Below are 72,089 nucleotides of genomic sequence, written 5' to 3'. Positions count from 1 at the left end.
TTTTCTGGCCTTCCAAGTGAAGGCTTTATAAAGAATTAGCCAAGTATATGGGCATTTCTTCTATCACTTCTCAAATTAGATGCATGCACCTATCAAAATTGGTGTCCAGGCTCAATAAGACTACCCCATTGGCAATTTGTTGCACCAAGTGGGCAATTTAGATTTTGTTTGCTGGAAAAAACACAATAGGAGGAATGCCAAGTGCATCAAAATAAGTTGAAAGTGTTACAGATATATCAATAGTTGATGCATAGTTGACATCAATGAGAAGATTATTCATTTTCCTTAACCTCTTCTCTTGACTCAACAAGACCATCATGCCAAGATCCTTAAAGCTCCCCGTGTGAGTGATACCACACTACTTCACCCACAAGTCATTCAAATTCAACATCTCATTGTCCAATTGCTATGCATGGAACAAATTCAAATTCCCTTGAAAAGCATTTACAATATCATCTGTCCATCTCAGGAAGTACACAATTTTCCTTACTCCAAGCACTTGATCCAAAATGGCCAAGTAGTTTTACTAACATAGAAATCAAACAAAGTTCAAATACTTCACATCATATTCCTTAGGGCCTCCATATCATGCTCAATATCAAGAACCAAACCATCCTTGATTTTTTAAATGACCTTTTCCAACAAATACCCCTCGTCGACAGGGTCATATGGGATGAAAGGAACTTACTTGGCAGAGAAGGTAGTAGGCAGCTCAAACAAACCATGGTGGCATGCATTGTCAAAGATGTTGTCAGTTGCCTTCTTTTTCCTAGAGGCCAAAGTGGAAGAGGTGAGCCTCCATGGGTCAGCAGATCTCACGAATAGTGTTGTGTTAAGACTCCACCTCTTTTTACTAGTTTAGCTAAAAAAAATTGTCAAAAAATACTATTTGCTAACTCTTCTTACTAGTTCAGCTTTGAATGGCAAAAAAGTCTCATGCGAACAAAAGCATAATACTTTAGTTGTGATTTACCATTGCACACCCTAGTAAAGAAAGTGAATGACCTTTGAATGGAGTTTGTAGTAGCTACAAACTTGCATTGGAAATTCTACTTGCATTGGAAATTCTTCTGAGCACTTCCAAAGCTATGCTAAATGCAAGTACATCCTACACATGCATTGAAACATGAGCAAGGGAAAATTTTATTTTAGTGGCCCTAATGCATGAAATTATTTCAAGAGTGTATCAACCATCAATGCACCCATCAGAATGGGGAAAAAATAGACCATCCCACTAACTCATTATTGTGATAAAAGAAGCCTTTACACTAAAAGCTTGTTGCATTTCTAGCTATTTGTTTTGCTTTGCAAGTTTCACATCTCTCGAGTGTTGAGATATCGAGCTCCACTCGTGATATGCCAGGGTGACCGTTGTGCATTTATGTCACCGACTTGTTAGCTACAAATGCGGTTGGTACACCACCCATGAATAATAGCTAGATGACAGCTATCCTTATCTACTCTAGTTTTGGCTCAGTTAGTATGCCATCTTAGCTAGTTGAGTTTGGTTTGAGACCCATATATAGGGTTTTCATTATGCGATCATGTATTTATTTCATGTATCGGTATTTACCTACACGCATCGTTATTAGCATCGCAAAACGTCGTTATATTAACGTCGCTATTTGCGTCAGCATCAGCGTCGTCGCGGATACCGATGCAAGTAGCGACGCTAATAATGACGCTACTACTAACTGTTCTATGGCGTTGCCAATAACGATGCTTTTTGTGACAAAGGGGATAAATTTTGTTATTTATATTTTCGGCGCTTTTAACGTCGGTATAAGGCCTATATCTTGTAGTGATGTGATGATACTCTAAGTGAGATAGTCAGAACCTTTATGCTTAGTATAAGTTAAACAGCATGGAGGTGTCACTTTAGAGGAGAAGGAAAGAAGGTGAAGAAAAGAAAAGATGCACAAAGAGAGAGAGAGAGAGAGAGAGTACAACTACAACGAATCAACACAAGAAGTACTTTGCAAAAGTTCTAATAGTGCAACAAAGAGCCCATCAAACAAAGAAGTAAAAAAATCAAACAAGAGTATAATTCACAAGAAGTATGCAACATGCAAGGTACAGGATAATTAACCATAATATATGAGCAGGATGAGAGAGACATGTTTGAATATATCCGATAAATATCATGAAGAAAATGGCAAAAGTGAAAGAGATCATCAACCTATCGTGAGGGCAGGATGAAAGAGTGGCCAATAATGTTACCCTTTGGTTTGTGGGCTGATAGGACCACTCATAGTGCAGTTACAGGATATATACCTACTAAATTAATGTATGGACAACAATCATCATGCCTACTGAGGAGAGTATTGCTACTTGGAGTGTTCTACCATGGGAAGAGGGTTTGAATAGAGAAGAGTTGCTGATCCTACGCATTAGGCAATTAGAAAGAAGTCCTGAAGACATTGAGACAACCATGAAAAAGCTGAAGATTGCAAGGATCAAGAACAAGAAGAGGTTTGACAAGCAACAAAAAATTTGTCTAAGAGCTATACAAGAAGGGGATTGGATGTTGGTTTATGATAGTAGCTTGGAAAATCAGCATAGAGCTAGTTGAAAGATGGCAAAGCAGTGGTTTGGTCCATATGTGGTAAAGTTTGTTTTTTATAATGCTACCTATGCATTAAATGAGATGGATGGGACAGCTCTAAGGATTCGAGCGGCTAGAAAACGTATCATCGAGCTCTTTAAATGTACGAAGTCTTCAGCATATGAGTTGAAGGAGTTGGATACTCAGCATGAACATGAGAATATGGAAGAAGAAGAGGTAGAAGATGAAGACATTGATATGGGAAAAGATACTTCTTCTAACACTATAGATTCATAAGACTTTGGTACATGCCAGAGGATATGCAGGTTAGGAGGGGGTGGATGTTGTGTCCCTACATGGTCACATTGTGAAAAACTCTAGAGTGTGGCTTTCTTATTGATCTAGAGAGCCAATGTCATTTTAGTCATTAATGTTAGTGTCCGTAGTATGGATGGTTCAAAAATATTAATTTTTGGATAAGTTTAGCCAATTTTTAATCATTAGATATTGTCTCTTCCAAAAATCTAAGAACTGTAGACAAATTCTAGAATAGGATGACATGTAAAAGAAAGTAGGTAGCTTTCAACCATTTTGAGAGGATTTTATATCAAAAGAAGGATTGGCAAAATCGTGCAACGCACTATCGCTGTTTTCAAGCAGTGAAGAGTGCTCGGAAGTGAGGGATGAAGAATGAGTGATTTAATAGAATTCTAGCCAGGAGTCTTCTTACTTTACCCCCTTTCAAAGCCAATGGAGGCATCAGATTGGCAGTTTGAGCAGCATAGAGGAATGTATTGTTTTTTATACATTTTTTTGTCTACAAGAGATTTATCTTTACATAATGCAGAAATAAATTGAGAGGCTTCATCTCTATGAGTATTCTTCTACATCTTCTATTTCTTTGAGCCCCTTCTCTTCTATCTACTCCTCTCCTTGAATCTACTTTCACCCTTTTGTCTCTTATCCCCGTGGTAAACTTTCAACCTCAAACACTCCGACACCGCTCCCGGCTCTCACATACGACTTCACCCATTATCTCATCCTCTATCGTGCCCTCGTGCCACTTGCTTCCATGTATCAATATTGCCTCTTACCCTTTTTGCCTTTCCTGACCTCCCTCTTAACCTCACTACCTCATCACTTACCACCTCCCTACACCCACACCTACCACACTCTCGCCATCACTACTAGTTGTGGCATTGTGCTCACCTATGCAAGAGGGCAACAATCCACCTCCTCTATCTGCAAGCCTATTAATCTCTCCTTGCCTGCTATGTCAGCAACTCGCCACCCCATGCATCCCATCTTTCCCACCACTTGCATGTGGCCTACAATCTCACTGCCAAGGCCTTCCCCTACACATCTTATCCTCCTACCAGCATTCACTACAACAAAAAGGCCTCATAGACGCACATTTAGACGCGATTTTTGAATATAGAGAAATTCTTACGGGCGTGTCTATCCGCCCGTCTATTTGTGCGTCTACCATTTCGCGTCTATAATCGCATGTATCAACTAATTTACATGCACAAATAGATGTGCAATAGACGCACATATACACGCGCATATAGACACGCCGGTAGATGCGCTTTTACAAGCACTGATAGACGCGAACGAAAAATAAATGATGTCCTTAAAAAAAAAAGATATTTAATTTCTTTTTTAAATTTGAATTATGAAGCACGTGTATAAGCGCGTGTAGTCTGCATTATAGACGCGCGAATAAACGCGAATTATCTGCAATTCAGACGCGCAAAACAGAACTGGAAAAAAAAACTAGAGAAAGCAACCACATGCTCTCTGGTTTTTTTTTTCCCCTCCCATACATCAGATTGTGTATTTGGGAAAAAGACAATGTATCTTACGGGCACGAGAATTGAAAATAAAAGTCCATGTATTCATTATATATCAAAGCATTTACAAGGGAAGTTTAAGTGCTTGCGACCTAAAGCGTGGCCGCAAGCAGTAGGCTCAAAGAGATATCATACATATACAAGAAAAGAAGGCCTCATGAGGAGGTATGGTGCTCCTCTACGAATCTGAAGAGGAAACATCCTCGCTAGTACCACCATGACTACTAGCATCCCTATCCCCCTCCTCGCTATGCTCCACATTCAAGTTCGCCTACACACACAAAAGATCAGGGTTGCTTACATAGACAAGGTGGAGAAAAAGTTATAATTAGTTATACTTTTAATAGGCAAGTAAGAAAAACATACCTCCTCTGGCTGTGGAATCCTCATGGCCCAGTTGTATTAGTCCTCAGTGATGAGACCCTCCTCATAAAAGTGAAGCCATGTCGCTGCGCAGTTATGGCCTCGATGGTAACCTACCTCTCTAGGAGTAGGTGTCCTACCAACGATGGTAGTGTGCAAAACATTTAGAGATATACAAACAATTATGAGTCACAATATATTAGACTAAAATATATAAAGAATTGAAAGAAATATAAATTTTAAAAAACTAAAAATCAAAATATACTTACAAACTCTGCCTCCGACGACTCTCTGCCGCCCGATCCGTAATGTGACGATCCCATTGTTTCCATTTGGATCCATCGCGCCTCTGCGTGCTGGCGACTCTTCACTTTCTCAGTTGCTTTCTTCTTGGCTTTTTTCCACTCTATGCGGTGGCACATAGGTGGTTGGCTATAGGCTTCACCCCCCTCCTCCAGCCTCCACAGTGAGTCCCTGGCCCGTGTCATGAGGTGGGATCTTTTGTTGTGAAGCATATTCCTCACTTTTGTACGTCCCCAATCATCCGAGAATCGTTGACCCTCAGGATTTGGGTATCTCCTATGGACTGCCCTCAACACCTCCTGCCACAAGCCGCTTTTCTGATTTTTGAAGGCAATGAAACAATCTTTATACGTCGCATGCACGACGCTCCTCATGTACACCATTACATCCCTTCCCTCATCATCATGAAAGATGCCACCAGCATCTGTAACTCTATAGTACTGGCGTACAACCTCCTCTACGTGATTTACTGGTGAGGGTGATCGCTCGCCACCTCCTAGGCAACCCCCACACAAGCCTCGTCCTCCCCCTCGACTCTCCCTCCTCCCTCTCTGTTGACTACCCTCTGCCTCGTTGGATGCACAAGCTTCTGCAGATGCACGTGCTTCTGCAGATGCTTGTGCTTCAGCCGATGCAAGTGGAGCACGTGGAGTACCGGTAAATGGAGTACCTGCATATGGAGTACCTTTATGTGGAGTACCTGCATATGGAGTACCTGTATGTGGAGTACCTGCATGTGGAGTCTGGGAAGTAGTGCCATGCAAAGATGCCAGAGGTGTCCCAGACATGACACTGAACACCTAGTCCGCTGTGGGAGAGCGGCCAAGGTGTCTGGTCATCTCTCCCATGATGTATTCTCTACTAGGAAAACCTCTAAAAAATGCATTGACCCCCTGCCAAAGGAGGCCAATGTATCATTCATGCGATCCATATCTGGGTCATTGCTAGATGAACCAGGATACGACATCTGCAAAAAAAACACAGGAAAAAGATAAATTTATTTACATACAAAAAATCATATATTACTTACATTTTCAAAGAGCTTTCTTTAGACATTGAGCATAACACTTAAGTGCTAATGCTTCTCTTAAACAAGAAAACTGATAAACACAAATATGGGATTGGTCACATTCATCATTGCAAAAATATATTGTTTACTATCAGAACTGGGAGACCTGGCGCGTGTATCCCCGCATCTAAATTCCAGGTTAGACGCGCCCTCAGACGCGCTCCAGAGTGAACCTTCTGTCCAGCGCGTCTATCTGGTATCTAAGATGCAGCACAGACGCACTGTCAGACACGCATCCCAGGTCCATGCGCGTGTATAAACGCGTGTAGACTGCAGGTCAATAGCGCGTCTATCATCGCGTGTACATTGTAGAGCACACTGCAAAGCACACGCGCTCTAAGACGCGCCCTCAGACTCTCTGAGAGGAAACATTTTTGGCATCTATGTCTGCGTCTACACTGAGATGTAGACGCGCTATCAGACGTGCCCGGTCGGCCGATTTTAGGCCGATGACCGCCATTGATGATTTACAAAATACAATACATAATGGAATCACAAATCCTAAATAAACAGATAGAGCAGAGAGAGGAAGAGAGAAACAAAGAGAGAGAGAGAGAGAGAGAGAGAGAGAGAGAGAGAGAGAGAGAGTTACCTTGGGTGTTTGGTGTGGCGGGTGGTGGCGCTTCTTCCTTCTCCTTCTTCCTCTCCTTGGTAAGTTACCCTCCCTTGATGCTTGCTTGCTTGCTTGCTGCTTCTTCTTGTTCTCTCTTTCTTCCTCTCCTTGGCTTTCCTTTTTCCCTTCTTCTGTGTTTGAAATGAAAGAAGATGTGAGTCATGAGGAGGTGAGGCATGAAGAGACTGCATGTCGGCTAAACTCAAGCTTCAGAACCGCAAAAAATGCAGGAAAGGAAAGGCACAGTTTGAAAAGAAATGATTTAAGTATGGTTTGAATTTTGACGTGTGCGTCTATTTTCGCGTGTATATGTGTGTGTATTGTTCAAATAGACGCGAATATAGACGCGAAAATAGACGCCAATATAGACGCGTAGTTAAACGCGGATATAGACGCGCATTTGGGCTTTATCATAATTTTTTGTTTTTGAGATAAGTTTTGATAGTGAATTCTTATCATAAGTTTTAATGTATTTATGATGATTTTTGTGTATTTAAAATTGAGATCTTATGTAAACATATGAATGACAAATATTTTGATGTTTTCATGAATTAGGTTTAATCATGTCGACGTCATCATCACCTAGTACGTGATATCATTTACAAGATGGGAGAGCTTGTGAGGTGTGTATACATTGTATTTTTTCATTATATATCTTTGAATTTCTACACAAAAATAAATAATTCTCAAATACATCTTGACAGTTACAAGAGCTTGAAGGAAATTGATCCAAACACATTGCAAGATGCTCGAGTATTATCTGTTGAGGTGGTTTGTTTGGTGGAGGAAATTTTTCCTCGATCCATTTTGACTACTCAATTACATTTACTCGTACATTTGATTGATGAGATCGCACTCTGGGGCAATTCATGTAAGGTGGATGTTTTTTCTTAAGCGCTTCATGAAAACCTTGAAAGATTTTGTGAGGCAAAAAGCATGGCCTGAGGGAAGCATGGCTGAGGGTTGGTTAGTGCAATCATCCCTTGTTTATATCTCTGAATATCTTGCTGAAGTGGATCCCTCTCAAGCGCGACTATGGAAAGATGATGAAGACTTGAGGATGGCCTCTATAGTACCTTAAGGAAAAGGAATGAGTAAAGTGCTAACAAAAGAAGAACTTTGTAAGATAAATAGTTTTTGTGTGCTCAATAGTGATGTAATGAGCAAATGGATGACACACTACTACTACTACTACTACTACTACTACTACTACTACTACTACTACTACTACTACTACTACTACTACTACTACTACTACTACTACTACTACTACTACTACTACTACTACTACTACTACTACTACTACTACTACTACTACTACTACTACTACTACTACTACTACTACTACTACTACTACTACTACTACTACTACTACTACTCCTCCTCCTCCTCCTCCTCCTCCTCCTCCTCCTCCTCCTCCTCCTCCTCCTCCTCCTCCTCCTCCTCCTCCTCCTCCTCCTCCTCCTCCTCCTCCTCCTCCTCCTCCTCCTACTGCTACTGCTACTGCTACTGCTACTGCTACTGCTACTGCTACTGCTACTGCTACTGCTACTCCTCCTCCTCCTCCTCCTCCTCCTCCTCCTCCTCCGAATTTTGAAGGTTACTACTACTACTACTACTACTACTACTACTACTACTACTACTACTACTACTACTACTACTACTACTACTACTACTACTACTACTACTACTACTACTACTACTACTACTCCTCCTCCTCCTCCTCCTCCTCCTCCTCCTCCTCCTCCTCCTCCTCCTCCTCCTCCTCCGAATTTTGAAGGTTCACATAAGATATTTGAATATTCTTTCAACATCGCCCCTTAAATGGAGAAAAGAGGTAGATTTAAAAATGATTGCAAGGAAATGAGTTAATACTTTATATCCCCCTATAGAAAGGAATGTGTAGTCTGTGTGTGTGCATGGGATGAGGTTCATGTGGTGTGTGTGTGATGCGTCTATGTGTTAATGTGGGTGGTAGGGGTGAGCGTGTTTGATGGTTGATGGTGTTGCAACTTTGTGGTGGATGCAATAGGGCAATGGAAACTTGTGGTGGGAAGAGGTTGGAGGATGACACTGGCTACTTGAGTGAGCGGATGGGTGGCTTGTGGCATGTAGCATGGAGGAGGTGGACAAGAGAAGTGGGCATCAGTAATGGTGGAGACTAGGGATTGAAGATGGATATGGGGAGAATGACGTTGACTGGTAATTGTGGCAAGGGGGAGCCATAGGCGATGATGTGGATTTGTAAAAGAAGGACACTGTGGCAGGCTTGGTAGCCATTCAATGACCTTTAGGCCACCAGCCGAGTTGTTGGCAGGCTAGAGAATGCTAAGGGACAAAGATAGAGAAGAGTGGGGAGTGTGGCATTGGCACCATGGTAGGAGTGGCCAACTAACACAAATCACTACAACAGAAACGAGGCATAGACGCGCATGTTAGACGCGCAAAGTCGGGCGCGTCTACCAGAGCGTCTATAAGTGCATGTAGTAGTCGTAGTAGTCGTAGTAGTAGTAGTAGTAGTAGTAGTAGTAGTAGTAGTAGTAGTAGTAGTAGTAGTAGTAGTAGGAGTAGGAGGAGGAGGAGGAGGAGGAGGAGGAGGAGGAGGAGGAGGAGGAGGAGGAGGAGGAGGAGGAGGAGGAGGAGGAGGAGGAGGAGGAGGAGGAGGAGGAGGAGGAGGAGGAGGAGGAGGAGGAGGAGTAGGAGTAGGAGTAGGAGTAGGAGTAGGAGTAGGAGTAGGAGTAGGAGTAGGAGTAGCAGTAGCAGTAGCAGTAGCAGTAGTAGTAGGAGTAGTAGTAGTAGTAGTAGTAGTAGTAGTAGTAGTAGTAGTAGTAGTAGTAGTAGTAGTAGTAGGAGTAGCAGTAGGAGTAGGAGTAGGAGTAGGAGTAGCAGTAGCAGTAGCAGTAGCTCTGGCGGCAGTTACTCTCTCCATTTTCCTCCATGGCAGCAGCCCCCCCTTAGTTTAAATAGGGGAGGGGAGGGGCATCCTCCCTCTTCTATGTGTCAAGCGGCATGGATGTGTCTCTCTATGAGCTCCACCGAGGAGCTTCTGAAGCCTTACTATTCCCCTCCCCCTCCAGCATGACTGTCGGCTCTTGGGGGGATAAGGAAAAAAATTTGCATTATCCCCAAAGAAAAATGCTATCTCATTATCCCCTTTACACAGAAGGGGATTCATGCGAAAAGATAAAATTTAGAATGTTACATTCTAGAAGTTGTGGCTCCAATGGTTCTGGCTTGTGTTAACAAGGGGCATCATCATCATCTTTTCTCCAAAATGAATGGTCAAGGCGATAGGAGCAACTTGTGAACTTAATTTTTATGCCTTTGATCCATTTCTTATACAGATTCTGCATACTTTGTGGTCCATTAGTCAACCCAAATGGAACCATGGTCATTCCCTCCAACACCCCGAGATCTTCGGCCTTTGAATTCTCTGTAGGGACATGAACAAGATCATCCGTTATCAAAGGATATTCTTCAACTACACTTTTATAACCTGCTTCGTTTTTTTCCTCAGCATTTTCATCCTCTTCCTCTGGAGGCTCTGTCTCTGCTTCTGTAGAGGCTCTGTAGAAGAAGAATAGATCCTCCACCTTTGTGTCTCTTCTGCTTCTGCTTATGTCTCTAGCTCTGTCTCAGCTACTATCTCTGCGACTGCCATGCAATAGGGAGAACAGTACATCCATGCTTCTATTTCACTATCAGAGTTGATTTCAGAAGCCAATTCTAGTTGAGGCAGGAGGTATTCTCCCATAGACAAAGACTTGGCTTCCTTTGGTAGTTGGCTTACAGTGCCCACTGTTAGGGATTGTGCCTCTATTTTCTTGGGAAAGTTCTATTTAATAACCTCTTCGTCTCCTGATGTACTATCTTTTACCTTCTTGGAGAAGTTAGTTATGACTTCGATGGATGTGGATCCATTACCTTTTTGCGATCCATACAATTTCAACACCACTTTATTGGGTCCTCTTCCTAGGGTTAGAGTTCCTTTGAACCAGTCCATCCTGGGTCTCACTTCAAAAAGCCAAGGTCTTCCCAATAGTAGAGGATATGAGGTCCCATAAGAATTTGGTTTGACCACCAAATATGTCAACCAATATTGTCTTCCTACATCTTAGAATAAGTAATACGCCTTGAAGTTTTTATGTAAACATATGAATAATAAATTTGATGTTATCATGAATTAGGTTTAATCATGTCGTCATCATCACCTAGTGCGGTGTATGCTGATGAGTCAACGAGCACATCCTCAAGTGAGGATGAAACATTACATTTTCATAATCGAGATGCATGGCTACAATGAAAAATTAAATGCATGTGTGATCATTGTCAAGGGTGTATTTTTCGAGCACGTCGAGTTGCAATGTCACACCTCAGCATGTATGGAGAATTTGACCGAGAAAAATCACCTGTATTCATTGTTTTTAATAGTAAGATTGCTAGTCTATGTTACTCAATATATATCAACGTATATGTAACTCCCTTTTGTGGTTGAGCAAGATGCGGTGCCACATCCTCAGATGCTCCCTCCAGGGCGTCAAGAGGCTGCAAAACGTCGACGCAAGGAGGTAGCATCTTCAAGAAGAGTGGAGACTGACGACCATGATAGTAGCCCTCATGAAATGCCCCATCAAGTTGTAGAGGATGAGATTTTGGACAACATAGTACACAATCTATTTTTGCAACCGGTTTGGGGAGAATGTCACTCTACGAAGTCACATGACCCACTATACGTAGCGTCATCTACTCCGTTGTATGACGGTTGTACGTACTCTTTTCTTCGTGCGTCCCTCAAGATACTTAGCTTGCAAACAATTTATGGATGGAGCAATGTCAGTTTGAATGCGTTATTGAAGTAGGTATCAATTCAGTTTGGCTTATGAATCATAATATTAATTGTTCTATTTTGACATTAGACACAAATATATGTTGGTGGTTTTTTAACTCACTTTTAAAAATATATATAGGTTATTATCACAAATGCTTCCAAAAGGAAAAAAATTGCCAACTAAGAGAGAGCAAGCAAGACATTACTTGACATCTCTGGGGGGCCTCGGTTATGTCAAGATCCATGCATGTGTCAATGATTATGTCTTATTTCGTGGGATTCATGAGTTCGTACGAGAGTGTCCTGTTTATGGTGATTCAAGATACGAAGTGAGATGAAGTCAATGGATGTGCCTCGTAAGGTTTTGCGACATTTTCCGATTGTTCCACGTATTCAACTTATGTTCAAGTGTAAGTCTATTGAAAAGCTAATGTCATGGCATGCTAGTCATCGTTCAAGTGATGGAAAATGGAGGCGACATATAGATAATTTGTTGCCCGTTTTCAAAGAAGAGCCAATAAATTTGAGATTTGGTTTAGATATGGATATCAATCCATTTGGCATCAAAAGCACATCATACAGTGTATGGCCAGTGGCCATATCGGGATATCGTGCATGTCCTATTTGCGGTCCCTCTCTAGTTTCCGCTAGGCCGGCACGTTTAAAGAAGGTTATCTATGACAATCATCATCAATTTCTTCCTATTGACGACATCCACCCTCCACTCGGCATGAGTCGGTAAGAAGTATATTTCTCTCGATTGACTTTAAAGTATTTAGCATGATGTATTGTTTACATAATATATTGTTTATTTGTTAGGTTCTCTATATTTTTTCGTCTTTCGTATTGGACTGAAATCAAGATCAATCACCTGTTGGACCCCATACACATATTCAAAAACGTTGTATCTACATTATGGGATCACTTGATAGGGGCTCGTGATTCAGTCAATGTAAGGGAGTATTTACGTAACATTGGTCGCATGAGACGAGCCTAGCCACGCATTGGACCCAGAGGAAAGATTGAGCTATCCCATGCACCTTGGGTATTGTCAAAGAACGAGGAAAAAACAGTGAAGGAACAAATATGTAGCTTTCGAACACCCATAGGATGTATGAGATGTCTCAAGGGAGCCTTCATAAAGAAAAATAAAAGAGGTGTGGAGCAACTATCTGGTTTAAAGTCCCACGATTGGCACAAAATGATTCAAGTAAGGGTATCTCTAACCATGAATATGGTAATTAGTGGAGTAACTATGTGTAAACTTTGGGGTATGATGACTTTTTTCTCAACTAATCATTTGATCTATGAATATTGTTTACATTCAGTTCATACTTCCTACTAGCATATCCCATTATGTATCCAAAGATGTACATGATATCATTTACAAGATGGGAGAGCTTGTGAGGTGTGTATACATTGTATTTTTTCATTATATATTGCATACATCATGTAGTGAACCTCTTTGAATTTCTACACAAAAATAAACAATTGTCAAATACATCCTGACAGATATGTGAGCTCGAAGGAAATTGATCCAAACACATTGCAAGATGCTCGAGTATTATCTGTTGAGGTGGTTTGTTTGGTGGAGGAAATTTTTCCTCGGTCCATTTTGACTACTCAATTACATTTACTCGTACATTTGATTGATGAGATCGCACTTTGTGGGGCAGTTCATGCAAGGTGGATGTTTTTTCTTGAGCGCTTCATGAAAACCTTGAAAGATTTTGTGAGGCAAAAAGCACGGCCTGAGGGAAGCATGGCCGAGGGTTGGTTAGTGCAATCATCCCTTGTTTATATCTCTAAATATCTTGCTAAAGTGGACCCCTCTCAACCACGTTTCTGGAAAGACGATGAAGACTTGAGGATGACCTCTATAATACCTCAAGGAAAAGGAATGAGTAAAGTGCTAACAAAAGAAGAACTTCGTAAGTTAAATAGTTTTTGTGTGCTCAATAGTGATGTAATGAGCAAATGGGTGACACTATATAATGAAGCAAGGGCAAGAAGAAAAAGCAAAAGACAAGCATTTCGAACCAGATATGCGTAATGTTTCATTTCTAAATCATCTAAATGCGCTCCCACGTCATATTGATATAGATTGGTTACATGAGGAAATGGAGAGAATGGAAAAAGAGGAGGAAATTAATATATCTCAAGAAGAGTGGGAATACACACGAGGTTGCTTATCAAAGGTGAGACATACTATCAAGTAATTTATTTCTACTTATATTTTATATAATAAATTGACATGTTTGATCTTAATCTTTTACTACTAGTGCACATTATTCAATGCTATTTGGTGTGAGGGTAAACATCTTCGAACTCAACGTATAGATGAAAAGAGAAATACCCAAGATTGTGGTGTCCTTGCTCACTTAGAGGATGCCAATGGTACCATGGAAGGTTATTGTGGCTTTATCCAAGATATTCTGAAGCTTGACTTCAGACAATTCTTTATATATGTACTGGATGTGAAGTGGTTTAAAGAAGTGTTAACAAATGGTGAGCATTGCACAATCAGACGTCATCCAAGTGGTTTTGTAATCAATGACTCTACAAAATTTCACCAAAACAAGAATGACACATTAGTACTACCTCAACAATGCGAGCAGGTATATATGTAAAAGCTATTTTTTTAATATGTATACATGTGATATATATACACAATATAATAAGTATTTAAGCTTCTTGCTTTTGTTTTTCAAATACAGTTGTGTATCATCCAATGGTAAACAATAACCAATGGTGGTATGTCATCCCTATATCTAATTGCTTAAAACCAATATATGGTAATATTACTGACATAGAGATAGTAGATGACAATCCAACAATTAATGATGATGTACATGATGACACCATAATGGATGATATGCGTGATATAGTACAAGATGAACCTTGCGAGGATGTTCAAGGAAACACAGAAGAGGATAATAATGTGGTTGATGATGATGAAGTTATTGAGCAATATAGCAACACATCTGATAGTGGGATAGACTTATTTGTTTCGTTACCTCTTGGTAACATAGACCTAGAAGTAGATAGTTTAGCAAGGGCTGATCTCATTGAAGATGAGATGGATCATTCACTGTAACATACTTAATTCGCTTAATGATTCAATGTGTATTCTTAATTCTATGGAAAATATCATGCGCACATGTGCATACTCAAGAATCAATAGTCAAGTTTAAAGCTAAATTAAAATTTTCATAATAAAAAGGAAGTATTTTTTATCATGTCCAAGTAGAGAAATTACGAGATACATGCAATGCTTGCTAATAATTGTATAATAAGGTTTATGTCGCTTGCCGCTAATTACTTATATCAGGCTTGTCAACTGGAGGAACTGCCATTCATTACAGAGCAATGCAAAAATAATTATTAACTCTATTTTTTTATTATATTAAGTCTAATTTCAGGTGGTTAAATAATTATGCATCTGAAAATGCGTCTATATTCGCGTCTATTTGTGTGGATATATAGACGCAAAATTCTCATCTATTTACACACTCTTTTACACGCACATATAGACGCAATGATAGACGTGACCAACTTCGCGCGTCTAATATGCGCGTTTATGCCTCATTTCTGTTGTGGTGTTTCCTTCATTTTCAGCCTCTTTTGATGCTTGTTGATGGCAAGTTTTCCCGGCTGCCCACCAAAAACATGGATCCCCAAGAGGAACACCAAGGAAAAGGGGATTCTACTGCAAGAAAATCTATCTTGTAACATCAACAATGTTTTATTTCATTCTTTTGATGACCAAAACAAAGAAAACAATAATTCTTCACGTAGCATCATAGTAGGTATCTCCCACGGATTTGATAGAATCAGCCATAATCTTCAACATCTTCATAAAATCCATCAATAGAACAAGGAATATAGAAGAATACACCATTTTTGAATGGAAATCTATCACATACTATTTATCTTCAATGTCTTCACAGTTTTCTCTTTTAATCTCTCATATACAGATACACAGTTTTGATAGAATTGGCTATCTCTGGCTCTCTTTCTCTCTCTCTCTCTCAATAATACATCATATCCTCACTCCAATACTCAATAATGGAACTTAATAATCTCTCTTAGGTCATAAATGCACCTCCCAAGAGGTATGGGAGGTATGAAAAGGCACCAGAGCCACTACAGTGTCTCTTCATAGCTCACTACTGTCACTGTCACTTCAGTCTTCTCTTCCATTTTCAGCAGCTGTTTCTTCCAGTTATTTTAGGTCTTTTGAACTTAGATTCATCATTTCCAAAAGTTGGAAAAAAATTTCAAAGTCACACATACATTCTACAGAACACTTACAAAATATCTATAAAATAAAACAGAGCAGAGATAGAACAAAGACAGAGGCTCCACAGAAGGTCTACAAAGGGTTACAGAAGGTCATAAGAGAACAATAGATCCTCATAACTCATACTAAAACCATTCCAAACTATCAAAAAATATTCAATAAACTTTCAAAATATTTCAACCTTCATCAATTATCAATCCATGCTTCATAGAGAAGAAAATCAGAACAAAACAGAAGCTATACAGAAGGTATCAAAACCAATCAGAACCTCACAAAACCTATCAGAATATCACAAAGCCTCATATTTCTACTAAGAATCATCATGAACTTTCAAAAAATAATCAATATCATCCAAACCACTCTCAAACACTTCCATTAATAACCATACATCACTCAAAATCCATAAAAAATCAACCATTCAGACCTCAAAAACAATAAAAAGCTGTAAAAAATTTAGTCTTTTTTCACTCTCAACAGAGGGAGAGAAAGAGAGAAAGAGGGAGAAGGAAAGCTTCTCACCGCCCGACCCTCGTTTGTGAAGAAGAGAAGGAAGTGTATTGATGGCGAAGAGGAGCCATCGTTGCGAAGAGGAGCCACCGAATCCATCCTCGGGCCTTTGCAGTGAGTGCCTTGTTCCCTCTTGCTTTGTTTTTATTTTTTCTCATTTTCTTTTACTTGTTTTTGTTAAAAATCATGTGTATTGAGAGAGAAAGAGAGAAAATAAGAGAGGGAGAGAAAGAGAGAAAGGAAAGAAGGAAAGAGAGAGAGAGAGGGAGAAAACATTAAACATAATAGAGAAAGAGAGGGAGAGGGAGGGAGGGGGGAGAGAGAGAGGGAGGGAGAGGTTGTTATTATTGTTGTTATCTTTTTATTTGTTCTTTTCTTTTTTTCTTGTTTGTTGTTGTTGTGGTATTTGTGGTAGCAGTATATGTAGTGGTAGTGGTAGTGGTAGTGGTAGTTTTTTAATTTCTTATTTTCTTGTTTGTTATTGTTGTGGTAGTCTTAGTAGTAGTAGTGATAGTGGTAGTGATAGTTGTAGTAGTTGTTGTTTAATTTCTTCTTTTCTTGTTTGTTTTTGTTGTGGTAGTCATAGTCGTCATAGTAGTGGTTGTAGTAGTAGTACTAGTAGTAGTTTTCTTGTTTGTTGTTGTTGTTGTTGTTGTTGTTTTAGTATTTTCTTCTTTTCTTGTTTGTTGTAGTAGTAGTAGTTGTTATTGTTGTTATTGTTTTTTCGTCTTTTCTTGTTTATTGTAGTGGTAGTGGTAGTGGTTTGTTTTTGTGGTAGTCGTAGTCATCGTAGTCATGGTTATAGTAGTGGTAGTAGTAGTTTTCTTATTTTTTGTTGTTGTTGTTGTTGTAGTAATTTTTTTTCTTTTCTTGTTTATTTTTCTTTAGTTTTCTTGTTAGTAGTAGTAGTAGTAGTAGTAGTAGTCATAGTCATCATAGTCGTGGTTGTAGTAGTAGTACTAGTACTAGTTTTCTTGTTTGTTGTTGTTATTGTTGTTGTAGTATTTTCTTCTTTTTTTGTTTGTAGTAGTAGTAGCAATAGTAGCAGCAGTAGTAGTAGTAGTAGTAGTAGTAGTAGTTTTTGTTGTTTTTGTTATTGTTTTTTTTCTTTTCTTGTTTATTGTAGTGGTAGTGGTAGTGGTTTGTTTTTTTGGTAGTCGTAGTCATCGTAGTCACGGTTATAGTAGTAGTAGTAGTAGTTTTCTTGTTTGTTGTTGTTGTTCTAGTAGTGTTTTTTCTTTTCTTGTTTATTTTTGTTTAGTTTTCTTGTTTGTAGTAGTAGTGGTTGTTGTTATTGTTGTTGTAGTTGTTTTTGTTTTTTCTTCTTTTCTTATTTGTTGTTATTGTTATAGTAGTAGTAGTAGTTGTTGCTGTTATTTTTTCTTCTTCTTTTCTTGTTTATTGTAGTGGCAGTGGCACTAATAGAGAGAGCGAGATGTTTTGTTAAAGGAAATAAGAGAGAGAGGAAGAGAAAAAGAAAGAAGGAACGAGAGAGAGGGAATAAATATACATCATAATAAAGAAAGAGAAAAAGAGAGAGAGATGGAAGGAGAGAAAAGAATGAATGGATTAAAAAAAAAGAGAGGGTAAGATCTTGTTCTGTAACATGTTCTTTTCTTGTTTGTAATAGTAGTTGTAGTAGTAGTAGTAGTAGTGGTGGTGGTGGTGGTGGTGGTGGTGGTGGTGGTGGTGGCGAGGTTTAGTGATGTCCGTTACAATACCACGAGATGGGAAACACTCGACATACGTTAATTTATGGGTGGGTGAAGACTTTACATGCATTAATTTTGTTGAGTTACAAGAGAAGAAAACCATTCTCAAACAATTTAAGAAAGAAAAAAAGAATGATAACAATAACAATTTTTTTGTCGTAACATAGACCAAATGGAAAACGATGAAGGTCATGATATTCAAGATCACGAGGCGTATCTTAATCAGTGTGTCCATGTGTCTTTGCTCTCAATGTAAGCTAGCAATTAGACAAAAATGTTTATTGTCTATAGAACACGTACGACGCTTCGGAGAGTTTCAATCATAGATCATTGATCAGATGATCTCATATTTTGAGCAAACGTTAAGAAAAGTGTATATCAATCATATATTGTATTCCCAAGCTAATTGAATACCATATACAAAAACATTGGGTGTGGCTGGGAAATTTTCTATTGAGCAAGGTGACATCTCGTCCCAAGGAGGAGTGAGTGCACCCTTTGCGGCTAGTTAGAAGAGTTCGTGGGCATGCGATGGATGAAGTGCCTAAGCCAATCCACCACTTGGAAGGTGCTACCCAATCTATACCATCAATACCAGAGGAGACAGGCAGCCTTCCAGACTTACCTACAATCTTGGAGCTTGAGATGGAGGCAATGATCAATGCATTGAGGCCCATGGATATCGAGACTTTTGATCTGCTTTGAGAGAAAGCATCCATATCATTATATGATGGGTGCCGAGTATCTCACCTAAAGACACTGCTAGCACTCCTAAGTGTGCAAGCAAAATACAGGTGGAGCGATGCGAGTGTGACCAAGTTATTTAGGTACCTTATACGTATGCTTTGTTGATTTCTTTTCGGCACTATCATAAAAAACATTTGTGATTTTTCAAGGTGTTTTATGATTTTTTTTCAGGTTAGTGATGTATCATATATTACCACTTGCAAATACCATGCCTGAGTCTCGTGATGATGTGGGACATATTTTACGAAAGCTTGGCATGGATTACAACAACATCAATGTATGTATCAACAATTACGTACTGCTTCAAGGAGAATACAAGACTATGGAGACATGTCCGAAGTGTGGTGCTCATAGGTATCGACTGGACTTGCAAGGGCAAACCATCCCTCAAAAATTTCTTAGACACTTTTTGCTTATCCTCCGCATAAATCACATGTTTTATACGTCGGGCATGGCAAGCTTGACAAGGTGGCATGCACAGAATAGGTCCCCAAATGGAGTTCAACGAATATTAGTGGATTCAGAAACATGGAGCTACATTGACTCTACCTTCCCAGGCTTTGCGCGAGAGCCAAGGAATCTTTGGCTCAATCTTGCTATGGATGGCATGAACCCATTCGGTTTGCACTTAACTTCTTATAGTGTGTGATCTATAGTTCTTGTCAACTACAATATCCCTTTATGGATTTCTACGAAGAAAGGACATCTCATCCTTAGCTTGCTCGTTCCCGGCCACTACAAAGTCAAAAATATGGATGTGTATCTTCATCCATCAATCGATGAGCTTAAGATTTTGTGGGAGGAGGGGGTCACCGTGCAAGATATGAGCAAGCGCGATGCTTGTCGACAGTCCTCCAATATTCGAGCTATTCTCATGTGGACCATGCATAACTTTCTGGGATTCAGAGAGTGCTCACGTAAGTAGGCTTCCATTCTCATTGGTAATATCTATCATAGCTCGTTCAAGTTTGTATTCACTGGATAGAGGTATTGAGACATATGTGGTTTCCATTGTGTGGGCTACAGTTAGACTCCTGATGGTCATGAACCATGAAGAAGATGATATATCAAGGAAATGCCACTTTCTTGCCAGAGGGTCATGAACTTAGGGTAGGTTTTCTTGGACGACCTCTAGCACGTATGAATGCTCAAAGATGGTACGATTTGAAAATGGTCCACTCAGAGTCACATCCAGATAGAATGTGATAGTTATCAGTTTTCTACAAGTTGCCGTATTAGACCCACTTACAAATCAACCACTTGTTGGATCCCACGCATATTTTCAAGAATGTGTGCAGTTTACTATGGGACCACATCACAGGAAAGAGAGACACTATAGGGGCAAGAATGGATTTGAAGGAGGTAGGCAAGATGGAGGCATTTTGGCTGTAGTCGAGTATTGATGATCACTTGTAGCTACCTCGTGCTCCTTGGGTTTTGTCCACTAAAGAATGCGCATTGTGAAGCAAATATTCAAGTCTATCCGAACTCCGACGGGTACGATGCATTCTCTCAGGTCTACATTTTCTAAAGAGGACAAATTAACAAGGCTAAAATCTCACGATTGGCATAAGATTTGTCAATTTTGTACTACGAATGGATTGTAAGTGATGTGCGTATTTTTCTATTTGAAGTGTAGTCATTGTTCATAACACTTCCTTGTTTATGGTAGTTTATACTACCAATCATGATCGCAGGATGCCTTACTCCGAAAATACACGGGGCGATTTACAGGTTTTCAACTTTAGTGCAATGAATATCACAAAAGGAGATTAAGACGTCCTCTATTGAATCAAAAAGGCGGGGAGCAGTGAGGACGGTTTGTCTCTTTGAGAAATACCTGCCTACCAGCATGCTCACGATACGAATCCACCTTCTTGTGTATCTTGTAGATGAAGTGGAAATTGCTGGACATGTCCATATGCAATGGATGTTCTTCTTGGAGTGCTTTAAGAAAACCCTGAAAGGCTTTGTGCGGCAATGAGCTCGGCCAAAAGGTAGCATGACTGAAGATTGGTTGGTATCCGAGGTGTTAGTGCATATTTCACAATGGCTACCAATGGTGGATTGAGACAACAGTATGCTATGGTTGTTGAATGACGATGATAGACTGACCAAAGATGTGGTTGGAAATGGGGTAGAAAAAAGAATGGATGCTGCAATGGAGGAGAAAGTGAATCGCTTTTGTATGTTGCACCATGTCTCTATGGAGATGTGGCTCGCTAGATACCATCAAGCTAGGAAAGATCGGGAGGAAGCATGATCTGAATTTTGACATAGTACGTGCCATCGACCAATTTGAGACCTCAAGGGCATGGAGGAGATGTCGCGGTTTATGTCAACGCGATGGTTGTATGGAGCTTTGACCGCAACATCTCGCGAAGGGGCGAAGGTCTCAACCGAGGAGTGGAAATTCTCGAGGGGATGTAGTCCAAACATGATGACGTGTTTAGGGTTTGTCATATATATATTTTATATACGACAACTAATTGAGTATTTCAATGTGCAATACAAAATATATAGGGCAGCGTGGTTGCGTGGACGGCATTTCTGCGTGGAGCGTATTGACAAAATGCACTCCACAATAGATTGTGGTACTATGGCAAAGTTAGAGCAAGAGAGCCGATGATGAGCAACGGATCCGAACACGGTTATAGATGAGATGGAGTATTTTGGAAACTTACAAAGTATTGTCACGGTGAATTACCGTAGCTTCTCCATGATCCTATTTGATGTGCAGTGGTTCAAAGTGGTACTTGAAGAAGCTAGAGCAACAATTCAATGAGGTCCTTTTGGATTTCTCGAAATAGATTCGGAAAAAAAATGGACGGATTTACGTGATACGTTTGTGTTGCCAGCCCATTGTGAACATGTGCATGAACTCATGTTTTTTTAAATTATATTAAGACATGGTACATGTCACAATAGTTAAATCTCTTTTGTACGTGATTGTGAATATATAGTTTTCTATCCAAACCCTCGACAACCTCGATGGTGGTACGTTATATCTTCAGCTCCCCAAAGTGCGAGAGTATATGATCAAAGCAATGTTCTGAGCATAGATGAGGATAATATTTAAATAGAGGGGTCGATATTGCAAGAGATGGAGGACACCAAAATCTTGAAGCATGTAGAGGAGCCAGCATCCGGTAACAATGATGGAAATATAGGAGTCTAAGAATTCTTTGAGAATGAGGTGGATTCATCCTTTTGTGATGACATGTCTATTGACCTTCCAGTATATGCGGAGTTGTGTTAGGAGATTAACATGGAACCATAGGGTACTTCATACTTGGAGCATCCACCTACTCAATTTGTTGACGAATCGCTTATAAGGGTACATAAGATATGCATTTTAAGTAAGATCATTTTTTAAATATTTATATTTCCGTGCTTTGTATGATTGATATTGATTATGCTAACATCAATTTTTGTCTATGCAGGTGACCTTTGTGGATATTTAGATCATCATGATGAGTCGAGGGATGAGCGACAAGGAGCTACAGTAGATCTTCACACATATGTCTCCAGATCAGATGGCGAGATTGAGAGATATGTCAGACCAGGAGCTGTCTCGGACACCATCACGCTATTCTATTAGATCTACTTCGGTGCACTCTGATGCTTTAGTTTCCAACATACGACGTGGACACTCCAGACTTGGGCGAGACAAAGGTAGTGGTTCAAGGGGATCCTGTGGAGACGTGGATGCAGTGAGCCCGCAGTCAGCTCACTATACAGGTGCTACTCCTCGCTCTTGTGGCGGTTCGAGAGAGCGTGACTCATGTGGTTGTTGTGGAGGTACCAATGCAATGTCTGTGTCTCGTCGTTCTGCTGGAGTTGCGTCACCCGTAGGATTTGTCACACCTATGGGAACATCTACTCCAATCACTCCAGCTTTTGCTCTGCTGTCCGCAATTAGCACCCCTATGGGTGCTACTCCGAGAGATACTACCCTCGTAGGTACACCAGATATACAGGGGTCTCCTGGATATGCCCAGAAGCGTGGTCGCAGGTGGGAGAGGACACATCTTAGGCATATCCAAGAGGGATATGGATACCTTATAGATGATAGGACAAGAGCCCTCATCATGAATGATGAGGGGAGGAGGGTGATGGCTCGTATGAGAGAGTTGTGCCAACAAGTTTTTTTGCATAACGCCTTGGATCATTGGAAGAACATACCAGAGGGGAGCAAGGACTATATAGTAGCATCCTTGCATGAGGAGTTTCCGGTACCAGCCACAGTAGATAGGTTTTCCACGGGCTGGATGATGGAGTGTATGTGTGTATACATGCCACACAAACGATCGAACGCACGTAAGGAACTCAAGAGTGGGGCTTCAAAGCCTGAGTGGCTAAGTGCAGAGGACTAGCGCCAACTCAGGGAGGAGGCCACAGATTCTCCAGGACATTAGAGACAACGGCGTGAGGTGGCGAGGGAATGACTAGAGGTCGGAGTGGTCTATCATCTTAGGAGTAGTGGCCACATGACATATCTGGAGGACTTTGTAAGTTTTTATTTTGTTATGCTTGCTTATTTTTTTGCAATATCCCTTGTATTGACAATTGTGTTTCTAACACTTGTATTTTGTTTTCTTTGCAGCACTCCATTACAAACTGCGATCCCACCGGCCTAGAGACTCGATATGGAGAGAGACGGGTCTCACTGCATTGATCAACCGATTGCATGGACGCAACGGCCCTGTAAGTCACTGGTCTTTCTTATCTGTAGTTACTAAGTTTAATTAAAATGTATTATTGTATGATGGACTGATGTGTAGTTGTTTCCTTTTTTTCAGAGTCTGTTCGATGCTCCTTTGCGGCGGGATGAGGTTTCAGATGGCGAGGATCTATAGCTCGCCCTTGGATCCTTGGAGCTCACATACTCTTCTCTTTTGGTCATGTGATTTGTGTAGACATTTTCTATATAGTAATAGTATCTTGCCATGATTGTACATGTCACTTTCATTACACGATCATATACTTATTTCATGTATCAGTATTATGATTCAAGTACACTTTGCCTTTATTTACACGAGCATTGTACACATTACTGAAAGTTGCCTTGTCACAAATTTTTTCCCCCTGTTACTGTCGCTATTAGCGTCGCAAATTTACTGCACGCATTGCTATCAGTGTCACAAAATGTATCGCAAAGCGTCGTTGTCAGCGTTGCTATTTGCATCGGTATCAACGTTGCAAATACCGATGCAAATGCGAAGCTGATATCGATGCAAATAGCGATGCTGATCTTGACGATTCTATGGCATCGCCAATAACGACATTTTTTACGACGACGGGGGTAAATTTCTTTATGAACATTTTCGTCGCTTTAAACGTCGGTATAAGGCCTATATCTTGTAGTGTTTATTTTAAAAAGTGCATTTATAAATATGTAACACACATTGTTTTCAAACACACTAAGATTCATACACATATAATGCATATACTATCCTCTTTCTTACCTCTCCATTGATCAAAGGGCAACTCTCACCTAATCCCCTCATAGAACCTTCGATGAATGAAGTTTGAAATGAAGTCCAAACCACACTAATGCCCATTGCTAGGGATTTACCTCCACAACCATTAGTACAATCCTTAAAAAGCATGCTTGTGTAGTATTGGAAAATGTGTCCAATCATTTGATGTTGGTGTAAAGAAATGCATTGGAGATCATGCTTGCCATACATGCCAAAACACCCCATATTTACAAGAAAATATGCATGTGATTTTGAAAATTTATCTTCTTAGTGTTTTGAATGCCTAATGCATTATGGAAGTAGCATTCCTTTATTAATTTTAGGTCCTTTACCACTCAAGTTCTCACCTCTTAGTTGAATATAGGATTCCTCTCAACTCCCACACTCACAACAAGCAACTCCTGATGATAGTGTTAAGCAATAGAAACCCTAACTTTCAATTGATGTTGTTCTTGAATGGCCCTTAAGTTGTGTGCTCAATGAAGCTGCAAACTAATATGCATGTGCATCTAATTTTACTCAATATAGCTATAGTAGGCTTCAACCCAATGGCATTCAAGTATATGAGATGGGGTTTACTAGGTCCCTATGCAATGCTTTGAACCTTGTGCATTGATGGTGACACACATGTCCCTTTTGTTGTAGTTAAGTACATGAATTTGAGCTCAAGGAAAAAATATATTCCTTGTAGCCTAGCTTCTAGCATTCAACTCCCTTGTTTACATATAGAAAAACTCAAACTTCACAAGAAAAAGGGTACATGCATAAGTAATTTTAAACAAAAAACATCATTTGAACTCCTAGGCATTGAGAAAATTGGGTTTTATAAATGTCAACTATACATGTGTACAGGGTCTCAAAAACCTAAATATCTATAGCAAGTTAGAGATCTTTAGGATTTTCAAAAGAAAGAATCATGATACTCTTCTCTCATCAATCTTCTCTCTAATCTTCAAGCATTCCCTTGGTCTTTCTCAATTATTTAGAGCACATGTTAACCATAGAAAGTGTGCACCAGAGCACTTGCTACTAAAACCCCAATTTACAAGTAAAAGTTAGGGTTTAGCAGTCACCTCAAGTTCTATGCTAGAAATTTGAAACCTTAGTTTTTGAAATTGGAAAAAACTCCAATTTGAGAAACTACCATACTTTTTAAGGAGCTAGCCATCTCTATTGAATGGGTTGGATTTGACTAGTCACAGGGTCAATTGGAGGTTGAATCCCTATGTGTTTGTGAGACTAGAATAGCATAAACCAGGTCTGTTTAGGTTAAGCACCAAGTATGCTTCATGGAATGCTAGGCCAAGATCCCACAAAGTGGATAGGACTCCTAAAAGAGAGCACAAACCCTAATTCAATCTTGTGAAAATCCTAAAATGAAAAAGAGATACAATCCCTAATCCTAAAATGGTGCACCGTTGTTGAGATGTAGAGAGAGAATATATGTAGAGATAGGAGAGAGAGAAGAGATACACCATGTACACTCCCAAATACTATTTCATATTGATCACAATATACATATATATAGGTGAGACCTAGTTCAGATAGGGTGAGCTATATATATCTCCAATACCCCCACTCAAACAAATGTCTCTAGCTACGAAATATGAAAAAACCCTTAGGGAGTACAAGGGAAAAACCGAAGCTCCTATATACAAATGTACAAACTTGATAAAAAAGGATTATTATATGCTTGTAATGTGAATCCATGAATGTGATTTGAAACTTAATATGTATGTACACAGATGACCAAGAGATCTGAGGTGTATATGCATGTATGAAGTATATGGTGCATATTAGAAGTATGTACAATGGCGCTACAATGTCATAATAACTACAAAACCATTGGAATGCATCATGCAATTTAAGCCAAGAGATTGAATACTTAGGCTACATAAGTAGCATAACATGTAATTAGGGATAAATGGTTCTTACTCAAACCAAATATACATGAACACATTTGAGACACTATTGTCATGTATATTTCCTAAGATAATGATGAGATTATGAAACCAATTCTACCAATAACACTTCTATTGAGTGTTATGAAAACAACCATAGTAACAATACTATGGTGGAAACATTTAAAATGGCACTATCTACTACAATGGCAACTTAAATAGAATCACTATAGAACTACCCAACACTAAAGCAACAAAAACTCGACACCCATAGAAATAAACCATGCACTTCAACCGAAAAGAATAATGATACAAATATTAATGTCAAGTATATGAGTCACATGCATGAAATTGTAACATATTTATAGCTCAATAGAGGGAAAAGAATCACAAATGCTATGGCCACAATCACTGGAACACAACATATAAGGGGATATCCACATTCTAACCCAATCTTCAATGAATTTGATGTATGCTACATTCATAGGAAAATTATTTGGAAATTTATTATGTCGAAGAACAAAATATAAAATAGGTATTCACAACGAGCATAATGGTGCCTCTATACTTTTAGCGCTAATTCAACAAAATTACACTTTCAATCTAAGGCTCACACACCAATAGAATTAGCATCACAATTCTATAAAACTCCAAGTAACGTGGACAAGTAGAATCTCTTGGGCTATATTCAAGGAGATTTCAACTCCAAGACATTTCCAACCAACTACTAGTCAAATCCACGAGCCATTTTGATACTTTGATGATCACACTTGTGGTCATTGAGCCTTTGATAATAGCATTTTCGAAATTTTCATTGGGTCTTTAATGTGAGCGAGTATAATCCTCTCCAACTCCATAGCTTCACAAACTCCTTTCTTTAGATAACAAAAAAACAGTGCCACTAACTGGCTTTTTCTCTTACACTCTCTCCACAAAAACTTTGACTATGAACAATACCTTACCTTCAGTCTCATCTCTCTATTGATGGCCACTCTCTTTCACAATCAACCTAAAAACTCCAATAATAAGACATTATATAGATCTAGACCAGATGGACTTGCTATTGTATCCTAGTGCCTAATGCTTTGTTGCTTTATTGAACTATTTTGGCAAAGCTTTTTTCTTTGATTATCTCATTAAATTTAATTGTAATATGATTTTATAACATGAGCAATGATGAAGAGTCTCCATGATCTGATCCCTATTTGTTTGCTTAATGTTGGCCTCTTTTCCATTTAGGCGGACATCAATGTCTCACATTTTCTTTCTTTCCTCTTAGTAGCATATATTGCCATGATTTTTCACATTCTTAATATCTTTTGTCTCAAGTCTAGAATTTATCTTCACCTCAATTGATTTGGCACCATCATAGGATCAAAATACCTGCCTCACAATTGTGTAAAGAATGGTGTAGCATAGAAAAGACTAGGCAAAATATGAGAAAACACTTGGGTACATGGACAGAGTGTAAGGGGATTAGTTAGGGTTATCTAGAAATATGAATCAAATTAGTCTCTTCATTTTCCTCACATCTTCCATGGCTTCACTTCCTCCCTTCTCTCTCTTCCTACCTTTCTCTCTCTTTTTTTAGTATTTTTCTCTTCTTTTCTTCCTCTTCCCCCTCCTTTCCCTAATTTCCTCTCCTCTCTCTCAATCCTTTTTATTACAATTGGTACCAAAGCCTCAATCTTTGGTCCCTATTGGAAACTGTGATGAAGACGAGAGACGAAAGGAAGAGAGGAGAGAAGAGAGATATGAGACATCGGAAGTGAAACCCCAGAAGTGTGTCAACTGAGCACACATGATAGAAATATATAGAGGGGACCTGGCGCGCTATATATAGATAGACTATATATAGCTAACAGGGGCGCTATATAGAGACAGACTATATATAGCTAACACCCCCTCTCAAATAAAGGTCCCTTACTATGGATGAAAAATCCCTTGGGGGCTCAAGGGAAAAACCCACAACTCTATATAGGGCTACCGTTATATTAATATCCAAAATATAAAATTACAAAGTTGAACTTACAAGAGCCTATTCATAAGCATCAAAAGAGCTACATCACTCGTGAATTACAACATCAACGGAGAAGAAGCTACATCAATCAGGAGCTACATCACTCCTGAATTACAACAGCCTATTCAGAGGCATCAAAAGAGTTGTATCACTCCTTAATATACAACATGTAAAATAAGGATAAGCGACATCATTGCAAAAGATAAAATCTCCAAGAAATTCTTTCAATTGAATTTGGGATGTAAGCAGTATATCTCTCACATCAAAACTTAAAGAAAAACGTTACAGTGACGTTAGAACAACACAAGGTCTATAGAGACGGTTTGCGACGCCACTCTATAGACAACATAACACATGTGGGGCCCCATGAATAGAATATAAATAAAACAATTTGTCATCAGCTAGAATATAGATGCTCATCAGCTGGAAAGAATATAAACGAAACAATGTATCATCAGCTAGAATATAGACGCTCATCAACGGAATAACGAACGAGGACAATCATCATGAGGTCATGTAACCTAGTGCCAGGTTGGAATTTGATACCACAATTGTGAAGATCAACTGCAGATGGGAAGTGGGTTGGCTTCTCCACAAGCTTTTGAGTTTGGGAGCCAATGCAAAAAGTAAGCTCTGCATCATAGTATTAACTGTGCAAGACCTTCAGATAATCGACTGTACCATAATAAGGGGCATGCTAACTCCTTTTAAACATCTAGTCCAAAGTCAGAATCTGTCTTATCACAGGAATTCTCCATTTCCTTGATAGGACATCTTTCGTTTGAATCAACTGAAACATAAGCTGAGATATATTCTTGTCTTTCGCATGAAGCTCCTGCTCTAGAATGTGGTTTTGAGCTTGCAGACATTGCCACCCTCGCCCCAACATGAGAAGCCCTAACACTGCTGCAGCTATAGCAACTGACAAGAGAATCTTTGACCAGAGAATCTTTGCATGACCGCCAATGTAAACCTTCCACCGGATCAATTGTTTGTCTGTTGCAGCTACAGCAACAACTGACCAGAGAATCTTTGCATGACCGCCAATGTAAACCTTCCATTGGATCAATTGTTTGCGTAACCAAGCTAGAAAGAATATGGACTTGAATGACCTCTCATGACCCATCGTCGGTGGAGGGCTGTCTGAATCATCGTAACCATGCTAGAGAGAATATGGACTTGAATGACCTCTCATGACCCATCGTCCGTGGAGGGCTATCTAAATCATCACTCTCAGATATTGTGACCGCAGATCCCGAGTCAAGTGCAAGAAACTCTTGAAGGGCAAAGGTATACTCTATGCCCTCACTACGCATAGCCACCTCCTCTTCTCGATCCTTGCTGTCTCCAGACTGCACAACCGAGAAGGAGATCTCTTCAAAACCAACCGAGTGATCTTTCTCTGTGACTGGGGCTACCTGTGAGGATTACTCTAGTATCGGTGATGGCAAACACTCTTCTCTCTTACTTGTGCCTAATTTTCTTCAAGGAGTACCTTTCTATATCCACGAGAGTGCTTTCAATTCCAGCAGATGAGGTTCATGAGGGAAACAGGGACTGCGACGACCAGACAGGGAAGCCATAACCACAGAGAGAGAGATGGCTGAAGAAAACTTGTGAAAAAAAGCTGCTTCTTTTTCCTGGTTGCTACGGACTGCTAGTGGTAAGCAGAGAAGTAGTAGTGAGCATGTCATGCAGAGGAAGGATGTTGTAGACCTCCTCCTCGTCCCTGCTATAATAGTGGTAAGCAGAGAAGCAGTAGTGAGCATGTCATGCAGAGGAAGGATGTTGTAGACCTCCTCGTCCTCCCCGCTATAATATCCTCTCTGCGCCATGGAGGGAGGCACAAAACGATGCAGCCAGGACAGGACGTCAGAAGGAAAAGTAGAGACGCGCTGGGGCTAAGAACTACTGTGCGGCGAGCTCTTGCGCTTCTTGATCTGAGACTGCTTTGCACTATACCTGTGAGGCCGTAATCCTCATAGCTGGATTGAGGCAAGGGGGAACTAGGTCCTCGGATGCAACAAGCTCCCAATCTGCGCTTCCGCTTCCACTGCCGGGAGGGAAGCCAATGCAAAAAGTAAGCTCTGCACCATAGTATTAACTGTGCAAGACCTTTAGATAATCAATTGTACAATAATAAGGGGCATGCTAACTCCTTTTAAACATCTAGTCCAAAGTCAGAATCTGTCTTATCATAGGAATTCTCTGTTTCCTTGATAGGACATCTTTCATTTGAATCAACTGAAACAGTCCCTTCCTCTTTCTCTTTCTTAATTTAGATAGGTATAGTAGGTGGGACGTATTGATCTTTAAGGAGTAGTGATGGAGTACCACAAGGTGTTAGTAGCGTTTGTTGGGGATCTCATAGGAGCCATGGGCAAGTTGTAGGTATGTAGATTATCTTTAGCAAATTGTCATCAACTTGAGGTAAAACTTTAGGGGTTCCTAGTTCAAGAAAGCCGCTCACAAGACATGGAGAGAGGTTTAAGTGTCATTACTTTTTCAAAAGAGATTCCTTCTTCTTTATACTTGAGGGCTTCCATGGAAAAATCAGTAACAACAAGAAATCTCTACTCACTAGCTCTTATGGATTGATATCCTTCTATAGCTTGATTCCTTGGAGTATCTTGTGAGACAAGCAACTATCATGTCACTTACATCTCGCAAAACATGCAGATGGAGTACATGATCCTATTTTGTGCCATTTGCATTGATTTCCAACAATGTAATAGTAATGAAAATTATCAAGGAAACTCCCCCATGGCTTTCTAAGCTTTCTCTTGCATGTAAGGTATCATCACAAATTGATATAGAAAGCTACCAAATCTTCTTGAGCATTGCTCTATGAAGACTCTTATACATAGCCTTCTTTTGCAAAAACCAAACACTTCATTCATAAATCTATCCAACAACAAGATTTGGACCAAATGTTATATTTATTTCAATCAAGATAGCAACTCGCTCCTTTGTTTACTATAGCCACAGCTATAGGATGTCACTCTCTCCTACTATTATGATCATAGAGCAATACAATCTCCAAACCTCATACGCCAACCATAATCAGTGTCCACAGGCCATGCTCCATTCTCATACAATCCATGCTCAATGAAATTAATCTCAGACCCGTGGTCGTCAAGCGAAGCAAGACAAGGAGTTTCATCCCCTATTTTCACTACCATTTTGGTGGTAGCCCTTGCCCAGTGATTTCTTGTGTAATGACTCTAAGGAATAAATCTTGGAGTCTCTTCCCAATATTGTTTCATCTGCCTTACTTCACCATGTATATTGATGCAAGAAAATGCATTTTCAGCCACTTTCTTCTCTTTTCCACATACTGCCCTCTAATTAGCAACATCATCCATTGATAAACCAACACTTGCATCATCATGCTTATATTAAGCGTGAATGCCCAACAAACCAATTTCCTCTTCAAATGGTAGCAATGTGCTAGTGGTATCTCTGAGAAAATGATACTCCCTCTTAATTATGTCAAAGATTTCATCATGAAATTTTTGCTTGGCGATGCCAAGCACCTCTCCTAAGGTGAATTTCACTCGACTATTTAAAATTCATTCTTTAAGAACCATCTTCAGATCCATGGCTATTTGAATATTAAACTATAGTTGGTATCCGGTTGCTTATCCTTTTTACCCTCTTGTTTGCTATCTTGTTTTTGCTCCAATCTTAGCTCTTCTATAACATGCTTGAAAGGCAGATAATTTGCAGTTTTAGGTTAATCCACACTTCTTATTGTCACTCTCTTAGATGTCCCTACATTATCTTCATCTGTCTTTTATTTCTATTTCACAAGTACATCCATATTTTGCACTTTTACTAAATATGCATACACTGAATATGCATGTACTGGTGATTCCCAAGTAGTCATGTCACAAATATCTTGCCATGCATGAGATATTTTACTATTAGTAGCCTTCCTCTTTTCAAATGAATGCAAAGAATGTGTCCATATTGCAACCAACCACACTTGGCCAAGCATTATATCCAATTAGAGACCAAAAGTAGCAGCATGTACAACCATATAAGCATTTCAAATAGCAAAGTCTTCCAATAACTTTTTCATACCTCCCTTTCCAAAAATTAAAAGCAAGAGGCAATCTTGTTTCTTGTGCATGGATCTTGCCATCTTTCCAAAAGATGAGCTAGCATTCCAAGGCCTCTTGATAAGCATCACAATCCTTCCTTTGATTTGCAAACTATCACACCACATATATCTTTTCCCTAGTTTAGGGGTTGCTACCCATCCCCTTTCCTCTTATCCTTTCTCATTCAATTTTGCAACCTTCAACTGAAGATCCCACATACCTTTAACCAATTCAACTAATACATCTTCCCTAATTGTGAAAACAATAGATGCAACTCTATAATGTTAGCCATGTAAGCAAGTCGCTTACTAGATACATCAATTTTTTTTTCTTGTAATAGTGGGCAAGCTAGATATATGCAATCTTTCTCTTCTTCTATGCTTTTTCATCAGTGTAGAAACAACATCCTTAACATGACTCCACTCTATTTTAAGCCATGTCTTTGTAGTTTAATCCTCTGATTAATTATCAAGCTTCTCTTGAAGCTCAAGGTCTACCACTTCTAGAAACAATTCAATTTATTGACTTGCAATAGCCTTCTATTCTGCAAGATCTAACTACTCAAACAGACTTTCAAATTATCTTGATAACTCTATAGCATAAGACCCTTATTGGGTTTTAGAACCCACTCGTGAAAAGTCTTGTGGGTAATCAAACTAGTGTCTTCAATGTAAAATTCTTCCTAGAGCATCTTCTTAAAAGCTACCCAATTAGAATTTTGCATGTACAATGCAATAACTCTAGCTTTCAGATGCACAAAGACCCCTACAAAATACCGATTCTATGCAAGTCGAGCCACCCAAAGAACTCCATATTTTGAGCATAGGTAAGAAAATATGTAGATACATTCCTACCATTAAACAACTTCATCTCATGCTCTACTACCTATAGAACATTCACCACAATAGTTTTTGTTTGAGCAAAAGCATGCATCACATGTTGGTATAAATGTACCTACATAAGCATGTTCATATTATGTACTAATTGCTGCAAAACATCACTAAAAACTATGCTTAAAGATTCTCCCATCCTACCTTTACTTTCTATGACCTTTCACATCAAGTTCACCAATGTTGGAGGGGTTCTAGTCAAAAGGTCATATCCACTGGAGATCAAAGAGAGAAGGAAGTAGAGAATAAGAGATAGAAGAGAAGGACAAGAATAGGTAGGAGATCCAAATGAACCCCAAGAATGTTGGAAATCAAGTTCTCTTCAAGACATGTCCATACATCATGAATCAATCATAAAACCTTCTGCCAAGTCTGCCAAAGCCTTTACACAAGGCAAAGACAATGCTCAAATATCAAGTACTTCTCCTCGAAGCACTATGTAATGATAGAACTTGAGAAGGTAAATAAAATCCTTGTATGGGACTCCAAACACACTTTAGCCCTTTGTATTCTTAGTTATTACAACAATGATAAATGGATCATTTGATGGCTAAACTCCAAGAAAAATGATTATTCAACTATCTAGACAACTTCTACTACTACTTCAAATCGTTCTCCAAGCATTAGATCTCCTAAAGCACCATGCAAAAGCCTTGATTGGCTTATGGCAACTTGCTACCCTATTTTAGACAACGAATAATGGATTATAACAATCCTGAATAAGAGCTTTCATGTATTTAAACTTCTCTTTGATGGTTAGAGATGGCTCCCCTAAGGTATGGGGCCTAGATTTAAGTGATAGAACTCTTCCAAAGCTTAAAAATTGAACCTTGAAGTGTTATGGTTGCTTTTAGCCCTATTTTTTCTATTCAAAACAATCCACTTCAATTTGCACAAAAGCTCTCTTCCCCTCTCCAAAATCATGCTCTAGGTATCCTCCTCCTTTCCCACTTGTGAGGGCTCTTTCTCCTTGTCTCACAGTCGCTTTGCATGAGATCCTTTCCTCTATCCAAGTGTCGATCGGAGCACGCAGCCCCTCAACCTATTTACACCAATGTTTTATGAAAATAGCCTCCTTTTCTTCACACTTTTCTCATTCTTGTTGATCAAATGATTATTGAGTCACTTAGGTGACTTTATACTCTCTATCTCATGTCATATACCATAATACTTATCATAGTGTATATCAAAACATTTGAAGACCCAAGTGTTGCATGATCATGTCATATGACCCTACAAAGATAAGTTGTGCCTACCCATAAGGCACTCAATTTTTTTCATTTTCACACCATAGACTAAAGATTGCATGACACCTAGTATATTGCAGTCCCAGTGAGGCTTGCAAGGAGGCTCTCTAATCAAGATGATTGGTGGTAGACGTTGGCATTACTAATGAGATCCCCACATTTCATTTGGATTCCATGAGTGTTATTCACTTGGCCCAGAATCCAGTCTTCCATGTGAAGACCAAGAACATTGGGGTGCATTACTACTTTATTTGGGAGGTTATTAATAAGGACAAGTCCATTGAGTTTCAACTGACCAAAATCCTACATATCTACTCACTAAGAGTCTCTCAGTGGAGCGTCGTGCCTTCCTTAGAAAGTTGATGGGCATTCGATGGGTGTTGGATGAGATGACATCTTTACTTATCTTATTATACTTTGTCGGTTTAATCGTATTATTTTACTAACGATTGTGAATGCTTCAGTTGATGTGTAGAGATAGCAGCAGTGGCGGAGAAAAGCATTGGAGGATAGCGAGTATTCGAGTTATCACTTATATTTTGATGGGCGCATACCTTAGGCATGGCGCCTATATTTTGTCGCGCCTATTTATTGAGGCATTGAATATTTGTTTATTATTTTGTATGCGCATGGGCGCACGATTATGTTATTTGTACTTGGACATTGTATTGAGTATGCCTGACTCTTTGGGCGCCGCCTATTAGCTTTATTTCTATTTTGTGCTAAAGCAAACTCAAAAGCCAAAAGCGTGCTATTTTGTAATTTGGGCTATTATTTGAGCTTGAAGATGATTAATACATAAAAATACATGCTTTGTGGAGCGCTCACACAAGGCATGGGGGGAGATTGCACCCAATTGGTCTCTTGTTCATGTCGTGTATGCTTTTTACCTTGAGTTTTGTGCAAAAAGTAGAGTTCTTTTGTTCTTGGGGGACCTTCCGGCATTCACTACGCAAGCATACGGCATCCGATCTGCGCACCAGTGGTATCAGAGCGAAGCTGAGATCGAGAGCTTCCAATCGCTACCCATCTTGTGCGAACGCAGAGCTCCTAGAACGATCGAGCTCTATGGTCAATCCCATTGCGAACGGTCGATACAGGTGGATTCCTGGCGGTCAAGAACCTCTGTTTCCATCCTCTGATTGCAAAGGACCAGCCTGCAACGATGGAGGACCACTCCTACATCCTCTTATACAAGTCATGGAGTTACAGAGATAAGCAATATCTATTGTCAAGCTTAAAAGCTTAAGTTCTAAAGTTTTAAAGCTTAGTCTAATTTGAAGCTTTATAAAAGCTTCAAATCGTTGATCAACGAGGATGTCAAGACCTTCAGGGCGGCGAAATTTCCACCGAGGATATATTCATGTCCTAAAAATCGTCGACTGATTAAGAAGCTAAAAGCTTCTTAGTAAACCAAGTTTACTAAGGCTTTCCAACTACTCAAGTTCAAAGTTACTTATTCTGCAAGTCTTCTAAGTCACTCAAGTTTTGCAAGTTCTGGTACTCTACAAGTCTCATAAGTCTGCAACTCTGCAAGTCAGATAAGTCACCTGAAGTCAGAACTGACTTGTGCTCAAAACTCCTAGAAGGACTGTTCCTGCGCAGAAACTTTGAAATGCAAAGTTGTTCACTAGAAGGTACTATTCGCATACGTAGACTTGCTGAACCAGTTTCAGCACAAGCAGGTGGTCAAAATGCATATTTTTCAAAGATTACAAACGCAATAGCCAAAGACCAAGATTGTGAAAGCCACACATAAAAATATATAAGCCTTGTATACCCGATCTTGAGCTATGCTCATCCCGCTAATTGGATTTTGAGAGTGTGAGGTCTTTTGAAGTTTTGCAGGATGACAGAACCACATATGGATGATTTAATGACTGAAGGCGATCTCCCTGAACCTACGATGGAGAAAAAGCTAGATTTAATTATGATGCAGTTGGATGAAGAACGACGAGCCCGTCAAGCATTACAAGTTCAATTGGCCAATTTACAAAGATCAACTGCCAACAAAGAGGAACCACAATCGGAAGATCTTATCCAACATACCATCGATGCGACTCTCGAAGCTCAAACCATCCGCAAAGAAACAAAGATAAGTAAAAGAAATTTCAAATTCCGTACTTTCAATGGCACTCGAGATGGAAAAATTGTTATTGCATTCATCAGTCAGTTTGATGATTACTTTCATGAGGAAACATATGCAAAAAAAGATAAAATCAAGTGTGTCACTAATCATTTAGTGGATAGAGCATCTCTTTGGTGGACCGTGGTTCGTAAGAGCATAGATTGTCCCACTATCTGGGAGAATTTCAAGAAGAAGTTTATGCAGAATTTCCTTCCTCCACAATTTCATGAAAAAGCCATAAAGCAATGGGACCTTCTTCAGCAATGAGATCATGAGCCTATTCCTCAGTACACCAAATGCTTTTGGAATGCATTACTCCAGTTACGCATGCTTGAAGACGTACCTAAAGCGACTCACAATCGCAAGTATATGTCTGGATTACTTGGGCATTACTACGCTGAAGTCAATATGTTCAAGCCTGCAACTCTTGAAGACGCAATTTCTTTAGCTCATGACACTGAAGACAGGCTTCGAGGAAGAGACAAGCGTCCACGTAAATTTCAAGCCAATGGTAACTACGGATCTAAGCAATTCAATTCAAATTTTAGAAGATTTAATCAAGATCGTTTTCCTTCATCATCTTTCCGTAAAACTTGGGCAAAACCACATGCTTTACCATCGAATACCAATCAAAATCACAAGACAATTTCACAACCAAATCCTAATATTCCTAAACTTTCTGCCATTGCAAATAATGTATCTAAAGCCAAACCTATAGTGTGTTACAAATGCCACCAACCTGGACATCTAGCAGCCAATTGCCAATCGAAGAAGCCATCTGTTCACATCAACTATGTTGGAGCAATGGAAGATGAAGAACATGAAGAAATGCCTGATTTCACGAAAGATGAAGACGACATTACTACTCCTTCGGATACTTTACCAGGTATGCCAACTCCATATTCTTTATTGACAATGAAATGTTTAGTGCATGGAAAAGAAAAGATTATTTTGCATGATGATGGTAGTACTCATGATTTTATTTCTGCAAAGTTAGTGAAAGAATTGAAATTACAAACTGTTCCTACGCATTATCGCATTAAAGCAGCATTCTTAGGCACAAGGTATAATGGAACATAAGAGGTGCATGACTTAGAAATTCAAATTCCCGAATACAATGAAAGAATGAATTTTCTAGTTGTACCATTACAGTCCAGTGATATTATTTTAGGTATGCCTTGGCGTCATCAGCATAACCCTGATATAGATTATTCCACGCATTCAATTAATATTCAATTTCAAGGAAAACATATTACATTGTATGGTATGCATGCATCTAATGTTTTTCCACTCCTTTCTCATACTCAAGCTAAACGTGCATTACGCAAAAGTAGTAAATCTTATCTCATTTGGATGAATGAACTGCAAGTTAAAGAAAACCATATGCACCCTAGGCATAAAGAATTTCTTGCACACTTTAAAGACTATTTTGCAGAAGATCTACCACCTGGTTTACCTCCTTCACATCTAGAAGACCACAAAATATATTTAATTCCTGGTATACAACCACCTTGTAAAGCACCATATAGACATAACCAGATAGAGCAAAAAGAAATTCAAAATCAAGTTGAGGAATTACTAAATAGAGGATTGATTAGACCTTGTAGTTCTCCATTTGGTGCACCTGTTTTGTTGGTAAAGAAGAATAATAATACTTATCGTATGTGCATTGACTATCGTGCTTTAAATAAGATCACAGTAAAGAATAGGTATCCAATTCCTAGAGTCGATGACCTTATGGATAAACTGCAAGGTTCTGCCATATTTAGTAAAATAGACCTTAAATATGGTTATCATCAGGTGAGATTAGATAAGTCTGACATATTCAAGACTGCATTTAGAACACAATTTGGTCATTATGAATTTTTAGTGATGCCTTTCGGATTGACTAATGCACCTGTTACATTTAGTAGAATGATGAATCATATATTTTTGAAATATCAGCATTGTGTTATTGTATTCTTTGATGATATTTTGGTGTTTAGTCAAAATGAGAAAGAACATTATGAACATCTGTCATTGGTTTTTAAGTTGTTGAAAGATAATCAACTATATGCTAATCCGAAAAAGAGTGAGTTCTTTAAAACAGAAATTGAATATTTAGGTCATATTGTATCATCTGATGGTATTAAAGTTGACCCTAAGAAGATAGAAGCAATATTAAACTGGCCTATACCTAAAAATGTGCATGAGTTACGATCTTTTCTAGGTCTTGCTAGTTTTTACAGGAAGTTTGTGCGAAATTTTTCATTACTTGCTTTGCCTTTGACTAAACTTTTAAAGAAAGGTATTGTTTATCATTGGTCTGATAATCAACAGAAATCCTTTGACTTATTGAAATATGTATTAACCCATGCTCCTGTATTACAACTGCCTGATTTTAATAGACCATTCTTTTTAGTAGTTACTGATGCTAGTGGATCTGGAATAGGAGCCGTACTTATGCAAGATAATCATCCCATAGCCTATTCTAGTTGTAAACTGAAACCCTCCGAACTTAAATATTCCACATATGATAAAGAATTATTAGTTGTAGTACAAGCTTTAAGACAATGGAAACACTACTCAATGGGTTCTGAGTTTATGATTAAGACTGACCAACAAAGTATTAGACATTTACTTAGCGAACCCCAAATATCTGACCGACATATCAAATGGGCGGCCTTTATTCAGAGTTTTCATCCCATCATTCAATATCAACCCGGTAAAGAAAATGTAGTGGCCGATGCATTGAGTAAAAGACCCACCATTTATAATATTTCTGTTATATCATTTGATTCTTTAACCCCTATGAAAGATACTTATCATCAGGACATTACTTTTCATGCTGATTGGAATAAATTAGTTAGAAATAACTGGATTCCTATTGATTCACTATCTGATAATGATGGATTCATGTTTTATGAAAAGAGATTATGTGTTACAGTTCCATTCAGATCTTTTGTTTTGAATGAGATTCATTGTCCTCCATATCAAGGTCATAGAGGTATCATATCTACTTTACGTACATTAACTGAAGATTTTTATTGGCCACATATGGACACTGATGTATCTAACTTTGTTTCTGAATGTTTGATTTGTCAAAGAGTTAAGAGACATCACGGTAAACAGTATGGATTACTTATGCCTTTATCTATTCCATCAAGACCATGGGAACAAATTTCTATGGATTTTATTACTGGTTTACCTAATACTAAAGCTAACCATGACATGATTTGGACTGTAGTAGATAGGTTTAGTAAACAAGCATATTTCATTCCATGTAAGAAAACTTTAACATCATCTCAGGCACCACAATTGTTTTTGAAAACTGTTTTTACTAATCATGGATTACCAAAAGTTATTATTTCTGATCGTGATGATAGATTTTGTAACAACTTTTGGATTACTTTGTTTGCTAACCTAGTAACAAAAATTGATTTCTTATCTGCATTTCATCCTGAAACTAATGGACAAATAGAAGCCACTAAGAGTACTATTCTAGATCTTTTACGTGCTTACACTATTTCTAAACCACAGACATGGGACACACATTTGCATTTACTGCAGTTTGCATATAACAATACACCACACACATCTACAAAGAAAGCACCGTTTGAAGTGATTTATGGTTATAGATTGTCTACACCTGTTGCATCTTTATCAAATAGAATTCAGAGCGCTGATGATATTGCTACTATGCACGCTACTATTTTTTATGAGGTTAAAGACATGATTGCCAAATCCCAGCAATCATATACCAAACAAGCCATATAAGAAAAGACAAGCAATGAATTTCATGTTGAGATATCGAGCTCCACTCGTGATATGCCAGGGTGACCGTTGTGCATTTATGTCACCGACTTGTTAGTTGCAGATGCGGTTGGTACACCACCCATGAATAATAGCTAGATGACAGCTATCCTTATCTACTCTAGTTCGTGGCTCAGTTAGTATGACACCTTAGTTAGTTGAGTTTGGTTTGAGACCCATATATAGGGTTCTTCTATTTCTATGTACTAGAGTTCTTTTGGCTTACACAACTAAGAAGAGAAAAACTGTTTTCAGCCTCCATCTTTGTGTGTATTCCCCCATTGTGCAAGCAAGAAAGCTACAAGTGAGACTCCTTCCTTCTCTCCCACAATCTTGACATGGTATCAGAGCCTTGTTCATGGTAAGGAGCTCAAGAAAGCAAGCCAAGCTCGCGGTGTTCTGGTAAGAGGACTAGTGTTGCTTTCATTTTTCTGTTTTGGGAGCAAGTCTCTGCAGGTAGCACAGCCGAGAAGTGCAAGAGTGCATTGCCTCAGGTTGAGACGCTCTTCGCGGTGACCCTGTTTTTTTTATTTGAGGCCATTTCGGGCCCTGTTTTGGAGGCCCAAGTTTTCTGCACGCACTCAAGAAAAGGCCCTATTTTATGCTGTGCGACCACTGTTCTACAGGTCGGTGAAAAGTTACTGTAGAAATTGCATCGTATGCTTGTGTGCAGAGACATTGGGAGTTACAGAATCATCCTTGTTGCATGTTGATGCAAAATCGTCACTAGGAAGTGACTGTGTGGTCAAATACCACTTTCGTCAGTTTTGCAAATTAGCCCTTGTGAGGCTGAAGCTATGTTCTTTGCAGTGATAGAATTTTTTGCAGTGTTCTGTAATGGCGTCTGATTCTCTCTCACAGATTGTCACTGAAAAGCTTGACAAGAACAACTTCCAAGCATGGAAGTTTAGAATGACGAATTTCCTTATGGGAAAAGGATATTGGGAGTGCGTTGCAGGAAATGAAGAAGAACCCGTTCTTCCTGATGTTCCCAATCAATAGCAAATGCAGGCATTTAAAGCATGGCATGAGAGAGCCAGAAAAGTTATGTACTGGCTGTCTATTAGCATTTCAGACTCTATGATTGTGCATATTCAAGATGCAAGTACGCTAAAGGAGGCATGGGATACTTTGTCAAAAATGTATAGCACAAATACGCAAGCTAGGAAAATGCAGCTCAAGCAAGAGTTGCATAATGTGCAAAGAGAAAATATGAGCATCAATGACTACCACATGAAGGTGAAGAAGATTGCAAATGCACTTGCTTCCATTGGGTCGCCAGTGGAAGATGATGATTTAGTTTCTGTGACCTTGAATGGTCTAGGAAAGGATTATGCACAGTTCTGAACATCCATTTTCGTCCGTGAAAGATTTTCTGATTTTGAGGAGTTGATTGCTCTTCTAATTTTTGAGGAGCAGAGAAATGGTGGTGCATCTTCTTCAGGAGGAACTTCAAAAGAAGTTGTCTTCTACTCAAATGCTGAAAGAGGTAGAGGCAGAGGTAGAGGAGGCCGATCTGGAGGCCGTGGTAGAAATCAGAATATGCAACAAACTCAAGAAAACCAGTCCTATGGAGGAGGATGTGGTAACTCTAGAGGCAGGGGGAGCCAAAGAGATCGTGGTGGATGGCAAAGAGGCCAAAATGCAAACAGTAATGTTGAATGCTACTACTGTGGTAAAATGGGTCATATGGCTAAAGACTGCTATAAAAAGCAGAATGACATCATGAATGGAAAATTGCAACAAGGGAATTATGCATCTTCTAGTAGACAGGGTGATAACAGAAATGAGCATTTGTTTATGGTGCAGCATATGAACAATTCTGTGACAAGTGCAGAAGAAAGCAACGATGTATGGTATGTTGACTCAGGTGCATCAAACCACATGACAGGTCATGCAGAATGGATGGAGGATGCAAGGAAAATGGAAAAACCAGGATTTGTGAAGACTGGTGATGATACTGCACATCATATTGTGCAGATTGGAAAAATTCCTTTGTCTATGTAGGATGGGAAAAAGAAATACCTGTCCGATGTATTTCATGCCCCGAATATCACCAAGAATCTGGTTTCTGTTGGTCAAATGGTTGAGCAGGGCTTGCAGGTCAGATTTAATCCTCATGGATGCTTTGTTGAGGATATGAAAAATAAAGGTTGCTTGATAGCAAAAGGAAAGAAGAAGGGCAGAATGTTTACGTTGGATGCAGACATGTCTGAATTGAGTGCAGCAATGTTTGCACATGGGACTGGTGTAGTTGCAGATATTGATATCTGGCATAAACGCATTGGTCATGTTAATGTACAGCGACTTAAATCAATGCAGGCCCAAAATATTGTTGCAGGATTGCCTAAATTCAAGGTTGCAGAAATGCATAAGGTATGTGAAGCCTGCCAATTTGGAAAACAGGCAAGGAAACCATTTCCTAGACATGTTCAAGAGAGTAAGAAGCCATTGAGTTAATCCACTCTGATGTGTGGACTACTAAAGCTGCATCTCTTGGAGGCTGTCAGTATTTTGTTACTTTTATTGATGACTATAGCAGAAAAGTTTGGGTATATTTTATGAAAAAGAAAAGTGAAGTTTTTGGGCATTTCAAAACTCTTAAAGCTATGGTTGAAAAAGAAACAGGCCTGCAAATAAAATGCCTAAGGTCAGATGGAAGGGGAGAGTACCTCTCAAATGAGTTTGCAAGGCTCCTGCAGGAGCATGGCATAAAGCAGCAATATTCATGCAGTCATACCCCACAACAAAATGGATTTGCAGAAAGGAAAAATAGGCATATTGGAGAGGTATCTCGTGCCATGCTTAATGAAAAAGACCTGCCAGATTTTTATTGGGTTGAGGCAATTGCTATAGCAGTCTACATAATGAACAGGACTCCCACTGCAGCAATACATGGGATGACTCCAGAGGAGAGGTATACTGGTAGGAAACCAGATATTTCTCATTTAAAAATTTTTGGTTGCATTGCCTATGTTCATGTGCCAGATGAGTTGAGATCCAAGTTGGATCCAAAAGCCGAGAAGTGCATCTTTATTGGTTACTCTTTGCAGCAGAAAGGGTATAGATGCTATAACCCTTCTACTCGTAAGTTTACAGTGAGCAGAGATGTTGTTTTTGATGAGATGAGTAGCTGGTATAAACCAGTAAATGTGATTGATGATGTAGATGCACAAAATGGTAATGCTGCACAGAATTCACAGACGCAGTCACAAAATATTAGTGGACCTGGAGCGTCCTCTAGCAGTGGTTCACATTCTTCGCCATGGACAGGCAGATTGAGATCAGGAGAATCTTCTCAAAGCAATGCAGATAGTGGTATGCAAGTATCACGAAAAGGAAAAGAGAAGGTAGATCAGCCCATGTTTGATGTGAATGCAGGTCACTCTTATGTGGATGGTGAATCCAGCGGCTCAGAACAGAGCATTGATGATAAGTTGGATATTCCTTCTATTGTTATACCTGGAGTAAGGAAGACCAGGGATGTTTTGAGAGCACCTGGGAGTGAACCTACTTTGCGCAGGTCTACCAGAGCTAGGTATCCTATGAATAGGCTGAAATATGATGGATTTACAGCCATTCACTATGCATATATGGTCAAAGTGATACAGGAACCAGAACCCACTTCTTTTGAGCAAGCCATGGGAAAAGAAAAATGGGAGAAAGCCATGGATGAAGAAATGGATGCCTTGGAAGCAAATGCTACATGGGAATTGGTACCTTTTCCTAAAGGTAAGAATGCAATTGGCTGTAAGTGGGTTTATAAGGTGAAGCACAATGCAGATGGTTCTGTGAACAGATACAAGGCAAGATTAGTAGTCAAGGGGTATGCACAAACATATGGCATTGATTATGAAGAAACATTCAGTCCGGTTGCAAGGATGGCAACCGCAAGAGCAAACATTGCTATGGCTGCATCAAAGGAATGGTCTTTACATCAGATGGATGTAAAGACTACCTTCTTGCATGGTGATTTGCAAGAAGAGATATATATGGAGCAGCCACCAGGTTATGTGCATGCTGCTCATCCTGAGTTTGTTTGCAGGTTGAAGAAAGCATTGTATGGAAGCAAGCACCTAGAGCATGGTCTACAAGATAGGACAATATCTTGTCACTATTGGCTTTCAGATTTCCAAGGCAGATTTCTCACTTTATGTGAGAAAAACAGAGAAAGGTATTATGCTACTTGTCATTTATGTTGATAATTTGATTATGACAGGTGACAGTGATGAAGATATCCTTCATGTGAAAATGCTATTGAAGCAGAAGTTTGAGATGAAGGATTTGGGAGAGCTGCGTTATTTCTTGGGCATTGAGGTGATTAGATCACCAAGTGGGATATGGCTCTTATAGAGGCAGTATGGATTGGACATGCTGTCCAAATATGGGATGACAAGCTGTAAGCCTATTTCAGTTCCTTTGGAGCAGAATGTGAAGCTGAGCGCAGATGCAGGTGAGCTTCTGGAAGACCCTACTATGTACAAACGCATAGTAGGAAGTTTGATTTATATGACTATTACCAGGCCAGATTTGAGCTATGTTGTTGGATTGGTAAGTTAGTTTATGCAGGCTCCAAGGAAACCGCATTTGGATGTGGCTAGACGCATACTCAGGTATGTGAAGTCCACATTGCAGTATGGACTATTTTATGAGACTGGGGTTCAGATACAGTTATATGGATACACTGATGCTGATTGGGCTGGTAGTATTTCTGATAGACGATCTACCAGTGGATATGTGTTCTCTTTTGGGAGTGCTGCAGTCACTTGGAGCAGCAAGAAACAGCCTAGAGTTGCCTTGTCGAGCACAGAGACTGAGTACAGGGATGCAGCAATGGCTGCATGTGAGGTAGCTTGGTTGCATAAGCTACTTTATGATATGCATCAGCCTACAGATGGGCCAGTTGTCATTTTTTGTGACAACATGAGTAGTATACACTTGGCAAATAACCCAGTCTATCATGCTAGAACAAAGCACATTGAGATACATTATCACTATGTGTGGGAGAGGGTTTTACTAGGTCTTATTGATCTAGTTTATGTCAGCACAGAGGATCAGGTAGCTGACATATTCACGAAGGCATTGGGCGCAGAGAAGCTGCACAAGTTCAGAGACCTGCTTGGTATGTAGGAATTGGGATTGAGCTCAAGGGGGAGTGTTGAGATATTGAGCACCACTCGTGATATGCCAGGGTGACCGTTGTGCATTTATGTCACCGACTTGTCAGTTGTAGATGTGGTTGGTACACCGCCCATGAATAATAGCTAGATGACAGCTATCCTTATCTACTCTAGTTCGTGGCTCAGTTAGCATGCCACCTTAGTTAGTTGAGTTTGGTTTGAGACCCATATATAGGGTTCTTCTATTTCTATGTACTAGAGTTCTTTTGGCTTACACAACTAAGAAGAGAAAAACTGTTTTCAGCCTCCATCGTTGTGTGTATTCCCCCATTGTGCAAGCAAGAAAGCTACAAGTGAGACTCCTTCCTTCTCTCCCACAATCTTGACATTTCAAAGTTGATGACTATGTTTGGTTGAGAATAGAAAAACGTAGATTACAAAGTGTAGATAAACATCCAGTTGTGAAATTACCACCTAGATTCTATGGACCATTTAAGATTATTCACAAAATCAATGACAATGCATTCAAGTTAGAATTACCACCTCACTGGAAAATTCACAACACATTTCACATTAGTTTATTACGACCCTTTAGAGGTCAATTACCTGTACACCCTGTTTACGAAAACCCACCTTTGTTAGATGAAGAGACTGAAATACTTGAACCTGAAGCTATCATAGACACTGACTTTATTACCACTAGAACTAGCCGAAGATATTCTAGATATTTAGTCAAGCTTAAGAACCATCCTGTAGAGGAAGCCCAATGGATGCATGCTAGAGACTTAAATGCTTTCCCCACTCTGTTAGCTCCACATTGAGCTAATAGCAATTGACGCTCATTGCTATCCCACCCCGGGGGTATGATGCCAGGAGACATATTTCACGGTGGATTTCGTGAGGTTTTACGGTGGATTCGGTAGACTTTGTTGACCGAGGCTCATACAAAAAGTGGATTCTTTGTGCGAGAAGTTGATGGGGACGCCTATCCTTTTCGGGCATTTCATTAATTTAGTGTGTACATGGGTGATTCCATAGCGGGTGATTCCGCAAAATGCATATTAAATTAATAAGCGTTTATGAGTTTAGAGTGCGCACTCGTACTAAATTAAGGTTAGGATTGATTTCTAACCAGTTGATTTATTTATGTAGCTGAAGACTGCTAGGTATTCACTTTTGTCGGTTTAATTGTATTATTTTACTAACGATTGTGAATGCTTCAGTTGATGTGTAGAGATAGCAACAGTGGTGGAGGAAAGCATTGGAGGATAGCGAGTATTCGAGTTATCACTTATATTTTGATGGGCGCATACCTTAGGCATGGCGCCTATATTTTGTCACGCATATTTATTGAGGCATTAGATATTTGTTTATTATTTTGTATACGCATGGGTGCACGATTATGTTATTTGTACTTGGACATTGTATTGGGTATGCCTGACTCTTTGGGCGCCGCCCATTAGCTTTATTTCTATTTTGTGCTAAAGAAAACTCAAAAGCCAAAAGCGTGCTATTTTGTAATTTGGGCTATTATTTGAGCTTGAAGATGATTAATACATAAAAATACATGCTTTGTGGAGCGCTCACACAAGGCATGGGGGGAGATTGCACCAATTGGTCTCTTGTTCATGTCGTGCATGCTTTTCACCTTGAGTTTTGTGCAAAAAGTAGAGTTCTTTTGTTCTTGGGGGACCTTCCGGCATTCACTACGCAAGCATACAACATCCGATCTGCGCACCATATCCAAATGAAAAGAAGGGTTACAACTACTATGATCCTATCAATAAAGAGGTCTATATAAGCAAGGATAAGAAAATTTAGTGAATATGAGTCTTGTTATAGATGGAAAGCTATAGTTGAGATAGATGCATATGAGAGTAGTGATGATTATGTTTATGGAAAGAAAATTACAAAAAATAATGGTCAAAGAAATCAATATACTAAGGATGTGTCTAGACCTCAGGATCATGAAGAAAGTAGTGGTAGTTATGGTCCATGCAATGACAAGTTGAGGAGCGTACAAAACAGGGTAGAAATTGCACAAGGAAAGAAGCCTATGGGTGAAAGTTCTAAGGATGAGAGTCTATGGATGATGAGTTTGGCATACCACATGTTAGAGCTCCAAAGATAAAGAGTTCAGGAAAGTATGTTCTAGCACATGTAAGAATGATTGAGACACCACCTAATGCACCTCATTCGTGGAGATTAGATAAAATAGGGTATCTACTATTTAGCATGTAGAGTCTACTTGCTTTGAAGAGATAGTTGGAAGAAAAGATTGGAAGAATGCTATGGATGTATTAATAAAGAATAAGACATGGCATCTAGTTGAGTTCCATTATGGCAAGAAGGAAATTAGCTGCAAGTGGGTGTATAAAGTTAACTACAAAAGATATAAAGAAAGGTTGGTTGCGATTGGTTATGCACAAACATATGGTATGGACTATGATGAGACATTTAGTCCAGTGGGTTAAGATGACTACAGTGAGATCTACAATTACAGTAGCTTCTATTTATGGCTAGAATTATACCAAATGGATGTGAAGAATGATTTCTTAAATGATACATTGAAAGATGAAGTATATATGGACTAGTAAGAAGGGTACATACACACAAAATATTTACATTATGTGTGTAAGTTAGGGAGGGCATTGTATACATTGAATCAAGCATTTAAAGCTTGGTGTAAGAAGATCAACAATTTTGTATGTAGCATGGGATTTCGACAAAGAATGGCTAATTATTCACTTTATGTAAGACATCTAGAGGATGGAATGTTTGTCATGGTCATCTACATTGATGATCTCATCATAAAACATAGTCTTGAGAGAGAGATTGTTGAAGTAAAGCATGGACTGAACAAGGAATTTGACATTAAGGACCTTGGTTTATTAAGGTACTTTCTTGGCGTTTAGGTAATTGACAATCTACATAGAGTTTGGTTAGTGAATAGGCAATACTCATTGGAGATGTTAGAGAAGTCCATGGAGAGTACAAACCGATTAGGCTACTATTTTTCTCTAATAGAGAGAGGCTATGGGACATGTACATCCTGTCTAACATCATTATCATGAACCACTAGAGAATCTATTGTAGGCTATCCAGATACTTGTATAGGAGCAAGAGACTTCTCCTAAAATATCACTTTGAATACCTCAACTATCTACTTAGGCTACTTATGCATCTTTTCCTTATGGAAAACAACATAGTGCATGACATTGGAGCTCAAATGGAAGGATATTTTGGGGCTTTTCATCAAGGAGCTTGAATCTTTGATGTTCAAGTGTTCAAGCAAGGCTGGAGCATTGATTCTTCAAGGATTTCCTCATATTGAAACTTGTATGGACTGATTCTATGGAGATTTCAAGCTTTATGACGGATTTATGATGGATTATGAAGAACTTTTGCATCAACGGGGTTGAAGCTGACATCCATCATATTCTTCAAGCTTAATGGAGGTATTTCCCTTTTACTAATCTCTGAAATCTCTCAATAATCCGATTGCTAATGGCTTTTCCACTTGTTGATGGAAGATTATTGATCAATTAATTCACTGGATTGATCAATATATCAGAGATTAGTGTTAATTCTCCTTGATTTCAGCCTATTTCATTGAATTTCATTTTGATTCAAACCATTACTTCATCATAGGTATCATTTGATGAGCTTGATGTATAACCTTGATCTGTTTTGTTGAATTTCTCTCACCCAAGCTGAAATATTGTAAAAGGGTAAGTACTAGCAATCAGTGAGTCACTAAATTGCATCGGTAAGACCCTTCTTCTATCCCAATTTTTCCAAAACTCAATTGCATTTCATGAAAGGCTGAATGAATATTTCAGAAACGCATATCATGCTGATTGCTTAGAACACTAGTCTCTGCCATGTTGATATTCCCACCGAGGAAAAAGGTGGATGCCGGGGGAGATAGTGGGACAAAAGAGAGGTTACCCTCCCTCACTATCGAAGATCCTGAAGGGGTGCAACCAATCGACCTGGGGGAAACTTTGCCCACTTCCCGGTGATTCGGAGCCCGTGTAGGGATCCTATCATGCCATTTTATCCCTCACACAGGTATAGCGAGTGGAGGATTGAAGATTGAAGACTTTTCAAGGACTCAAGTACCTATGGGACCAAAACAGGGTAAAACAGGGAATTTACATGTCACTTACAGGGTATTTACAGGTGGTTATAGGTACACCATTTATTACTAAAGCACAGGTGCAGGTACTACAGGGTACGCACAGGTTCTGTATACCCTTTTGTAGGGTTTGGTAGCCATTTGGGGTTACTATCTTGCATTACAAGGTCAAAACAGGGCACTTACAGGTCTAGACAGGGTGCAGGATTGGACAGTTCAGACTCTGAAATCCAGCTACAGAATTTTCTGTCCTAAACTTGTTATAGCGTGATATATCTAATCTGGAAGAGGGCATTCTTAGCTTCAATTCGCACAAAAAAGTTCTTAAATCGGAGTTTCCTAGCCAAAGTTATAGCCATTTTTCTGACAGGGGGTACTACAGGACTACACTAATATGGCAGGACATAAAGGCAAAAATAAGGTCCAGGAGGATTATGCTCAGCAAATCAGGGATTCCATGATGGATAGCACACTTCAAGAGAACCTTGAAGAGCTTCAACAACAAGGAGAAGTCAGTATACTCAATAATACTTTGTGTACCCATGAACAAAGACATAGGAAACAACATGAGGCCATCTTGTCAAGAATGGAGCACATGGTTCTATCTACTGATCAGACCAAGGCTTCTATTGATAAGTTGGTAGAATCCAATGAACAACTCATGGCACAAATCTCTAAATTCATGTAGTTGCAAATGGAATCAAAAGAAGTTAATGAGAAGGCTTGTTCAAACAGTGACCCTTCAGTCCCACTTCAGCCATCTAACCAAAATGGTCATGGAAATGGGATTATTGGAAGAAGAGGCATTCCAAATAGTCAGTATGAAGTAGGAGAAGCTTCACAAAGGTATGATGACTATTTGGGTAGTTTGAATGGGGCCAATACTCAAGCTTTTGGACTGCATACTCAAAATTCCAGGGGTACTTTACCAACAGGAAGATTACATAGTAATTCTCAGCCACCTGTTGGAAGATTTCAGTCTCAATTTGGAGGTTCTGTACTTGGTAATCCTGATCAGCCAATTTTGGGACAGCAACCCTTTCATGAAAAAGAGTTCAAGGACAAAAAATTTTAGCCAAATTTAATGGCCAGTCATCTTCACCATCAGACTTAGAGGAATGGACCTCTAAGATGGAGTCCTACTTTGATATATACCCTAAAACTGATGATATGAAGATTCACTTTGCTTCCTTGCATCTAGAAGGATTTACCCATACTTGGTGGAGGTATATCAAGAAAGAGAATATACTTGTAGAGAATTTGGAAGCTTTCAAGGCACTTATGGCTGAAGTCTTTGTTTCGCCTCTTGAGAAAGGGAAGTTAGCACGGAGATGGTATGGTTTGGAACAAAGGGGCCTAAGTGTAAGAGAGTATACAAACCAATTCCTCAACTTGACCATGTATGTGGAAAGCATCAGTGATGAGGCTAAGCTTCACAAGTTTATGTATGGTTTGGAGCCATCATTGTCAGCTAATGTTATGGCACAAAATCCTACTTCACTTTTCAAGGCTATTGAGCTTGCGGAGCGCTATGGAAGAAAGTATAGGAAGGAATCTTCATTTCAGCCTAGTTATGGACAGCCAAGGACTGTTTTAAAGCAGGGACAAGTTGGTAACATTTATGGCAGCAATCATGTGCCTAATTGGAGCTTACGGGTACCAACTTATCCTCCATTTAATGCTTCTAGGCCTCAAAGTAATTTCAGGACAGCAAACAGTCCAAAGGTTGAATTTAAATAGGGAGACAACAAGCCTAAGTCCATTTCAGCTAATACAAATCCCAAATCTATTCCCATGGATCTTTACAAGGAAAGGAAGGACAAGGGCTTATGCTTCAAGTGTGGAGAAAAGTATACACTTGATCATGCTTCAAAGTGTGTATACAAAAATGTCAAGCCAAAGCTTCAGAGTATGCTAGTTTTTGAGGACTTTGAAGATGACATAGATGAAGCTAATGCAATGGTAATCAATGCTGAAAATGAAGATCTTGAGGAGGAAGTTGGACAGGAGTACTTTTATGATCGATCCGACTCTTTTCCTTTTGATCTAGGTGGAAATGTTCCGTTTGACCCTGGTGGATCTTGTGATGAGTCGCTTGCTGCCACAAAATGTTCTATTTCTATGGATGCTTGGACGGGATCTAAGAGCCCTAATACACTTCGTATAAAGGGAAGCATATGTGGAAAGCCAGTGTTCATCCTGATAGATAGTGGCAATACTCACAGTTTTGTCAATAAGTCCATCATGGACAAGTTAAATTGTGTTCCCACAGACTTACAGCAACCCATTAGAGTACAAGTGGCTAATGGTGAAGAAGAAATCAGCACACAGATTTGCCCACAGGTTTCTTTGCAGTTGGCTAAAAATTTTGAAGCCAAAGTAAACCTGATCACTCTGGAAATGGGGCCCATAAATATTGTACTTGGTTGTGATTGGTTGATGACATTAGGCAGGATCACTATGGATTTCTCACAGTTATATATGGAGTTTATCTCCAATGGACAGCTTATCCATTTACAGGGAATTCCTAGTAGATATGATTTTCAGCTTATCACCATTCAATAACTCAAAAAAGAGTACAAGAAGCGCTCACAAATATTTGTTTTGCATTTGAACAAAGAAACACAGGATCAGCCCAATAATTCAGCAAACCATCCAGTCTTGACAGTTCTTCTTGAGGAGTATAGAGATTTGTTTGAAGTTCCTACTTCATTGCCTCCTAAGAGAGCGGTGGATCACCCCATTGATTTGGAGCCCAACTCAAAGACAATCAATAATCCACCTTACAGATTATCAAAATGTGAACGAGAGGAAGTAGCCAAGCAAATCAAAGAGCTTCTTGAAATGGGATTCATTGAACCAAGTTCTTCACCTTATGCATCTCCAGTCCTGTTAGTCAAAAAGAAAGATGGATCTTTCAGAATGTGCATTGACTACAGGGATTTCAATAAGATAATAGTGAAGAATAGGTATCCTATACCCAAGATTGATGATTTGCTTGATGAGCTTAAGGGGGCTGGATTCTTCACGAAGAATGATTTGAGATCAGGGTATCATCAGATTCGCATGCGAGAGGGTGATGAAGTCAAGACTGCTTTTAGGACTGATTGTGAGCTCTATCATTTCTTGGTGATGCCATTTGGGCTTACAAACGCTCCAGCTAACTTTGAAAGCCTGATGAATAAGATCTTGCAACCTTTCCTCTTTCAGTTTGTCTTGGTGTTTTTTGATGACATTTTGATCTATAGCAAGACTTTACAGGATCACTTGGCATATATGAGGAGGGTTTTTGATGTGTTGAGACATCATAGGCTTTTTGCTAAGGAAAAGAAGTGCTCTTTCATGCAGACTGAAGTGGAATAGTTGGGATATATAGTCAGTGAAAAAGGAATACAGCCTGATCCCAAGAAGGTGCAATGCATAAGAGATTGGCCAACGCCTACTACTACTACTTCTCTTAGAGGATTCCTTGGTCTATCTTCATTCTATCGCCGATTTATAAAGCATTATGCGGCAATTGTAGCTCCTTTGACTGACAGGTTGAAGAAGGAGGCTTTCTTTTGGGATGCTCTTGTAGATAGCAGCTTCAACCAGTTAAAGGAACTCCTTACTTCTACTCATATCTTAGTATGCCCGGATTTCTCCAAAGAGTTTACTATACAGTGTGATGCTAGTGGCCATGGCATTGGGGCTGTTTTGCTTTAGGAGCATGGAGTAATTGCATTTGAGAGCCGTAAGCTTACATATAAGGAGATGGCCATGAATGTTTATGACCAGGAGATGTTGGCTATCCTGCATGCAATCAAGAAGTGGCACCATTACTTATATGACAGCCGATTCAGAGTACATAGTGATCATCGGGTACTCAAGTATTTCCTTACTCACTCAAATCTTACTCCAAAGCAACGTCGCTGGGTAGCTACATTACAGAATTATGACTTTGACATCACTCATACAAGGGGCAAAGATAACATAGTGGCTGATTCTCTTTCTTGTATGTGGGCCTGCAAAGTGTCAGCCATGACAGAATTACATAATGATTGGATTGAAGAACTACAGGAGGCCTATGTTTTAGATGAGGAATTCAGCCAAATCTTTCAGAAATTACAGCAAGGTCTTATGGAAGAAAACTCACATTACCAGCTTAAAAATGGTCTTATTTGGTGGAAAGGCAAGATTGTTATTCCTTCTACTTCTTCTTTTAAGCGGAAAATTATGGAGGAGTTACATTCTTCGCCTTTAGTTGGACACTTGGGAGTTTTCAAGACTTATGACAAGATCAGCAAAAGCTTTTATTGGAAGGAACTGTGGAAAGATGTCAAGGACTTTGTTATGAAGTGTATGCCTTGTCAGCAAAATAAGGATAGCACCTATAAGCCAGGAGGTTTGTTACAGCCATTGCCTATTCCTACGGATAAATGGACTCATATTACTATGGACTTTATTACTGGCTTACCTACTACTAAGAAGGGGTGGAATAGTATTAATGTGGTGGTTGACAGACTCACCAAAGCAGCTCATTTTATCTCAACAAAAATTCAGTTTATTGCTTCTCAAGTGGCCAACCAGTTTATGGAGCATATTTTTAGACTACATGGATTACCGCAGGTGATTGTCAATGATAGGGATTCAAAGTTTATGAGTAACTTTTGGCAGGCGGTATTTACATCTATGGGCACTAAGTTGGCTCGATCAACGGCTTATCATCCCCAAACTGATGGGGACAGACAGAGAGAGTTAATAAATGGTTGGAGACTTATCTTCGCCATTTTTGCTATGATGTCCAAACCTCATGGGATTCTTGGTTACACCTGGCTAAGTTTGCTTACAACAATTCCACTCATGCGAGCATAGGAGTTTCACCCTTTGAGGCTTTGTATGGTTACAAGGTGCCCTTACCCACAGTCATCTTTAATAAAAAGATCAATCCTCATGGGAAGAAGGACTTGGAAATAATGCAGACCCTTCTTCAGCAATGCAAGGTGAATCTAAGGAAGGCTCAAGATCAAATGAAGATGTATGCTGATGAGAAGAGGAGGCCTTTAGAGTTCCAAGAAGGAGAGCTGGTTTTGTTGAAGGTGCCCAAATCCAAGTATTCTATGTTAAAAGATGGATCCAGTAATAAGCTTTCCCACAGGTTTTATGGCCCTTACAGGATCCTTAAGCGAATTGGAGATTTGGCATACAAACTAGAGCTTCCCTCTTCTACAAAGATTCATAACGTGTTCCATGTTAGTCAGCTCAAGCCCTATTATGGTGATCCAGTGGATATAGTTGATGAGCTGCCACCTATTGATGAAGATGGTCTTGTTCAGTACATCCCAGAGGCTGTTATAGGCTAGCACGAAAAGAAGCTTCGATCATGTTCTATTGTGGAATATTTGATCAAATAAAGAGGTTTACCATCTGAAGAGGCTTCTTGGAGACCTGATTCTATATTGGATGAGTATCCACACTTGAGGGAGACATTGGTGGCTGAAGCCTATTGCTTATGGAGCTAGTAATGATGCAGACTGGTTCAGGACAGCACACTATTTTAGAAAAAAAATTATCGTACCTAATTTTCAGAATTAAGCTATCTATATGGGCTTAAAGTACTCTTCAAGAGCTTCGTTTTGATATATGGTACATCTCATTTGGACACTTCTATCAAAAGTTATGGCAGATTTGGTCTAGCAGGGACTGTTTATTTAGCAAGCTGTCTACTTTGTTTTGGGACTATTTGTTGAAGACTTTATGGCTCCATTTGCTTCTGAAGTATTTCAAATCATGTATATAGTTGGGGCTTACTTCCGTTCTTCAAATTCAGCTCTTGTAGTGGTCATTTTTCATTCATTTCCCATTTGTAAAGCTATAAAACAGAGTAGTACTCTATTCTATCCATATTCTTTCTAGTTGTTTCTAGGTTTGTTTTTTAGGATAAAAACTTTTGGGAAGGGATGGATTGTAAGAAGCTAGGAATAACAAATAAGTGTTAATAATATTGATATTATGCCATGTCACACTGACATTGGTATAAAAGGAGAGAAGATGTAAATTTTCGCATCTTTTTGACACATTAATACAATTACAATCTTTCTCTCCCTTCTTGCTCACAGCTTCTATGGCTTCCCCTTCTTTCTTGTCTTTCTCTCTCTAAATCTAGTCTTTCTCTCTCCTCGTCACTCTTCTTCTCTCTCTTCATGCTGTCTTTCTCTCTCTTCTGCAGTCTTCTCTCTCCTCTTTCTCTCTTCCTAGTTCTCTCTCTGACATTAATAGCCCTAGAAGATAGTATTGTCAACATGTCCGACCATATTATGAACCTCCAATACTTCTATCGTCATAGGCCTCACATCTAGTCGAGCGGCTACTTGAGGCGATAGAAAATTGTGAGCTGCACCTGTGTCCACCATCATCACTTGTGGCTCAATCCCCACCTTAGCTTGAACGAGCATATTGGTGATGCTTGGAATGAAAGTCGGCACAATCGATGAGGGTTTTGTACAAACAGCACCAGCCTTGGCCTTTGCTTCCCACTCCTTGCCTTCATCTTCTATTTTCATAATTTGAACTGTGGACTTGGGCCCCTCTATCGTTCTTTGCTTGCGCATAAGAAAATCTAGACCTACTTGTTGAGGTTGTTGCACCTCTTGGACACTCTTGAGCGAAGTGAGATCCTCCACATATGTTGCAAGACAATGGGTCTCCTCTACCTTGAATGTATCTATTTTGCGGGCCTCCATAACCTCCCTTGTTTGTGTAGGTCCCTCGGCCCGCTCCCGAGTTGGTAGTTCTAGAGCTGACAGAATTGTTTGCTAGAGTTGACTCGAACGGAGTTCCCTCATCGTACTCTAGCTTGAGGGGTTTGCCTATTATTCCATACACTACTTCCATGTGCATTACTTTGAAATGATCCGTGATCTGGTCTATTTTCCCATGTTGAGCTTGTAGGAGCAGTGTTACCCCCTTGAGAGGTGTCACAACCTACCCCTCCTTGTCTGCCACCATCAAAATCTGTTAACCTTTCGTCCATGGTCATAGCCTCCATTACACTTATTGGCTCTTATTTTTCTATTTCCCTTTGAACCTAAGGTTCCATCCCATTCAAAAAACCATGTAACTTTGTAGTGACATCCATGTCAAGGAGTTGTACCATTAGAGATCTATATTTTTGCATATAGTCCCTCATTCTTCAAGTAGTTTGTTTCAGATTTCTCCATTCATCTCTAACTTTGAATAACTCATTCTTTGGTACAAATTAATCCTTCAGGTGCCACTGTAACTCATCGCATGATAGTTTTCTACCATATTTTTATTCTTCATACATCAACCATTTTTAAGTGTCACCTTCCAATAGTTGGAAGCCTTTCTATTTTCTTGAGACTTTGAGAAGCCTCATATACCCATCCACCTCACAAATCCATCTATTTAGACTAAGAGAGTCACTTTCTCCTTCGTATTTTTATGGTGCATGGGGCTTACACTTCCCCACTTCATCTGATTAGGAATCATCCCAGTGGAGGGAGGAACACATGGACGTTTGCAAGATGATAGCTTGTTACAATGCTTGTTTGTGCACTTGACTTCCTAAAGGATTGTTTAAGGGGGCTTGATCTTCATGCAGTCCTACAAATCATGTGTTTTTGAAGGTGGATCTTGGATCAAGTAAGAGGGGATGATGTTGAATAGAGAAGGCTATGAAACTACTAGTGGGGGCCGGTGCCAACTTTGAAAGAGATTTTATGATAGCTACTGGAGAGGATAACCTCATTAGGACTAGGTTTTGAAAAAATGGAGACTAGTGATCTATGGGGGAATAATCTCGTGCTTGTCTACAAACAAGATCTACTAGTCTCATGAGGACCGAAATTTGAAAAAGTGGATAATAGTGAGCTATGGGGGAATAATATCGCACCTGTCTACAAACAAGAACTACCAATATCTTTTGTCTTGCCACCCCAAAGACCCAAGAGGAGGATGCAAATGGATAAGAGTCACTATTTCTTTTACATTATGCGAATTGTGTAGTTGCAATAATCATAGGTCAGCTTCTTATGAGGGCCGATAAGAAGCTAGGGATGTTGTTTTTTTAAGAACATGGCAATGCTATAGTATCAGTCGCTAAAAAGGTTCGCAAGTAAGCAATTCAGTAGTGCAATAGGAAAAATCAAATCTTGATATCCCAAAGATAAGCATAATGTCCTTGGAGCAACCAAATTCGCATCAACAAAGGGAGGCTAAAGATATGGCTTCTCTCTTTCCCTCTTCCTCTTCTCCTCCTCCTCTCTTTGTCTTCTTCTCTTCTCCACATATCCACTTCTCCTTTTCTTCTCTCCTCCTCCTCTCTCCTCTTCTTTCCCCCTCCTCTTCTCTTCTCTTCTTCCTCACCACTTCGATTCTTCTCCTCTTTTATATATATATATATATAATTCAAAAGAGGAAGCTGAAATTTGAATGATACATGGAAAACCATGACATGGGTTAAGAAATAAGAGATAGGTTCCTAAGTATATGCATTCAAAATATCTTCCATGAATCCATGGTTGCTAAAGTGCAAAGAAGATATAAAATGTAATAGCTTATGGTAACTAATAGGAGTTCTTGAATTTCTGAGAAAAGAGAAAACATTATTGACAATGGCACTAAGGCTCCCTTGTATAATCCTAAAATAATGCTTCCTATTTACACTCTCTTATCCAATTATTGTCTTGTTTCCAAATTAATAATGGACTCATTTATCCTCTACTATCCTTCATTATAAACCATTCCCGCTTGAAACAACTTTATCCTCAAAGCTTCAATGATGGAATCAAAAGAATTCCATAAAGAGCTAAGACACAAAAAACACCTTCAAAATGGAAGCATAAGATGGTAAATATCTCCCATGAGAAAGAAAATTCACAAAAATGGCAAAACCATAAAAAATACAAGGGATGTCTAGGGATACAAGAGAAAAATGGTCATAGATTTTGATACACTCCAACAAATAAGGCAAATAAGGCGTACAAATGTAGAAGATACTCCATGGTACTCATCCAAACCATAAAAGTGAAATTATAATGGAGTTAGACCAATTATTTTTAGTGTAAAAAATCATTACAACAAGGTATACCCTATTCTATAACAAACCACATATTCAAGAATTAGGGAATTTTTATAAAGTTCAAAAATTCCTAATGTGATTAATATTTTGACACATGGTCAAATCTTATCCCCTTACTAGAAGGTAAAATTTTTCCTAGATACTATATAAGCAACCCTCTCAAGTACCACTCTCAAATATGGGGTTAAGATTGAGCCACTTGGCTAAATCTTTACCCCTTATTTGAAAGTGGAACTTGGGAGACTCTTAACATCATGAATCATCAAGAAGGTCCATCTGGATTAAACATAATCCTAAAATAAAAGTAATCACACATCTAAAATGATCATCCCCACCTAGATCAAAAGGTATCCCAATAGAAGGGGATCCACGATAGGAAAGCTATCACCAGTCATACACTCGCAACCACCCAGATCAAACAAATATAAGGAATCATCCCCATAATCCACAAGATCAACATCAGAAACATCCGGGTTAAATGAGGATTCATGATCTCTTTCATAAAGCTAAGATCTAAAATATAAATCATAATCTACTTAAAATATATATCGATAAAATAAAAATACCATAGTTTTATAAATTATCCCACATATAATAATTAGTACTTGCACACATACAACTATCATGCTAAAGAGTGTGTATCCATAATAAAATAATTATGTGCTACTTGAAACACCCAATAAATATGCCTTACACAACATAAGCACTTTTGAATAAAATAATATCTTCTTAATAATGTGTTTCCTTAAACACAAATCACAGTAGTCTTCCTAGCATTTACCTACCAAGCATGAGCAACCATTGCCATACACAAGCCTATGCACAATAAGCTATACTCATGCAGCAATTAGAAAATATTAAAATTGCACAAAAATAAAACTAATCATAATCTTGTTCTCCCATAATTATTCCTATGATTTTGATAACAATAAGATACTATGATCAAATAGGGTGCCCTCGTGAGGACCTATATAATATCGCATTATTTGAGTTATAAGGGAGATTATAAGAGAGAGTGATCTTATCACGAAGAGCGGATATTGAAGGTAATGTGTAGGTCACAGTCAAAATTATGGTGGAACGACTCTAAGAGTTGAAGCCAAGTTAGTGGTTGTGTTGTCTTGTTGTTTAAAGAAAGATCTCTCTCTCTCTCTCTCTCTCTCTCTCTCTAGCGCTCTCTTTTCTCTTTCTAGCTCTCTGTTTTTCCCTCCCCATTCCTCTCTCACTTTTTCTATTAATATCTCTCTCTTTTTCTTTCTTCCCCCTCTCTCTCTCTCTTCCTACAACTCTCCTTCTTTCTATGTTAATCTCTTTCTTTCTTTCTCTTTCTCTAGCTCTCTCTTTTTCTGAGTTCCCTCTCTTTGCTTTGTCTCTATGTCTCTCTCTCTCTCTCTCTCCCTCATTCTATCTTAATCTCTCACTTTCTCTTTAACCATCTCTCTCTCTCTCTCTCTCTCTCTCTCTCTCTCTTCTCTCTTTCTCTCTCTCTTAGTTTCTCTCTCTCTCCCTCTCTCTCATGATTTCTCTCTCTCTCTCTCCCCCTTTCTCTCTTTTTCTCTCTCTCTTTCCTTCTTAATTTCTTTCACCTTCTTTCTTTCACAATTATTCTCTTTTTCTCCCTTTCAATCATAATTTTGTTTCTCTCTTTCTCTCCTTGTCTCTTTAGCTCTCTCTTTTTTGTGTGGCTCTCTTCTCCTAGAATGATGAACACTTTCTCTCTCTCTCTCTCTCTCTCTTTATATATATATATATATATATATAGAGAGAGAGAGAGAGAGAGAGAGGGAATATATCTATATATATGTATATGTATGTATATCTATCAAAACATTCATAGCAAAATGTGGTAACTACTTCAGCCTTATTTTTTCCCATAGTATAATATCGCTATTTCTATCACTATTAGCATTGTTGTTATAGTGATACTAACAAAAAGCATCACTAATGAGTTTCACCAATGTAGCTCTATTCCCTTGTAGTGTGATCAGCATGTGTGATTAGCATTAATTTCACTCCAACAAGAGGCATTCCTATATTTCCATGTATAATATTACTACTTTGAGAAAGAATCTTGCCATTGGAAATCAAGTCTTCTTGGAGACCCTCTATCATTTCCATTGGGCTATTATTGAGCATGAAGATGGAAATATACATAAAATACATGCTTTGTGAAGCGCTCACAAGGCATGGAGGGAGATTGAACCCAATTGGTCTCTTGCTTCTTGTTGTTCATGCTTTTACATTGTTTTTTGTGCAAAAAGGTAGAGTTCATTGTTCTTGGGGACCTTCCGGGATTCACTACGTGAGCATACTGCGACCGATCTGCGCACCAGTGGTATCAGAGCGGAGCAGAGATCAAGAGCTTCCAATCGCTACCAATCTCGGGCGAAGGCGGAGCTCCAGGAACGATCGGGCTCTACAGTCAATCTCATCGCGAACCGTCGATACAGGCAGACTTCTGGCGATCAAGAACCCCTGTTTCTACTGTCAGATCGCGAAGGACCAGGCTCTATAGGCGGAGGACCACACATCCATCTCCTTCATCAAGTCGTCAAGAAACAGTGAGAAAACAAAATCCATATCTTTCATCTCTCATAAGTTTAAGCTTAAGTTAAGCTTAGAAGAAGCTTAAGAAGCTTAATAAGCTTCAAAATTTCACATCGAGCTATTAGAGGAGGCCCGCGTTTTTCGCGCCGTCATGGAAAACGCCCCCCCCCCACGAAACTAGTCGACCTGCTGTTTAAGCTCTTAAGCTTAATCTCCTAAGTCAAGCTAAGCTTTCTGCAAGTCACACAGAGCAACAAAGTCACTAAACTCCGGGTCCTGCGCATCAAAAGTCAAGTTCTGCAAGTCAAGTGGAATCAAGTCCTGCAAGTTCCTCAAGTCAACCTAAGTTTTGCAAGTCTGCAAATCTGTAAGTCGGCTAAGTCTGCAACTCTGCAAGTCAGACTAGTCAACTGGAGTCAGAACTGACTAGTGCTCAAAACTCCTAGAAGACTTGTTCCTACGCAAAAACTCTGAACTGGAAAGTTGTTCGTGGCAAGGTGTTCTACCTATCTACAGGCCTGCTGAAGTATTTTCAGCAAACAAAGACGGAAATATTGCAGATTTTCTGAAAATTGAGAAATAAATACCCAAAAATACATAGCCTTGTAACCCCGAATTTGAGCTACGCTCATCCCGCTAACCTGATTTTGAGTGAGAAAGGTTTATTGAGTTTTACAGGATGACGACCCCACATATGGATGATCCTATGACTGAAGACGACCTACCTGAGCCTACCATGGAACAAAAGTTGGATCTAATCATGCTACAATTGGAAGAAGAGCGAAGGGCTAGGCAAGCATTGCAAGCGCAATTGACAAAGTTACAAAGAGCGTCCACCGACAAAGAAGAAAACGAAGTTTCAAATTTCGCACTTTCAATGGCATACGAGAAGGAAAGACTGTTTTATCATTCATTAGCCAGTTTGATGACTATTTCCATGAGGAAACTTATCCAAAAAAAGATAAAATCAAGTGTGTTACTAATCATCTGATAGACAGAGCATCACTTTGGTGGACTGTAGTACGCAAGAGCATAGAATGTCCTGCTACTTGGGAAGATTTCAAGAAGAAGTTCATGCAGAATTTCCTTCCACCGCAATTTCATGAGAAGGCTATCAAGCAATGGGATTTACTTCAACAACGGGATCGTGAGCCTATTCCACAGTATACAGAGCGTTTTTGGAATGCACTCCTACAGCTACGCATGCTTGAAGACGTACCAGAGACGACACATAAGCGGAAGTATATGTCTGGACTTCTTGGACATTACTACGCTGAAGTGAACATGTTCAAGCCTGCTACCCTTGAAGATGCCATCTCACTAGCTCACGACACTGAAGATAAGTTACGCGGAAGAGACAGACGACCACAGCAATTCCAAGCCAACGGTAATTATGGATCTAAACAATTCAATTCCAATTTTAGAAGGTTTAATCCAGGTCGTTTCTCATTACCATCTTTTCGCAAGAATTGGGCTAAACCACCTGCATTACCCTCCAATGTCAATCCAAATCCTAAGCCTATTCCACAAGCAAATCCAAATGTACCCAGACTTCCAGCCATTGCAAATAATGTAACCAAAGCCAAGCCAATAGTATGCTATAAGTGTCACCAGCCTGGGCATCTCGCAGCAAATTGTCATTCAAAGAAGCCACTAGCACATATCAACTATCTTGGAGCCATGGACGAAGACGAGCATGAGGATATGCCAAATTTCATTGAAGATGAGGATGATCCTACTACTATTTCCGACACTTTACCAGGTATGCCTACTCCACACTCATTGTTGACTATGAAATGTATGGTGCATGAAAAGGAAAGAACTATCTTGCATGATGACGGTAGTACTCATGACTTTATTTCAGCAAAATTGGTAAAGGAATTGAAATTACAGACTGTACCTACGCATTATCGCATAAAAGCTGCATTTTTAGGCACTAGGTACAATGGCACACAAGAAGTACAAGATTTAGAGATTCAAATTGGTTCATATACTGAAAGAAGAAATTTCTTAGTTGTCCCATTACAGTCAAGCGACATTATTTTAGGAATGCCTTGGAGACACCAGCATAATCCAAATATAGATTATTCCATGCACACAATGAATATTAATTTTCAAGGAAAATCTATTACATTATATGGTATGCATGCATCTAGTATTTTTCCACTGCTTTCGCATACTCAAGCAAAACGTGCACTACGCAAGAGTACTAAATCATATCTCATTTGGGTGAATGAATTACACGCAAAGGAAAATCATATGCACCCTAGGCATAAGGAATTTCTTGCATATTTTAAGGACTGTTTTGCAGAAGACCTACCACCAGGTTTACCACCTTCACGTCCAGAAGACCATAAGATTGATTTAATCCCTGGCACACAACCACCTTGCAAAGCACCATATAGGCACAATCAAATAGAGCAAAAAGAAATCCAGAGTCAAGTTGAAGAATTACTAAATAGAGGCTTAATTCGACCTAGCAGTTCTCCATTCGGTGCACCTGTACTCTTAGTCAAGAAAAAGAATAATACTTATCGTATGTGTATTGACTACCGAGCATTAAATAAAATCACTGTAAAGAATAGGTATCCTATACCTAGAGTTGATGACCTTATGGACAAACTGCAAGGATCTTCTATATTTAGTAAAATTGACCTTAAGTCTGGATATCATCAGGTGAGGCTAGATAGATCTGACATATTTAAGACTGCATTCAGAACACAGTTTGGCCATTACGAATTCTTAGTCATGCCATTTGGATTGACTAATGCACCTGCTACTTTCAGTAGAATGATGAACCGTATCTTTTTGAAATATCAATATTGTGTGATTGTTTTCTTTGATGATATTTTGGTGTTTAGTCAAAGTGAGAAAGAGCATTATGAGCATTTATCATTAGTTTTTCAATTACTGAAAGAAAATCAATTGTTTGCAAATCCTGAAAAGAGTGAATTCTTTAAGACAGAAATTGAGTATTTAGGTCATATTGTATCAAAAGAAGGAATTAAAGTTGATCCTAAGAAAATTGATGCAATATTGCATTGGCCTGTTCCTAAAAATGTGCATGAGTTACGCTCATTCCTTGGTCTTGCTAGTTTCTATAGGAAGTTTGTACGTAATTTTTCATTACTTGCTTTACCATTAACCAAACTTCTTAAGAAAGGAATTGTTTATCAATGGACTGAAACTCAGCAGAAATCCTTTGACTCACTGAAGCGTGCATTAACCAATGCCCCTGTTCTACAATTGCCTGACTTTAATAGACCATTCTTTCTAGTTGTGACCGATGCTAGCGGATCAAGAATAGGAGCCGTACTAATGCAAGACAATCATCCAATAGCATATTCTAGTTCTAAGCTGAAACCCTCTGAGCTGAAATATTCCACTTATGACAAAGAATTATTAGCAGTTGTACAAGCATTAAAACAGTGGAAACACTATTTAATGGGTTTAGAATTCATGATAAAGACCGACCAGCAAAGCATTAGACATCTACTTAGCCAACCCCAAATTTCTGACCGTCATATCAAATGGGCTTCCTTCATTCAAAGTTTTCATCCTATCATTCAATACCAACCTGGAAAAGAAAATGTAGTTGCTGATGGATTGAGTAGAAGACCTGCAATTCATAATATTTCTGTCATATCTTTTGATTCTTTGATTGCTATGAAAGATACATATCACCAGGATATTACTTTTCATTCTGATTGGCAAAAATTAGTTCAAAATAATTTTATTCCTGTTGATTCATTGTCATATAATGATGGATTTATGTTTTTTGAAAAGAGACTGTGTGTTACTATTCCATTCCGATCTTTTATATTGAATGAAATTCATTGTCCCCCATATCAAGGTCATAGAGGTATCATATCTACATTACGCATGTTAACTGAAGATTTTTATTGGCCGCATATGGATGCAAATGTATCTAATTTCGTTTCTGAATGTTTGATTTGTCAAAGAATAAAAAGACATCATGGTAAACAGTATGGATTACTAATGCCTTTGTCTATTCCATCTAAACCTTGGGAACATATTTCTATGGATTTCATTACTGGTTTACCAAATACTAAATCTAACCATGACATGATTTGGGCAATTGTAGATAGATTTAGTAAGCAAGCATATTTCATTCCATGTAAGAAAACTTTAACAGCATCACAAGCAGCACAGTTATTTTTGAAAACTGTTTTTACTAACCATGGATTGCCAAAAGTGATTATTTCAGATCGTGATTCTAGATTTTGTAACAATTTTTGGATTACACTGTTTGCAAATTTAGGCACAAAGATTGATTTCTCATCTGCATTTCATCCAGAAACAAATGGACAAACAGAAGCCACAAACAGCACCATTCTAGATCTTTTACGTGCATATACTATCTCTAAACCTCAAACATGGGATACTCATTTGCATTTATTACAGTTTGCATATAACAATACACCGCACACATCTACAAAGAAAGCACATTTTGAAGTCATTTATGGATATAGATTATCTACACCTGTTGCATCTTTGTCTAATAAAATTCAGAGTGCTGATGATATTGCTACTATGCATAATAGTATTTTTGATGAGGTTAAGGATATAATTGCTAAAGCCCAACAATCATATACCAAACAAGCCAACAAGAAAAGACAAGCTATGAATTTCAAAGTTGATGATTATGTTTGGCTTAGAATAGAAAAACGTAGACTGCAAAGTGTAGATAGACATCCAGTTGTCAAATTAGCTCATAATACATTTCACATTAGTTTATTGAGACCATTTAGAGGCCAATTACCTATCCACCCTGTTTATGAAAACCCACCTTTATTAGAGGAAGAGACTGAAATACTTGAACCAGAAGCCATCATAGACACTAATTACATGACCACTAGAACTGGCCGAAGGTATTCTAGGTATCTAGTAAAATTTAAGAACCATCCTGTAGAGGAAGCACAATGGATGCACGCTAGAGACTTAAATGCTTTCCCCACTCTGTTAGCTCCACATTGAGCTAATAGCAATTGAGGTCAATTGCTATCCCACCCCGGGGGTATGATGCGAGGAGGCATATTCCACGGTGGATTCCGTGAGGTTTTACGGTGGATTCCGTAAACTTAGATGACCGGGGCTCATACACAAAGAGGATTCTTTGTGCGAGAAGTTGATGGGGACGCTTGTCCTTTTCGGGCGTTTCATTAATTTAGTGTGTACATGGGTGATTCCATAGCGGGTGATTCCGCAAAATGCATATTAAATTAATAAACGTTTATGAGTTTAGAGTGCGCACTCGTAATAAATTAAGGTTAGGATTTATTTCTAACCAGTTGATTTATTTTTCTAGCTGAAGACTGCTAGGTATTCACTTTTGTCGGTTTAATTGTATTATTTTACTAACGATTGTGAATGCTTCAGTTGATGTGTAGAGATAGCAGCAGTGGCAGAGGAAAGCATTAGAGTCTAGCGAGTATTCGACCTTTGGATTATATTTTGATAGGCGCCACGCCTATATTTTGTTATGTCTATTGAGACATTGATTATTGATTATTATTTTGTTTGTGCCTATGCGCACGGATATGCTATTTCTATTTGGACATTGAGATTGGGCGTGCCAGACTCTATGGGCACCGTCCATTAGCTTTATTTCCTATTTTTGTAGAAAGCAAACTCAAAAGCTAAAAGCTTGTCATGTTTTTGTAAATTGGGCTATTATTGAGCATGAAGATGGAAATATACATAAAATACATGCTTTGTGAAGCGCTCACAAGGCATGGAGGGAGATTGAACCCAATTGGTCTCTTGCTTCTTGTTGTTCATGCTTTTACATTGTTTTTTGTGCAAAAAGGTAGAGTTCATTGTTCTTGGGGACCTTCTGGGATTCACTACGTGAGCATACTGCGACCGATCTGCGCACCAGGGAGAGAAGAGGAGAGGAAAAAGAGAAGAGGAGGGGAAGAGAGAAAAAAGAGAAGAGAATAGGTCGAGAAGAAGAGAAGAGAGGAGGAGAAGAGGAACATAACAATATAAGAGAATACATTGGGAGGAGTAGAGAAGAAGAAAAGAAGGAGTAGATGAAGAGAAGAGAAGGATAGAGAGGAAGAGGGTGAGGAATGAAAGGGAGTGAGAAAAAGGAGAGCAAGAGGAGATCATATTCAACTAGTCTGGCTTGCAAAGGTCTTGTCTATCCTCACATAAGTTACTCAATTTCTAGCAAGCAAACTGCCACCATGAAGTCTATTTCCCACTTGGAAGAAGACCGTCATCAATTACCGTACCCAAAAATAAGCAAGATCATAAAAAGCCATATTTAAAAAAAAAACAAGCCTTGTAAACCCAAAAATTGAGCTACGCTCATCCCTCTAACAAGATTTCAAGTGTGTGAGGTTGTTTGAGATTTTGTAAGATGTCCGATCAAAATATGGAAGAATTTATGGTTGATTGTGATTTATCGAAACCAACCATGGAGCAAAAATTGGACCTAATTATAATGCAACTTCAAGAGGAATGAAGAGCACATCAAAATTTGCAAGCTCAACTAGCTACTCTTCAACAATTAACTATTAATCAAGATGGAGCGTAACCCGAACATGTTATATGATGTACGATGTACGATGTACGATGGATTCGACATTTGAAGCACATTTTCTCAAGAAAGAAGCCAAGATAAGTAAAAGAAATTTCAAATTCTGTACTTTTAATGGGCAACGTGATGGAAAAATTGTTCTCGCTTTGATCAGTTAGTTTGATGTTTATTTCCATGAAGAGTAGTATGTTGAAAAAGATAAACTCAAATGCGTCACTAACCATCTAGTAGACAAAGCATCGTTATGGTGGACTGTCATCTGTAAGAGTATTGATTGTCCTACTACTTGGGAGGCATTTCAAAATAAATTTTTGGAGAATTTTCTTCCACCTAAATTTCATGAAAAATCAATTAAAGAGTGGGATCTTCTACAACAAAGAGATCGTGAATCTATACTGCAATACACTAAGTGTTTTCTGGAGTGCCTTATTGCAACTTCAAATGCTTGAACATGTTCTTGAGGCGATCCATAAGCGCAAGTATATGTTCGGTTTGTTTGGTCACTTCTATGTGGAAGTGAACATGTTCAAGCCAAAGACTTTAGAGGATGCAATTTCTTTGGCTCATGATGTTGAAGACAAAATTTGTGGACGATAAAAGTGACCGCAACAATTTTCAACTAACTGTAACTTTAGTACAAAGAAATTCAATTCTAACTTTCAAAAATTCAATCAAAATTGATTTGTTCCTTCTTCTTTCCGTAAATCGTAGACTCGACTACCCCCTTTGCCATTTAAAAAAAAAACAAATCCTAAGCCATCTCTCCCGCCTAATCCCAGCATACCATGTTTCCAAAGCAAAGTCTATAGTTTGCTCTAAGTTCCATCAACCTAGACTGAAGACTGAAGATGAAGACCATGAAGATATGCTAGATTTTATGGAAGATGATGATATCTGCGATGCTTTAGATACTTCACCACGTATGCCAAATTCTCATTCAATATTAACGATGAAATGTCTTGTGCATGGTCACGCAAAGTTTGTTTTCCATGATGATGAAAGCACACATGATTTTATTTCTGCAAAATTGGTTAAAGAATTGAATTTACATACTGTTACAACTCATTATCATATAAAAGCTATATTCTTAGGCTCTAGATACAATGGTACACAAGAAGTTCATGATTTAGAAATTAAAATGAGTGATTATGCTGAGCGTAAAAATTTCTCGATTGTGCATTTGCAAGCTAGTGACATTATGTTCGAAATGCCTTGGCGTTACAAATACAATCAATGAAAATTCATTCTAACGGAAAACAAATCACATTACATAGAACACACACCTTTAATAATTTTCCATTGCTTAGTCACACACATGCTAAATGTGTCCATTGAGAAAACATAGCAAATCATACTTAGTATGGGTGAATGAAATTGAAGCTAAGGAAAATAAGATGCATCCTAGTTAAGTGGAGAAGCATGTGGAGGAGAAGGCATGCAATTATGCCACGAGGGTGGCTATTTCCCCCCCTTAACCTATATAACCACCCCCTCCCTAGGCTTGAGGGAGGGGAGAGAAGAGAGAGAGTAGAGGCTACCGTGACGATCGCCACCATGCTAGGGAGCTGCCACCATCGACGCCTGGCCGACACGTTGGCCTGCTGCCGCCTGCGTAGCCCGTCACCATCATCACTATCATCACCATCTTCATCATCGGTGTATTCATCCACCTTCTCTTTCCACGTAAGCTTCTGATTCAGAAGCATAGAAGCTTCCTTGGAAGCTTCCACTAAGGGGCTTCCTTAAGCCTTGTTTTCACAAAGGCATTGGGCGCAGAGAAGATGCGCAAGTTCAGAGACCTGCTTGGTGTGCAGGAATTGGGATTGAGCTCGAGGGGGAGTGTTGAGATATCGAGATCCACTCGTGATATGCCAGGGTGACCGTTGTGCATTTATGTCACCGACTTGTTAGCTCCAGATGCGGTCGGTACACCGCCCATGAATAATAGCTAGATGACAGCTACCCTTATCTACTCTAGTTCGTGGCTCAGTTAGTATGCCACCTTAGTTAGTTGAGTTTTGTTTGAGACCCATGTATAGGGTTCTTCTATTTCTTTGTACTAGAGTTCTTTTTGGCTTATACAACTAAGAAGAGGAAAACTGTTTTCAGCCTCCACCTTTGTGTGTATTCCCCCGTTGTGTAAGTGAGAAAGCTACAATTGAGACTCCTTCCTTCTCTCCAACAATCTTGACATCGAGTCCATCTTACATTCATTTTCTTCCTATTTCAAATCACTACATACAATGATACAACATCTAACAAAAGGCATAGGAATTGACGAGCTAGAATCTCATAGATGTGAGAGAGGCACAAAAAATAACATGATACATGTGTTGCAAAGATTCCTAGTGGCATGCCTAGTACATTTCATGGTAAACCGTAGGTGTAGTCTCAATAAGAACCCCTCTTGATTAGGATGTTCTTATCAATCACAGTGACTGCCACTATCCTCAATGAGAAAAAATCATACATGTGCAATTACTAGGCCAATTAGGACTAAAAAATGTAATTGAATATTTCTTAGAAACATAAAAAAAGTAGTCACCATACTAAGGTGTTTTGGTCCTGCAAAAGGTTATGTGCAAGGACCATCAAGATGGTTGTGTTTATTCTTCACATGTTGAGATTTAGGGTGATGTGGATGTATTCTAACCTTGGGCCCTCTAGATGAAATAGGCCCCACTCTAGAAATCACAGAGGATCTAATTTCTTTTGTTTTATTTCTTTATATATTTTTAGTTTAATCTGTGGTGGCAAATTAATGATGCAACACTATTCATTGGCTTTGGATTTTTGAGAATGAAGGTATTGTAACAAGCTAAATATATTTGATAGCAATAGCCTATGGTCATACTTTCCATGATAATATATATCTAGCTTCACAATTTGTTTGTTTAATAAAAAGGTACCACCAAATATAAAAAATCTTACTATTTATGATGTGAATTGAATGATTCTATGTAGATGGTTGAAATAAACAAAGCCATTGCTAGTCCCTTCCTCGAAACTAGGCAAATAGTGGCTTATCATATGACTATTGATTCTGAAGTTCCTTGGATATAGTCATTATTTTTTCAATATTAATATCTAGAGGTTGGTTATGGACATTAACTTAAGGAAGTGACTTTGACTTCTAGAGAGTGAGTACAGAAAATGTCATGACTGAGGCACTAGTGTTATTCTTTGAAAGTCGATAAAGAAGCCCTTAGCTTGGCTTTAGACACAAGATATACTAGAATATTAAGAAGTAAAGCTATTACAAGAATACAAGGCCTATTTAAGATCATTTTCTAGTTTATCAAATTCTCATCCATTAAGTCACCTAGTTTGGAAGACATCCATTGGAGGATTTGTTTGCTCATCATTAGTTATCTAGTGGAGTGGTTAATATGACCACTAAAGTGAAGCTTAAGATACAAAATTTCCATATTTCCTAGACTATGAGCACCAAGTATCTTATTTTTTATTCATAAGGAATATCATTTCCTTATCTCCTCCTCAAATGATGGCCTATTAAGGAAGGCATTCACTCAAGAAAGTGATTGTGAGAGCTCTCGCTTGACGGCCAAGACCCATGGACTACTTATTGTTTAAGCATTCCAAGAAAGCTCTAGTGGCTACTTCTCACCTAGCTGACATGCCTCCAAACCTATGAATGTAGTGAGCTTTCCTTGATGCAAAAATGAGTTGCGTCCTCCTTCACACACACTGGTAGCTCCATGATCCTAGATGCTAGCTCAAGCATCCTCAAGCCTCCTCCTTCAAGCTTCACCCTCTTGATTCCTCACTCCCACATGCTCACTCCCTCACCCTCTCAATCTCCCTCTCTCTGTACCTATCTCTATATCACACACACACACACACACAAATAAGAGAAGAGAAGAAGACAAGGAGAGAGGTCTCTTGTTAGCCACACACCAAAGAATGACCTTCCATTCACTTTTTGAATTTTATATACAAGCCCTAAAATCCCATGGGCACCCATTCCTTTTTACATGGCTGGACTTTGTGGCAAGGTCATTTTTCCTATTTCCCTTTTCTTGCCTCATGCCTTAAGCTACACCCGTCTATTCTTTTACAAATGGCACAAAAGGGAGATTGGTGCTCTTTTACAAGAGTTTTTTGAGTTTTTTGAGGCACCTTCTATTTAAAATTGTGTTTTTTCCGTAGCTTAGATTTTATTGGCCACCTCTATACCTTTTCTATTTTTCTTTTCTTTTT

Source organism: Lygodium microphyllum, chromosome 6, assembly GCF_053477565.2.
Source record: "Lygodium microphyllum isolate KBCC chromosome 6, Lygodium_microphyllum_v1.1.10, whole genome shotgun sequence".
NCBI lineage: Eukaryota > Viridiplantae > Streptophyta > Polypodiopsida > Schizaeales > Lygodiaceae > Lygodium > Lygodium microphyllum.
Note: the sequence above shows the minus strand (reverse complement) of the source record.